This window comes from Microchirus variegatus, assembly GCF_963457635.1.
Source record: "Microchirus variegatus genome assembly, chromosome: 9".
Taxonomy (NCBI): Eukaryota; Metazoa; Chordata; class Actinopteri; order Pleuronectiformes; family Soleidae; genus Microchirus; species Microchirus variegatus.
The window spans coordinates 6307650-6368597 of record NC_139810.1 but is presented as its reverse complement, the minus strand read 5'-3'; the positions used below and the strand labels follow the sequence as shown (position 1 = coordinate 6368597).

General features: G+C 41.8%; 1 protein-coding gene across 2 annotated transcripts; it reads right to left on the bottom strand.

Moving 5' to 3' along the window:
• Window positions 1-236: 236 nt before the first annotated feature.
• On the bottom strand, window positions 237-38043 carry LOC310931501 (IQ motif and SEC7 domain-containing protein 1-like). 2 transcript variants are annotated; one of them, XM_083894671.1, is made up of 14 exons: window positions 37797-38043; window positions 26501-26783; window positions 23666-24948; window positions 22150-22311; window positions 21764-21886; window positions 20420-20586; window positions 19420-19559; window positions 17902-17931; window positions 15131-15256; window positions 14936-15035; window positions 14501-14662; window positions 11920-12096; window positions 9579-9628; window positions 237-5921 (listed from the first exon to the last, which is right to left on the bottom strand). In XM_083894671.1, exons 1-14 carry the CDS (start codon window positions 37859-37861, stop codon window positions 5394-5396), a joined length of 3396 nt encoding a protein of 1131 aa, XP_083750797.1. In that variant the 5' UTR covers window positions 37862-38043; the 3' UTR covers window positions 237-5393. The 2 variants fall into 2 exon arrangements, with proteins under 2 accessions (XP_083750797.1, XP_083750798.1); XM_083894672.1 differs by lacking the exon at window positions 9579-9628 and having other exon boundaries at window positions 5784-5921.
• Between the last annotated feature and the right edge of the window lie 22905 nt (window positions 38044-60948).

Here is a 60948-nt window from a genome sequence, read left to right as displayed (position 1 = left end):
TCTGAAAGCATATGAGCTACAGCAGCAGACAACAAAACACTGGTGCCCCTTCATTGGGCGTCCTCTGTACCTAATAAAGTGACCAGGGAGCGTTCAAGAGCACAGCATGAGCTTTTCTAGTTCCTATTATGAAGAGAAACCAGAGCACACGTGTACCGTAAGTCATATATTTGTTTATTTTTGCGTTCTCAACATTGTCACAGTTGAAGTTTTACAATAACTGGGTTGGGGGGGGGGGTCTTTACTGACTCACTACTCACTGTACAAACAGAATGCACATAGAAATGAGGCCATTCTTTGTCTTTTTTTCCTTTGTTTGGTGTTTAAAAACACCACACCGTGTGTGTGTGTGTGTGTGTGTGTGGTTGTGTGACGTGATGTATGAACAGTGAGGTGAGCGTCGATGGCAGCGGACTTTCTAACAGTCTTGTTTATTGTTTTTTTATTCTACAACAATTCGAGAAAACATTCGATATGTTCGCGTGTCGCCTCACACGTCCATGGACGAGGCGACATATATACATCCTGATGTTGACTGTAGATAATCAGAATAGAGCACTGATCATATACACAGTATGTACAGCTCCTTCAACCCCCCCACATTGGTCCCTTTACAGCTTCATCATACACATAAACCCTTCCTTCCTTACTTCCTTTCCTTCCTTGCACACATTTCTGATCAGTTCACACATCGAAAAAAATCCCATATTTACACGATGAAAAGCCCTCGGCGACAAAGAAGTGCAACGTTCTCCGTGTTTTTTTCTCAGTAATTCATTTACAGGATGGCTTTTTGTGGGTGAAATGCATGCTGAGCTTGGACCAGACTACGACAGGAAAACACGTCAACAACAACAAAGGAAGTGACAAAAAAAAACCCAACAACAACAACAAAAAGGCTAAATTTATAGGCTGATTATAATTATTTTGTCTTTCTTTCTTTCTCTTTTTTCCTCTTCAATCAGCTCACAGTGATGCATCAGATCCATGCAGTGCATTTGTTGGGGCAAAAAAAAAATAATAAACACAAACATTGGAAGCACAACACACACACACACACACACACATAAAAATGACATAAACATAAACTCCTTGGTTTTATTTCATTGTTCATTGAAAGGTAAAAAAAAGAAAAAAAGGGTGAAAATGGACAGAAAGACACAGTCGTCCAAGATGTGTACACGGCGACGGCGATGTTAAAACACACGTACAACCTGAATACTGCGAGACGAACGGATCACTGCCACTACTTTGAACACACACTTAGAATAGACTCTTATTTTGTAGAATGTAGAAAGTTAAATCTTTACACAGACCCAGTTCTTGTTCAGTTTGCATTATCGTATTATTATTATTATTTTATATATATAAGTGTATATATATATATATATATAGAACTGCATTTCCTGAAGAAAAATTGAAAGTGTTTCTTTCATTATGTGCTTATCCAGCAAAATATTTTTGTCTCAGTCCAAAGAGAAGCGCTCCTATTTTCTTTTATTAAAATATATACACACATTCCTCTTTCCATGGTTTATTGTAAGTATTTATATATTCCCTAAATGAAAAAAAACAAAACGTATACATATATATATATATATATATATATTAGTGCCGGGCCCGTTAACGTTAGCGCACGTTAGCGCATGATGCATTTCCATAACGACTGACCGGAAAAAGACGCGCGTGACGTCATGTTAACATGATTCCTGATTTGTTAAAATTAGTCACTAAAGTAACGCTAAATTTTAAAAACAGAGGCACACATACGCAGCACACAGGTACGCTGCTTATTTGCGCTAACTGGTAAACGTTACCTGGACTCTGGTGCCGCGGCGCGTAAACATGACGTCGCACGCATCTTTTTTCCTGTCAGTTGTCATCGAAACGAGTCATTCGTTAACGTGCGTTAACGTTGACCCCGTTAACACATGGCGCGTTTCCATGACGCCTGACCCGGAAAAAGACACGCGCGACGTCATGTTTACGTGACTCCCGATTGTTAAAATGAGTCTCTAAAGTAACGCTAAACTTTAAAAACAGAGGCACACGTACGCAATGCACAGGCAGGCTGCTTATTTGTTTGCGCTGCTCTTTTCGTTTACTCAACAGACCGCTCCAGTTCGACTGTAGGCTAACGCTAACAACGCTAAAGGAGCTAACGCAGCTAACTGATAAACGGTGCCTGTACTCCGGTGTCGGGGGAACGTAAACATGGCGTCACGCGCGTCTTTTTCCGGTCAGTCGTCATGGAAACGCGTTGTGCGTTAAGCTAGTGCCCAGCACTAACAAATATATATATACATATATATATATATGTATATATATATATGTATATATATATATGTATATTTTTTGTATATATATGTATATATTTTCACCTGAATCTCATCCTGGACAAAGATGACAGACTTCCTTCCACTTTCAGTACAAGTCTGTGTTTTTGGGAACATGATTGCACTTGAACTTGCCGTGGTAACACTGATTCTCGTTATACAATGTGCAGAGGATAGCCTCACATCAATAACATTACATGCAAAAAAAATAAAGAAAAATAAAGAAAACTTGCTTAAACATTCCACCGAGCTCCAAGTCTGTCCCTAATGGGAGACGGCGAGGACAGCGTTCATTTTTTAACGATTTAGACTCTTGACGGGGGGTCAAAAAGACAGCGAGAAAAACTAAAAATAAATAAATTATTATTACGACGCAGGAAAAAAAAAAAACATGGAAAAGGAAACGCTCGCTCGTTCTTAAATGTAGAAAAATCAGGACAAAGATATTGCACACGTGATAGAAAAAGGATGAAAAAAATACTTCACTATGTAAGAACTGATTTTTTCTTCTTCTTTTTTTCTTCCCCTCACTCACCAACGTTTGTCGGTGAAGTAAAGAAAAACAAAAACAAGGCAAAAGAGGATTTTTCTTTTAAGATAATAAAAAAAACAAAGAAAAGAAAAAAGTATTTCTCTTTTATTGATAGCGATTTTAACGCTGGATTCACACGTACGACGCGGTGGTAGCTAGCGGAGGTTAGCGATCGCTTTTGGTGCGGAAAACAATCGGAAAACAGGGAGAACAACCTTTACCGTGAGCTTAAACATTAAAGGCCCTATTAAAGCCCTACACTTACTATGAAATGATTAAATCCAAATTTTATATATATATAAGCTTGTCAAGTGTTTTAATTACCATACAAACATGTATATGTTGATTACATTTAATTTGTGTCTGTTTTTGTTCTTTACAGATTCATTTTGTGTCATAAAATGTAAAAGTTATTTGGTTTTATTTGTAGTTTTGGGGGGTGGGTAAAGTGAGGGTCATATATCTATTATGTGTTTTTATTACGTCTTATGTTGTTGTTTTATTCTGGAAAAACAATACACATATATATATATATATTTTTTTTTTAAATATATATATATATGTTTTTTGTAGTGCTGTCAAACGTTAACGCGCCAAACGGCATTTAACGGCGTCAACGTTAACGCATATGAACACACAACGCATTTCCATGACGACTGACCGGAAAGTGATGCCATGTTTTACGTGTCTCCCGATTGTTAAAATGAGTCTCTAAAAGTAACGCTAAACTTTAAAAACAGAGTACACAGGTACGCTGGTTATTTGTAGCGCTGCTCTTTTCGTTTAATAAACAGACCGTTCCAGTTCAACTGTAGGCGCGCTAACGGCGCTAAAAGGAGCTAAAGTAGCTAACGTAGCTAACTGGTAAACGGTGCCTGGACTCCGGTGTTGCGGCACGTAAACATGACGTCATGCAAGTCTTTTTCCGGTCAGTCGTGGAAAACGGAAACGTCTTGTGCGTTAACCTATTGCACAGCACTAGTTTTTTGTTGTTGTTGTTGTTTTTGTGAGCTTATATATCAAACCAAAGCACTTTTAAATGCTGTGCAAATTGCAGCATCACGATGGATTATCGAGATATCATTTTTGAATTTCCGATCCTTAACTGTTCATTTTTCCCTGAATTCTTGGACTTTTTTCAAGTTCACTGTGTGCGTGGGTTTTCTCCGGCTCCTCCCACAGTCCAAAAACCTTCGAGATTATGTTAATTAGGTGAATTGGTCAATCTAGCTTGAGCGTAGGTGTGAGTGAGCGAACGGTTGTTTGTCTCTACATGTGTCCCCGTGATGGACTGGCGATCTGTCCACGGTTGTGACCCCCACCATCGCACTATGTCAGCTGGGATTTGCACCAGCGACCCTCAGCGGTAGACGACGGATGACTGGCTGCGTTATTTGCATAAAGTGTTTTGCCCGGCTGACAATCAGGAAGTTGAACCTTTCTCAGTGGCGACCTTCGGCGTACGTACGCGTGAGTCCAGCGTCAGAGTCGAGAGCAGCTGTCGTATACGATGAAGGCAAAAAAGATTTCCGTTTGTAACATGAACCCAGATTCAACAAACCAATCAGCTTCGTTCATTCGGTCTGAGCGCTGACGGGAAGTTTGCAATTTTTAATATTACATATGCAACAGCTGCCGTCCAGAGGCTCCGCCCTCTGATTCATTTCTTTTTTTTTTTAAAAAGGCAAATATTCCAGAATGAATTCTAGGCCGGAACCGAACGGGGAGTTCAGTCCTTTCAGGTCTACATGCCGTTACCACAGAGTCAGTATAATACTGATAAAATTCATTTTTTGCTGATAATAATAACCATAATCATAATAATAATTGTAAGTATAATCTTACAAAATTACTTTACGCACAATATACTGTACATGAAGTCTGGACTAAATAGATTATGCATTAATAGTTGGCACATTTAATTATGAGAGCTAGGGAAAGACAACACGTACAGCTGTCATCTACAGTAAATACAGCACTAGAAGAAACTACTATGACGGAAATGGTCGCCTCGCTCGTGTTTTTTTTTTTTACCTGCCCTTTGATTGATTGATGTCGGTGTGAAGATGTTTGTACCCAAGGTTTCCCGAAAAGTCGACTTCTGTGCGCCGCTCTCCTCACCTGATTATGTGAAGTTAAAGACTCTTGAGAGAGGGGGGAGGGGGATGAAGCGGCCCAGGGGTGTGTGTTTAAAATATAGAGCATCTTCCTATATAGAACCCAACCCCCTCCCCCAACCACCACACACACACAAGACCCTGATAGGGCCACGCCCACTATCCTCAGGCAAACTATTAAAGGCCCCTTAGTGGATGATTTTGAGTCCGACTCCCGTCCTGCATATTTGTCGGACCTGGAGGTGAAAATAAAAAGGTGACTGCGTGTGATCGGCTTCCATCACAGCAGCAGTAAAAACACAGTGGACAGGCCATAGAGTTCTGCTGTCAGTCCCTTTGGTGTAAGCAATTGTCCCCTTTTCCTTTCACTGAGTTCCCTCCCCTCGGTCGTTTTTTTTTGGAAACGCATCACACTACGGTGCTGATGCCACTGTGTTTGGGTTTGGGTCCGCCGGGAGCCGAACCCGCCTGCTGACTGTGGTGGTGAGCGGCGTGCTGCGAGGAGTGCGAGTGCTGGCTGCTGTAGTGGCTGTGCTGCGGGGGGGCGTGTTGGTGTTGGTGTGCGTGCGAGGCGTACGCCGGGTGCTGGTGGTACTGCGTGTGCGGCGGGGGGTGGTAGTGGTGGTGGTGGTTGTACGGCGGTGGGTTCTGCGGGACCTGGCAGTACTGCGGGTGGTGACCTTGCAGCTGCGTGTGCACCACTTGCGCCGTGTGGTGCAGGTTGGTCGGGTGGGGCTTGTGGGATATGAGGGTCGGGTGGCCGCCCTGCGGGTACGGCGGGTGACTCTGCGCGGGCGGTTTGCCTCGCTTGCTGCCAAAGAGCGACCCGAGGATGGAAGTCGATGCTGAGTTAGGGATGGGGGCTTGGCCGCGGGGTGCGCCCTCACGTGGCGTGGTGGCCCTCCGTCGCGTGTGCGGGCTGCTAATGATGGACCCCTGCAGGGAGGATACAAAAGACAACGTAACAGCACTGAGCAAGTGCTACTGTACCACACACACACAGACACACCTGCACTACAGCTGCACTGAGTGTTTCCCCGGCATTCATTCAGCAGCTGAATTACTGAGCACCGATGCTAAAATATCAACGTGATTCTCGCTCAAAACGGTACAAAAGTGAGGACCAAAACAGCTGCAACTTAAAGGGGCTGTACGTAAGTTCCAAAGACTCGTGCTCACTGGGCATCGCGACCATACATCATATATATATATATATATATAAGTTAGTGTTTGGCACATTAACTGCATTAACGCCGATAACGTTAACGCATGACGTGCTTCCATGACGACTGGCCTGAAAAAGACATGCGTAGCGCAGTTTTTTGTGCCGCGGCGTTCAGGCACTGTTTACCAGTTAGCTCTGTTAGCTGCGTTAGCTGCGTTAGCTCCTTTAGCGCGCCTACTGTCGTACTGGAGCGGCCTGTTTATGAAACGAAAAAGAGCAGCGCTACAAATAGCCAGCGTACCTGTGTACTGCGTATGTGTGCCTCTGTTTTTAAAGTTTAGCGTTACGTACGTAAGTTCTAAAGACTCGAAACAAGGAAAAGATGCAGTTTTCAAAGTAATGCTAAACTTTAAAAACAGAGGCACATATACGCAGTACACAGGTATGCTGGTTATTTGTAGCGCTGCTCTTTTCGTTTACCGCTCCAGTTTGACTGTAGGCGCGCTAACAGTGGGAGCTAACGCAGCTAAAGGAGCTAACTGGTAAACAGTGATGCGGCACGAAACATTTTTTGTTACTTTAGAGACTCAATTTAACAATTGGCAGTCACGTAAACATGACGTCACGTGCGTCTTTTTCCGCTCAGTCGTCATGGAAACGTGTCATGCGTTAACGGCGCTAACGTGCCCAGCACTAATAATGAATTAGATGCTGCATTGACTGTGTTTGCCTGTTACAGCAAAATGTCAGCGCGTCCGCCATCTTGGTCAGGGCAAGTCAGCCTTGTAAAAAAACATGTAGTAGACATGTAACTACGTTTTTTTTTTTTCAGAACGTTGACATTTAACTGATTTTGATGGACTGCTTTTATATTAAATGATGTATACTCTTGAATAAAATGAAAATGTCAACGTGTTTGTTTGTTTTTGAGTACATCAGTGAGTTCCACCCCAATCAGTACAAGAGTTTCAATGCCGCCCCTAAGAAGGTGACATATTCTCCATCAGTAAATGCAGTGATGACACATTTTAACAGCCACTGAGCTAAGATGGACACTGACTGAATTAACACTCTCACTCTTCATCTGTCACTTATCCTGTTTGGCCCAAACAGGCTGCACTAGATAGCATTTTCGTTTTGCTAGGAGTCTGTGTTGTCTGTGCTTCTTGATTTTAGCTGACTCTTCCTACGCAATACTATAATAATTTACTCACAAGTTGCAGCTAACGGAGCTAACTGGTAAAACGGTGCTGCGGCACGCAATTATAGCGTCATGGAAGCTCAACACGCGTTAACGGCGTCAACGTGTTACCGTGCCCAGTGCTAGCTTTAATCAAACAAGTTTAGCCTCATCTTTCTGCTTATCTTTCTGTTTGAGTCGACGTTTTCAACGTAAACGATGATTTAAAGGTGCCATGTGTAAGAATGTGGCCAAATTCAAAAAAGGTTAGGTTTCGTTTTCTGACGTAACCGGCAACTCGTGGTTGCTCAGCAGCGGAGACTCTATGGACTGCAATGATTGGTAGACGGCGGTAGGTTGCGCCACATGACCAAAACATGATTTCAAAACATAAACATGATTTTCAGTCTGCAAAATATTTTTGTTTAATGCTAATATTTTGGCTGCATTGTAGCCGACTTTTCCTACGCAATACTATAATAATTGACTCACAAGTTGCTGCTTCAGCAACAGGGGAGCGGACGCTAACTCACTGATGTTTACCTGAGGCGTACGCATCCAACTCCAATTCCTAAGAGTCAGTCTGCAGACGAGCGTAAAACAATGATGGTAACACTTTAGATTAAGGGAACGCATATTCTAATAGGTGTATATTCTAACTAGGTGATTACTACCATGCATATAAGTAGCACGCTAGCTCTTTATTAGTAAATATCAAGCACATATTAACACCATATGTAGGAAAGATCTTAATTCATGTCGTAATAGAGGTAGAATAAGATGTTAATATGTGCTTAATGATTACGAATAAACGGCTAGTATGCTACTTAGTGTTAGCAAATTAGCTTACCTACGGCCCCTTTAAAATGAATCTACAATCACTTTATTATTATTATTATATTTAAAAAACTGTTTCGACTTGATCACGGGTACAACAGAACCGCTGCTGAAAAACATGTCAGGAGAAACACTGGGATGGACTCGCTGTCGTCTTACTTCAGTTGCAAAATGGTACAGGGCATGCAAATGAGAAACTAAAACAAATGTTTTCATGATAGGCAGCAGCAACATTACAAAATCATTCAGCTGGGAAAGAAAATAATAATTTAAAAAACAACAACACTTCATGATGAAAGGATCCTACACTGCAGTCGAGAAACTAACCCGACATGGAGAAACTGGAACAGGAGTCATTACGTAAATAATAATAACAATTACAGGAGCGGTGAAAAAAGACAACGTTACTTCATCTCCATCGTCAGTCAAGTGTGCCCCCGAAAAAACCCTCTGAGAGTCACTCATGCAACATGTGAAACTCAAACGGAGGAGGCTCAGTTTCCACATGCAGAGGATGTGACAGGCAAAACTGGTCATCCACACGTTAGCATTCAATTAGAAAATCAGAAGGCAGGAGGAGCTAAGCTCGCGCGTGTGTTTGTGTGTGTGTGTGCGGACTTCACACACCTACGCCCTACTCACTCACTATGAGTAAAAGATAAACCGTATCACAACTGTTTAAAAAAAGCAGAGGGGAAATTTCCAGGACTCCCAAACCAGCACGTGAACTCATGAAAGCACATGAAATGAGTGGAAAAAAATCAATGAATGAATGGATGAATGAATGGATGAATGAATGAATGAATGAAATCCACATCTTTATTATATATAGTCGAAACGAAACCTTTGACTATGAAAAAGCTGCACTCCTCCCTGAACTTAACAGCGTTTAAGAGAAGCTGAGGAAGAAAGGAAGAAAAAAAAAGAAGAAGAAGAAGAAGACCCGGAAGGGAACAAGGAGACTGATGGAGACGGACTGTCTTTACAGATCTACCACAGAGAAGGAAGAAGAAGAAGAACCAAATGGGGTTTGGATGTGATTGAATGAAAGACAGAAGAAGACAGGCGACAAAGGGGGGAGGGGTTAGTAGAGTCATGCTTGTTTGAAGATCACATGACCAAAAACAGGAGATCTGTGGCTTTCCAAAAAAGGGGAGGAGGAGGAGGAGGAGGAGGAGGGGGCACGATCAGAGGCAGGCAACCCATGCATGCACACTAACTGAGGCAGGCAGGTTATATAATAAGGCATCATCATCATCATCATCATCCCAGGAAGGAGAGAAAAAAAAATGATCCAAACAAATGAGCTGAGTCTATGAAGCAAAAAAAGTGTATAAAATAAATGGGTGTGTTTTCACAGTGCACATCATCACATAGAGAGTAGCTTGGATACCAGCTGCTTCAAACTTACTTCCATATTGCTGTCTAGTGATCCTGCACTGCTGCGACGCCCCCGCTTGCCTGCCCGAGACATGCAATACCACAGATTAGAGATCGACAGCACTCCTGGATCGACTACACACGTTTGTTTTTGTTTTGGGGGCCGCCTGCCCGTCCCGTAGGGGGCAGTATAATGGGATTGTGACTGTGAGTTAAGTCCAAATAAGGGTGGGTGGGGAAAAGGGGGGAGAGAGAGAGAGGGGACGTCCAGGTCCCGGGGTGGGAGGGGAGTGTGGTGGGTGACAGGTGGTTAAAAACTACAGCTGGACTGAGATTTCAGTGAGTTGAATGTTTTAGGGACACTCTTCAAACTGGATGCTCATTCACGGACGATTTAGCTGACACAGCATTTTCCTGTTTTTCTTGATTACAGCCTGTTTATATCTCACATTTCACCTACCAACACTTTCTATGAAAGACTGCATTGCATTTTAAGTGCACGCTAACGCACGGCCCGTTTCATAGCCTCATGGAAGCTCGCCATGCATTAACGGCGTCAACGTGTTACCGGGCCCAGCGCTAGCTTTAATCAAACAAGTTTAGCCTCATCTTTCTGCTTACTTAGCAAAACTGTGTGCGTTTGAGTCCACGTATTCAACGTAAACGATGATTTCAAGGTGCCATGTGTAAGAATGTGGCCAAAAACGGTTACTACATTCAAATTCAAAACACCGAGGTCTTTTAGGTTTCGTTTTCTGGCAACCCGTGGTTGCTCGGCAGCTGAGACTCTATTGACTGCAATGATTGGTAGACGGCGGTAGGTGGCGCCACATGCCAAAACATGATTTCAAAAAATAAACATGATTTACAGTCTGCAAAATATTTTTGTACTGTTGTTGGTGAGTTCAGTTTGTTATATGAACATTATTCCTGAGTCTCTGTGACATATTAGGAGGATTTTACGACCAGTTGCTTTAGATTTATTACATAATGCACCTTTAAGCTAATTCAAACAAATTCAGGTTATTGTTGGGCTGATTTTTCAGCTTCCTGTTCGGCTTTAGCCTTTCATCATCAGCTCATTAATTAGCTTTGTGTTATGTACGCATTTCTGCATACTTAGTTAGTGTGTTTATTCTCTGTAGACGATAGCTTATTTTATGAACGTCAGCCATTCATAACCGCACTTTTCAATACATTTGGTCTTAATGAGCATCAAGTTTGAAAGACCAAAAAAAAAAAAAACTAGATCAGGGATGTTGTTTACACCTTTTTCTCCCCAGATTTTTGTCCTGATAAAAATAAGAACTCAGTTGTTGCCACAAGATGTAGATTTTCACACGTTGGTCATGTGTTGGCTAAAAAGCCCGGTCTCAGTGAGAGTCACAGAGGAGGAGGAGGAGGAGGAGGAGGAGGAGGAGGAGGAGGAGGAGGAGGAGGAGGAGGAGGACACATCAAAAGCAGTACAGTGGTGTTTTTGCACATGGGATGTTACAGGCATATTCAAGTCTGAGGGCGAACAGAGAGCACTTCTGCCGTTGTTAGGCACACTCAGCCAATGACACATGACCGATAATCACACATAAACAGGAGAGTACCTGATGTGTATGGGAGGGAAAAAAAACACACAGTAAATACACATGGAAATGGAGTATGGCTGGAAAAACAAAGAGAAAACACTGACCCCACTTACATGCCACATCCTGCACAAATAAATCAAATAAAAAACAAAAAAACAACGAGATAGGAGAGCAGAAGGGAATTCTACTGACACTGTCTGACACCATCTCATCATCATTGTCCGTCACTGAAGACGTGATCGTACGGAAAAAAATGCAGCGTCAGCAGCGACGCAGAACCCTGACAGGATTTCATTTGGTTATCAAGTTAAATCACCCGATAACTTCTGTGAGGAATGGAAATGCGTCCGCGCTTCAGAGACACGCGGGATCGACACCGCTGAGGCTCGCCGATGTGAGAATGACAGAAAATAAGCTGCTGTGTGTGGTGATGGTGAGCATTCGTCACAGGCCGGCTTTTCAGGCTTCACAGATATATATGTGAGAGAGGAAATGACAACGTGGGTTAATTGTGAATTAAAAAAAAAAAAAAAAAAAAAAGAGGATTTTTTTTCATGAAATGTCACAAATAATTGGGAGTGGAAAATATAACGCTAAAGTAGAATAATGATAAAACCATAAATGGGAAATAGGCTAAAACTTAACTTCCTCAACATTAACCTCTTTTTCGTCAGGTCTTTGGATTGTTCACACGTCTAAAATAAAGTGCTAACTCCATCAAACTGGCCAACCATGAAATAACATTTCGCTATCTCTTTTTCTTTCCCCGTGTTAGACGTGTAAAGGCCGTACCTGCTTCGGAGAGGTCTCGCAGCGAGCTGCTGAGGGCGCTCCTCTTCAGGCCCTCGCCCATGGCGTAGGTGTCGTCCAGGCTGGCGCGGTTCATGCTGCCGTTGCCGGCTTCCTTCTTCAGGCCGGAGCTCTGCGACATGCTGGGCCTCACCACGCCCTTCTGCTTCTCCAGCTCAGCTGTGTGTGGAGGGAGGGGAAAAAAAAACATGAGCCAAGGAAAGAGTGAGGTAAGTAAGTAGACAAGTGGCAGACGCCGGCTTGTGCCAGGACCTGGTTTTAACATCTGTGCTGAGTAGTTAGAGACTGTTCCTCTGGCATTAAAATGAGTCCTGGAAGGACGTGTGGCTCATGAAAAGTTAAATACTAATAATGTCTGTGCAATAAGTTTGATTTCTGTAGGATTCCAATAAGCTTGATCGTCAAAATACTTGAATTTGCCTGTTGCTGTCTCTCTATGTTAATATAATGTTTGCAGACACCTAGACTTTCCACGGTCTGACTTTAATTATCTGTAATGAAAGTGTGTGACATACACTAGTGTTGAAAAGTTTGGGGTCACTTAGAAATGTCCTTATTTTTTAAGGAAAAGCACTTTTCTTCAATGAATATAACATTAAATGAATCAGAAATACACTCTATACATTGTTAATGTGGCAAACGACTATTCTAGCTGCAAACGTCTGGTTTTTAATGGAATATGTACATAGGTGTATAGAGGCCCATTTCCAGTGTTCTAATGGTACATTGTGTTTGCTAATGGTGTTAGAAGACTATTGGATGATTAGAAAACCCTTGAAAACCTTTGTGCAATGATGTTAGCACAGCTGAAAACAGTTTTACTGGTTCTTTGACAAAAGGCCACAATTATTATTTTGAATAAAAATCATTATTTCTAATCTTGTCAATGTCTTGACTATATTTTCTATTCATTTTGCAACTCTTTTGATGAATTTGGCGATTATGTTGACAGGAAATGCATTTGCGATACGATTCGCGATATCAGAGGGAACAGTAACTTTTTACATCATTATTCTCATTTTCATTAAAAAAAACACATTTAAAAGGATTATTGTGTGATATTGGTGCAGCTCTGTGAACGTGCAGAACTCCTGGGACGTCCTCATAGGGAATGATAACATTTGCCACATTAAACCACGCCCACTTCAAAATTCTGGCCAATAGCACAATAGTGACCGGACACCGAACAAGAAAAAAAAAGGTATGATTTTGTCAAGAACAAGCTGCAATAAAGAGTACACTCTTAGAAATAAAAGTGCTAACTAGACCCATATAAAGTTCTTTGGCTTGTTCTCATAGGAGAACCCATTTGGAGGGTTCCACCGAGAACCCTTTTAAAACCCTTTATTCAGGAAAGGGGTTTTAAAGGGTTCTCTGGCTCAAAATGGTTCTTACTGGAACCATTAGTGTTACCAAGAACCCTTGAAAAACCCTTTCTTCAAAAGCAAATGGTTCCAGGTAGAACCTCAGCCATTGCAGAAGGACCCTTTTGGAACCCTTATTTCTAAGAGTGTATGAACAGACCTTAAATCTATCAAATATGTACTTTACTTATGTGTAAGTAAAGACAGATATATATGGGTAATGAGATATGAAACAAAAACGGTAAACAAAATAATGTTTACAGCAAGGGGTAAAAAAGAGAAGGAACGAGCTCCTCTCACGCTGCTGTAACATGAAATAAGATTTTACGCCGTAGAAAAAGAAATCCTGCTTCACTCCTTGTTGATATCGTCTCAGCGTCTACGTATAAAGATGCCATATGTAAGACTGTGGCCAAAAACAGTTACTACATTCAAATTCAAAATACAGAGGTCTCTTAGGTTTCATTTTCTGACGTAACTGGCAACCCGTGGTTGCTCGGCAGCTGAGACTCTACTGACTGCAATGATTGGTAGATGGCGGTAGGTGGCGCCACATGCCAAAACATGACTTCAAAACATAAACATGATTTGCAGTCTGCAAAAAAATTTTTTTAATGCAAATATTTTGGCTGTACTGTTGTTGTTGGTGAGTTCAGTTTGTTATATGAACATTATTCCTGAGTCTCTGTGACATATTAGGAGGATTTTATGGCCAGTTGCTTTAGATTTATTACATAATGCACCTTTAATGAATGCATGAGACATCTTTACACATCTGCTCAGAGGACTGACTGACCTGTGAGTAATCTAAACGTGTCCTGAGGACAGATTACGTTCATGCGCGTTCAGGAATGTGGCCACATGCGTTTCTCAAACCACCTCCAAATGTGGTTTTCTGTGTTCACATCTGAGGACACATTCAGGATGAAGTTGGTAGTGACCGACGTTAAAAACCAGGTCTGAACCAGGTCTGAAAGGATCCATTATTGATTTTCCTTTTATATCCGACATCCTGCTCTTGGAAGAAAACGCTTTGCCTTCTGTTTGCCATCATGTGAACTCTGTAAACACTCTCCCTCATAAACTGCTGCAGTTGAGGAATGAGAAGCAGGCCCTGTTTCTACTTTACACAGCCTGAGGTAGACGGAGGAAGAGGGGGGGATGGGAGGGTAGGAGGAGGAGAAAGAAGGAGAACTCACACTCTATTCTGTATTTCTCCATTTCCTGGACCTCGGCGATGGACTCTCGCAGGTCATCTGTGAACTTTTTGCGGTCCTGGGGATTGGGAGCATTAAAGTTGATGAGGACTTTGATGTCTGCACCTGGTATCGCTGATGTGAGCCGGATTCCATTTGGGTAATCTGGACAAAGAAAAAAAAAAAAAAAAGAGGGGAAGAGAACTTTACACGAGGGCCGCCACCATCCATCAAAGCCACGTTAAAACACGTTGAACGAAGCTGCGTGAAGTTTCGCAGAGAATAAACAACGTCGCAGTTCGTCGCTTTGGCTTCCCATTTCTGCTGACGTGTTGCTGCGCTCGATCAAAGCCTGCGATGTAAACACTGTCAGTGAACTCGCTTACAGACAGAAACAAGGAAAAAAGGAAAAAGAAAAAACGTCCCAGTGGCACTTACACTGATTTTCAAACAGCATGACTTGCATCCCGTAGAGCGAGAACGACTGCCTGAAGCTGTACGTCACCGAGTTCTTCTTCTTCTGGAAGATCTTGGTTACCTGAAATCAAGAAGACGACAGGGTTGGTTTTTACAGAAGGAGAAGGAGAAGGAGAAGGAGAAGGAGAAGGAGAAGGAGAAGGAGAGGCCTCTTACCACTAAGAGGTCATTGAACAGAAAGATCTCCCGCTGGTGCAGGCCCAACTTCTGGAGCTTGTTTGGATCTGGCACTTCAAACAGACGACAGTAACAGACCAGACGGCGATGGGGAAGCGACAGAACCTATTAAAAAAACAACAACAAAAACGTCAAAATGTTTGGAATCTGTGATGTTGTTGAAAGTGTAGCTCGTGACGACCAAAGGCCACTCTCTCTCTCTCTCTGTGCTGCCGTCACATCTGATGCCAAGAACCTCAGAAACCTTCATATGAAATGTAATAAACGGAGCTCATGTTTTTTTTATTTCATATTTTTTTCAAATAATCTGGAATCGCTTTCACTTCGTCCTGCTCGGACGATCGCTGTGTGTTTGCCGTCTAAATGAACGGGACAGTGTGTTGTGTGTTGCCACTCGGGTTGGGTACCGTTCATAATTGAACCGATACGGTACCGGCATCTGTATCTCTTATTTCAGTACTTTTAAAAAGTTTTTCAGTTTTAAAACACCTTCACCGAGCTCTGATAATTACCTGAACGTGTCAATGAGGTGGATTCGTCGCTCATTTTGTCGTCAACGTTTCTAGCTTGACTGGCTTAACCCTTTAAGGTACTACTCAACTATTTGGTCGACCACACTTTAAAGGTGAAGTAAGTAGTTTATGGTGACATCTAGAGGAGAGGCTGAAATTTACAACAACGAACTGCTCCTCTGCTCACCCCCTCCCTTCCCTGAGCGCTACGGTATCCTCAGCCGGTCAAATGTCGTCCTCGTCGTCTTCTCCGTGTCAGCAGATGAGGTTCTAGTATTTATTCAGATGTATAAGTGTGTCTTTTGTATATCGTATTAGCTCCGTCAGTGGAGGAGGGACTTCCGCTACAAGTAAAGCGACGCTTGATTTGTTCTCTCGGCGTCTCGCTGCTAACAGTGGCAATGCAACAGCGGCCCGCGACCATGTTATTTTACATGACTTTTTGAAACACTACGAAAATAAAACAAAAACTATTATACAGTGACTAGACAATGCAGGAGCACATAATATGTAAAAAAAAGTGGATTTTGGGTCATATAAACCCATAAATACTACACAGTAACCGTTAAGTCACTATATGTCATTGAAAAATGCATCAAGCTGAACTTTATGCTTGAATCTATCGACGGGACTTTCGAAGATAAGACTATTTGTTGACATATTATCGTTTCAGAGGAGTTGTTGTACAGAATTATGTAACTTAATTCAACAAAAATAAGTCTTGTAAGGGTCAAATCATTTTTTGAAAACATGCTCTACCAAACGGTTGACTTGTCATTTTATGGTAAAGGTAGAGAAGCTAGCTAATGTTGGTAAAATGATGGGGGAAAAAAGGGTTAGTGTTGTTAAAATGATTACTTGAATTTATTGATCAAGAAATTGCACTTAATGTGACTTCTCTGAATGTTGTACTTTTATTATGAACAGACGTCTCAAACGTTTGGTAGAGGACTGTATCTGAAATATTGTAGGGTCTAATTTAAAATAAATATATATATAATGATTGATGTTATTGTTATCATAAGTGAATAAAAAATGCAAAGAAATAATTTTTCCTTTACTTTTTTCTTGGTGCGTACCTTAAAGGGTGAAGGGGCGCTAGTAGCAACACTGCTAGCATTGGTAGCTGATGAAGCAGTGGTCACTTTCCATGAGACAAAAACGGTACATTCTTCAGCTTTTAAATAAATCCTACTCGATACCGGTACCAAACCATATTTCGGTACAGTAAATAAATAAACATAAATAAATGTAATAAACAAGTAGTAGTGCTGGGCACATTAACGTGTTAACTGACCGGAAATGTTTACGTCACTCAAGATCGTTAAAAAGTAGCACTAAACTTTAAAAACAGAGGCACACATACGCAGTACACAGCTACTCCATTTCAACTGTAGGCGCGCTAACGATGCTAAAGGAGCTAATGCGGCTAACGGAGCTAACTGGTAAACGGTGCCTGGACTCCAGTGTCGTGGCACGTAAAACACGACGGCAAGTGTGTCTTTTTCCGGTCAGTCGTCATGGAAACGTGTCATGCGTTAATGTGCGTTAATGTTGATGCAGTTAAAGCCGTTAACTTGCCCAGCACTATAACAAGACCTCTCTCTTCCACAACGCTTCTTCTTTTTTGTCCGTAAAGTAAAGGAAAAATTATTTCTTTGCATTTTTTATTCACTTATGATAACAATAACCAATCAATATATATATATTTATTTTAAATTAGACCCTACAATATTTCAGATACAGTCCTCTACCAAACGGTTGAGACGTCTGTTCATAATTCCTTTGTCTCTTGTCACGAACAAGTGTTTACACAATCAGCTGTGGACTGTGAGCTAACCGGGCTGAAAGTTAGCCACACGGCTAACGCTAGCCACAGACGGCAGGCTAACGACAAGCAATTGATTTGTTAAAAGTGAACCAATACTCGGTCGTACCAACGTGAATCGGTACGAAGTACAAACAGGATCAGCTACCAGCGTTAGCCAACCCTAGCTGCCACAGCTGAATACGTATTTAAGTGATAATACCTGATGATATCGAACAAAAACACAGTAATGTGAAGCAAAAAAATGTCTTTACCCTGTCTTAAACATACACAGTGTCTAGGAATAACTGTAATACAGTGAAAACTGTATGTAAAGCCACTTTAGAAATAAAATACAAATACAAAATCCACTCACATAAATGAACAATGCTTAAATAGGAGTATGATTTACAGATATTTATTCTACTTACACATCCCAGGCCGTGATGGAGCGATCCAATCTAAGAGAGGAGACAAAGTGAATGAGTTTTAGCTTCATTTTTTAAAGACTGTGGCTGATTAAAGAAGCCATGACGAGGCCTGTGTACAAGACGGTGGTCTTTCTTTGTTGCTGGACTCGAGGGAGCGTGTAATAATGTTGGAATAAAAAACACTGTGGAAAATTCCTGCCATGGAAGCCAACACCATGCAGCATTAGTATTATTATTATTCTTATTACATGGGAGAATTCCAGTGTGGTTTCTCTGCTGCAGTGTTTTAATCAAAAGTCCTCCCGGGCTTTTAATGCTACAGCTAAACGGTGACGACGGATCCTTTTTCAATATATTCAATTATCGCAGGCAGAACCGAAGATTCCAGCTGACTGGAAATGGACTGAAACCAAGTTCTCTCTCCACCCCCTGAGGCTGCGTGGGTTAATCACACGTTTTTTTTATCCTTCACACATGAAAGCAACATCATTACCTGCAGAATAACGCAGAGATTCTGTTTCCCTGTTTCCCTGAGGGGCTAAAGAACAGCACGTTTGATATTGGCTCTGTTTTAATTTTAATAATCAGAACATGTAGTGCCTCACAGCACACTGCTGTGAGGCATAACCCTCATAATATATACATAATATAACACAATACAATACAAAACTATTATACAGCGATGCAACTAACAACTATTTTCATAATTTTCTCAATTAATCGAGTACTTGTTTGGTCCATAAAGTATAAAAAATATTAAAAACTGTCGATCGGTTCCCAAACGTCTTGTTTTTCGTTCACAAACCCAGATTTTTCCCTTTTAAATCAATTCTTTGTCAAATGGAGTGATGAAACCACAGAATACTGACATTTAAGAAGCTGAAAAATCTGGAAAACCCGTTTTAATTATTACAAAAACAAAATAATCGATTATCAGAATAGGTAGAGCCAATTTTAGTAATCGATTATTTATAGCTTAATTGAATGATGGTTACAGCCTTAATATAATAGAATAGAATAGAATAGAATAGAATAGAATAGACTCAGCCTGTTGTATTTTTAAAGGCTGATTCTGCTGCATTCACACAGACAGGACATTTACCTTCCCAGCAAAATCTAATCAGCTGGTTCTAGCGACGACAAACTGTCTATTAACTCGAGAATCTACAGCTTCCTCGAGTGTAACGTATCTTTAAAAGACTCGTGGAATTGCCGCATTTAATCAGTGCAACGACTACACCAATAAAAGCCCGGCGCGTGGACACTGCTGTTGTACTTAAGTGGCACCAAGGGCCCATTTTTCATGCGACTGCAGCAGCGCTGCGTGACTTTGCTCCAGGGCTTTGGTTTGTGTTAAAGGCAGCAGGGTGAAAGTGGAGTGAATTTTTAAAATCCCATGTTTGAGGTGAGAGAAGCAGCAGAGGGCGTTGCTGTTTATCCAGATCGAGGATAAATCTGTGAGAACATGGAGTGCAGGTCAGAGGTTAAACTCGTGCATATAAACAAAGCGTTCCTCACCGGTTTCTTTCCCACAATCAGCTTCTCCACCTTCTGCACCTGCGAGACGTGGTCTTCGTTGGTCTTCAGCTCTCGCTTACGGATCCTCTCGTAAATGCCGACCAGAGTCTCTCTGGGTATGTCCTCGCCGTCATCCACACCTGGACCACAGGGAGACAAAACCTCAGTTATTACTTATAACAACTGGATTTGGTATAATTGGAGTAAAATAAACCTGCTGGAGCTGGAAAAATGGCAAAGAATGTGTCTTCAAATGAGGAGACAAGAACTTCATAAAGCTAGATTAACCAAATGTTAGCATTTTCATCACGGTAAGATATTTGCACAATCACAGAATCAAATCCAAGATGGCGGACTTCCTGTTGAGTTGAGGTCATGGTGTCAAGAGGATTTTTTGCTCGTCTCAGGCCGGGCAATATACCCACCGAATTTCAAGAACTTCGGCGCAACTAAATTTCTGCACGCTCCATAGGGGCCTGACTTGTGGGGGCGCTACTGAGCCATTTTGCATATTTTTTCAAATTGTTCGCCAGTTCTGATGTGCGTGCAAATTTCCGTCCGTTTTGATGCACGTTTAGGGGGTCAAATTTGAATTTCCCCAGGGCTAAAAATAATAATAATAGGAACCTAATAATTTATAGAAGCACCTTTGCTTTACAAATTATTTCAAATCAAAACAATAACCTCCAATAACAGTATTCACAAACAACAAATAACCAACAGGTCAATCAATAAAAGTAACTAAAAACATTATAGTATAGTAAATAATAATTATATAGGTATAAATATAGCATTATGTTGTATGCCCATTTTACACATTTATATTAACTCATAAAAAGCAACTTGATGATTTAAACCATTTTATTTGAGTTTGTGTCACTCAAGTATCAAGTCTTATCACGAGTAGCCAGTATAATGTGATACACATATACACACTACACAAGGATGGATGTAAAGTCAAAAATATCACATATAAAGCATCAGTGTCTCTTCTCGTCACCTCTTAAATTCTTGATGAAGTCCTCCATCTTCATCTTCCTCTCAGGCTTGACGTTGGGGCTGTACATGTCGGTGTTGAGGAGGATGATGGCGAACGCCAGGATGAAGATGGTGTCAGGGTTCCGGAACTGACGCACGACGGTGGGGTTGCAGATGCAGTAACGCTGGCTACAGACACAAGAGAAAGAGAGAGAGAGGGATGATGAAAAAGATGTGACGCCATTTCAAAACCTCACACAAAACAAACTGCACGTGTCCACAGTGAGGACATGTTCTGTCACCAGAAAGCAGAAGTAGAAAAGCTAGTAGTGGTCACAAACACCACTAATTATCAGGATATCACAGGCGCACAAGTGACTAAAAAGTGTGGTTTTATGGTTCTGACATATCACCTACACCAATATCTGCAGATATGACTACAACAGTAGGCTAACTAGGCCGCTAACCTCCTTTACTTCTATGCTAGCTCCCTCTAAAACTATTAAGTACAAATTATTTGTTATTGTACTTAAGTAGAATTTTCACATTTTACATTTATTCCACTACATTTCCTAAATATGTGTACTTTTACTCCGATACATTTCCCTGAACCATCTTCGTACTACAAAATAAAAGCTGAGTTGGTGACGCAATGCCCGTTTGTTGTCGCTAGTTGTTTTTAGCGGCACTAGCTGTTAGCCGCAGATTTCGGCTCCAAGTGGACTTAAAACAGCTATTTACTGTTTCCAATCAATACTTTTACTTCTAATAGGTAAGTACATTTCATATCAGAAAATTACTTTTCATACTTTAGTACAGTAAATGTCAGGTACTTTAACTTTACTTTACTTTAACCTAACTTTAACTTTTTACTCAAGTAATATTCTAAAGGTGACTTTAACTTCTACCATAGTCATTTTCTGATAAAATACTTGTACTTTTGCTCAAGTATCGCTTTCAAGTACTTTATACAAGACTGGCAGTTGGGCGCATGGAAAAAAAATGTATATATCCGTATTGTATCAGCTGTTGGCCCAAGCACGTTAGATATATCGACATATCGGCATAAAGTCCAATATCATACATCTCTATCACCCTTTGTTGTGGATACTCACTTTCACAATTAACAGAAGGAACAACAGCCACTTAACAAAAAACTCACTGAACAAAATGTTAGTGAGTGAAGTTAATGAAATCTTAGGTTTATAAACCACTGACTCTCCTGCACCAAAGTCCAGAGCTAAAAATCTGATTTTTCAGCTCAACAAGGTCACAAAACCTGCTGCAGAGTGAGCGCTTTACAAACGTCAGTTCTCTAACAGTGAGAAAATGATCGATGATAAGTGGATGAACGAGTTGACCTCACCTGAAAGCTTCGATGAGTCGCTCCACCTTCTGGGCTTCGCCCTGAACACGGATGTGGTTCTGAAATTTCCTGAGGGCCTCGTCCAGCTCCATGCTCTGGAAGTCCATTTCATCGACCACACAGCTGATGCACAGAAGACAGAGAAAGTTAAACACAAGAGTTCTCTGTCTGTCAGCAGATGTAGATTATATCAAAGAGGATATTACAATAGTTCTATCTTTTTCTAAAGCAGTAGCCCTGATGTTTTTGGTACAGTCTGTTTCTCTTTGTTTTGGAACAGGCACACGAGACAGGCGAGGACGTATTTACACAAACTCTCATTTGAATCATTTCCTCCTTTATCTGACAACTCAGGAAACCAGGCGAGAACAAATAAACAGACTTACTCTAGAACATCTCTGTTGAACTGTTTTTGTCGATTCCCAAGAAATTCACCGATCATCTGCCTGCTCAGACCCTTCCTCTGCAGCAGGAAGTGAGCCACGCCGACTGGTGTGTCAGGGATAAATCCTCGCTCAGTCAGGTACTGGATGCCTTTTTCTGGCTTCCTGGAAAATCCAATATGAGCAGAGGGTTATGTCTTGAATGTCTGGTATTTTGATTCTTATTTTAAGGAGAGAAATAGTCATATTTTCACGACTAATGTCTGAGCTTTCTCTGATACTACGGTCAAACAAGTAGGTCAAACTGATTGTGAAATGACCTTTGAACATCAGTGATACAGATAAAGCTCTTGAATCAGCTGGTGAAATTCTCCGTATTTTCTTCAGGTTTTGACGGATAAGAGAACAACAGTGAGGGAAATGATAGTTTGTATGTTTGAGTGCATTAGTTAATTCATTAAGGCAACTGCAGAAACGTCACAGTTGTCTCGGCAGCTCCCAGGGTTTGGTCGCTTAGCACCAACACATCAACAACCGAGCTCGAGCACCTTGAATTAAAAACACCTCTGGCTTCTGTAGATGCATGTGAACAACACCTAGAGTTTAGCTAACACAAACAGCTACAATATAAGTAATTGTTATCCGTTATTTTAGATTAGGGAACACATGTTCACCATTAAAGGTGCCATATGTAAGAATTTGGCCAAAAACGGTAACTACATTCAAATTCAAAATACTGAGGTTCCGTTTTCTGACGTAACTGGCAACCCGTGGTTGCTCGGCAGCTGAGACTCTACTGCCTGCAATGATTGGTAGACGGTGGTAGGTGGCGCCACATGCCAAAACATGATTTCAAAACATAAACATGATTTGCAGTCTGCAAAATATATTTTTTAAATGCAAATATTTTGGCTGCACTGTTGTTGTTGGTGAGTTCAGTTTGTCATATGAACATTATTCCTCCTTTGTGACATATTAAGAGGATTTTATGGCCAGTTGCTTTAGATTTATTACATAATGCACCTTTAACTAGGCGCTTACTAACATATATAAGTAGTATACTAGCCCTTTATTAGTATTCATTAAACACATATTAACACCTTATTCTACCTCTATTACAACATTATTTAAGGATTTTTCCTTCATAAAGTGTTAATTCGTGTTTAATATTTACTAATGAAGGGCTAGTTTGTTTCCTATATGCACGTTAGCAAGGAGACATGAAGTGGTGACGCCCGGGGCGTGAACCTTTCAGGGACTTAAAATATCGATATATGACCTGGAGTATCGATTATCGCATTGAACGATGACGGACGACAACATGTTAGCATAATGACAGGTACATGTGCATTAAATTGTGTTCCTAATTTCCTCTTCTGTGCAACAAAAATCCTTCAAAATGCAATTAATTACAGCTCATTACAGTTTCCGAGTGCAACACTGAGTGAATGAATGACTACCATCTTGTTCATTAATCGGGACATTAATCACAGGAGCACCTGCTGCTCCCTCCACTTACTTGTTGAAGAGATTCAGACCGATGCGGTAGTGTCTCTTGCGGATGACGTCGTTGCTGAAGATGGGCGAGTCCCAGCTGTTGCGCGTCTCCTTGTGGTACGTCTGCTTGCTGAGCGTCTGCTCTCGCAGGCTGTCGCGCGACGACGACTCGGAGCTGCAGTTGATGGTGTCGTTGGAGTTGGACGTGCTGTTGATGCTGTCGTTGTCCCCGTCGGAGAAGTCCGACTCGGACTTGCTCTGCCTGTTCGCCGAGCCGTTGATGGCCAGGTGGCTCTCCCGCTGCCGGTTCCGGTGGCGCAGGGGCGCGTCGTCGTCGCGGGACGGCACCCGCGGTGGCGGACCGTGGGAAATGTGTTTAGGGCTCGCTTGGGACGATGTAACAATGTGGCCGTGCGGCGGCTCGTACACGGGCGGCCGCTTGACCGAACCGCGGTCCGAGCGGTCGCTAAGCTCTACGGAGCTGTCGCTGGGAGGTTCAATGGTCAGCAACGGAAGATGGTCCATTCTAAGACGCTGCTCCTGGCACTCCAGAGAGGGCGTGCTGCGGCAGCTTGTGTCAGTGTCACGACCCTCGTCCTTAGGGTCAAGAGGCCAGTAATCCTGGGAGGAGTTGACTGACCGCAATCGCAAATCTGACTCTGTGCTGGAAGGTTGCTCCCCTGACCGTGACAGAGCCATAGAGTGGGACATGTCCTCCTCGTCTATGAACAGGGTAACATCGCTATACGACGCTAGCGTTTCGTCGTGCATGCGTCCAGCTCCCCTGCGGTGAGCCTTCACCTGATAGGGAACTACCCTCTCCAGGTCGGAGCAGCCCATGCTGTCTGGGTCGGGGCCTTCGTCGCCCTGAAGGCTGCGACAGTTCAGCGCGTCGTCTATCGACTCTGCCAGAGACTTGACCTGCCGGGAGAAGGCGTCTTCCAGCTCCGTGATAGTGTCTGTCAGGTCGCCCTGCGGAGGTGGGTGAGCGGCCATGTTGGCCTGCTGGTGAACCTCTATGTCGCCACACCCGGACTGCACCAGGGACAGCGGGGCGCCGTCCTCCGTCATGGACACCTGCCGCCCTTCGAAATAGGAGCTGTGCACTTTCTCCGGGCCTTCGAAAGACAGCTGCATCCTCATGTTGGACAGAACGATGCGCCTGGACATGCGGTTCTCAGACATGGAGCTCCGGAGACGTTCAAAGTTCTTGTTCATCTGATACTGGCGGAAGGCTGTCTGGATGGTGCGCGCTGCATGTCGAGTTATGAATCGTCCGCCATATTTGCGCTCCAGCATCTCCACCTACGGAGAAGATGGCTGTGGATTATTTGAGAAGCGGAGACACCACATAGGATATTTAAAGTAGACATATTATACCCTATTTCTCCAAGTGAACCTAGTTCCCTGGTGTCCTAATGAACATGTCTGTGACATGCCTTGGTCAAAACACCTTAAGGATGAAGCACCACAGCAGTTCAATCACTCTGCCAAAACAGCCCTGTTCACAACGCTCTCTTTTGAGTGCCTGTCTCTTTAAATGCAAATGAGACACAGGAAACTACGTCAGCGTCACTAAGGCTAACGGCAGCTAACAGCAGTTAGCATTTGGAAAAGCCATCATTTGCCAACTCTAGCAGGCACATTGCTGTCATATATAAAATGTAAATCCTCTGAGGCTGGAAGTTTGTGTAGAACTCTGTGCTGCACTGTGCAGCCAAGAATAGAAGTCAACATCGGGTGTTTTATCTCCTGTACTTAGACTGAGGAGGACCACAAAAACATGAGTGAGTCATCTTTTTTCACACTTTGCCGACTCATAGGGCCTCCAGAGTCCCAAATATAACTATTAAAATCATTAAAAAGTTTAAATATTTGAATTGCAGGATTTTACCACCAGGAATACAAATGTGGGTGTGTAAGTAAATAGTGGTTAAAAAATAATTAGTCCAGAAGATTGTTTTCACCAATAAATGAAATCAACTCAGGGACGACGAAAAGTAAATGTGAGTAAGAGCAAGAGGGAAAATCCTTGGATGTGGTGATAATACAGCGTGGTGAAGTGTCTGAGGTTTTATCAATGGACACATCACAACCACTAATTTCAGGCATCAACACTCTCTCTCCCTCTCTCCCACAGAAAACACCACCAGTTTTTCCACAGCTTTCACATCTTTGCAGCAGCTGCTGCTGCCCCACATCCACTCTTCAATTTGTAGACGCTATTATTCAGGCATGATAAAAAAAAAAGTAAATACATTCTTTCAGTCGACTCCAAAGTCCACTCTACACTCACTCTCATTCATATTTGCTTTTTTGTCGTCCTGTACAATATCGAAGAGGATTAGGGACACACAGGAACAAAATATTTGAGTTGAGAATTTTAAAGTTTAAAGTCAGAATTGTGAGAATAAAGTCATAATTATGAGAATAAAGTCATAATTATGAGAATAAAGTCAGACTTCTGAGATTAAAGTCAGGATTATGAGAATAAAGTCAGAATTCTGAGTTTAAAGTCAGTATTCTGAGTTTAAAGTCAGAATTGTGAGAATAAAGTCAGAATTGTGAGAATAAAGTCAGAATTGTGGGTTTAAAGCCAGAATTCTGAGTCAGAACCCAAATATTTTCTTCTGTGTGGCCCTAATCCTCTTCCATAGAGTTGAAAAGACAATCTGAGCCATTTATTTATTCAAAAACAACCTTCAAATAAGGTAGAGTTGCTGTTGTCTCATGGGATTACACAGTAGCCATTTCCTCCACGTCAAACAGATGGACTGGACCAATTCTAGAAGCTTCATTCACTTACACGCTCACAGGATGAAAAATCCAACTCTATACATTGAACGTTGAGGTTTACCTGTTTGTCCTGAAGGTCGGCAGAGAGCTCGTAACTCTCAGAGAGCGAGCGTGACCGTTTGATGGCCTCCTCCTCCGCCTGCTTCCGGAGGATGGACTGCGAGTGCTGGAGCTTGGGCCGCCGAGGCCTCTGAGGCCCGGGCTGGACGCCGTGGCTGTAGAGCGGGCTGTCGAAGCGGTCGGGGCTGATGGCTGAGCCGTGAGTCACCGGACCCTGGCCGTAGCTGGCTCCGCTGCTGTCCAGGGAATGGCCGCCGTCGTTGGACCGTCCATCCCCTTCGACACTGCAGAGGGAGAAGGAGAGAGAGAGAGAGAGAGAGAGAGAGAGAGAGAGAGAGAGAGAGAGAGAGAGAGAGAGAGAGAGGTGATTAGAAATATCATGATGACGATAATTTAATTTGTGAGTCAAGAAGAAGAATCAGGTTAACTGCAGGTGTCGCCCCTCATCCGTAATTTTGAGTGTCAGAGAAAAAAAATGAGCTTATCTTCAAGAACGTTCGTCTCTATAATTAAAGCGGACATAGACCAGAAGTTCCAATTAACGCCGTTTTTCAGTGTGTATCTGCGTCATTACCTCGTTTATGAAGCCCTGAAGGTTCAAAACAAACAGTTCAGCCACGGCTGAGAACGCTGTATTTTATTGTAATCTCGGGCTCAGCGAGATCTCTGAAAAAACCCGATCCGGTTACGTGAACAGCAGATCCGGGCACTAGTGCGGGCACATCCGGTTGCGTACATTGAACCGCAGAAGAAGAATAACGTCCGTTGTGGAGGTGTTTCACGAGCGACAGTGTCTTCTGACTCTGGGTCTGACTCCGGGTCAAAGTCATAAAAGGGACTGCTGCGGGGAGTCGTGAAGAAGCTATTTTTAAACACTGTAAAAACAATGTTTTGATAATGAGTAGCAGTGCATCCACCGTTCCAGAGGGGGTAGCTGTGCTTCTGAGAGTGGGTGTACTGAATATGTCACTTCCGGGTACTGGCCAATCACAACACAGTCTGTCTTCTGGGTGTGAGATTTATGTCTGAAATATCGCGGCTGGGGAACAGCGTCAGAAAAGAGGATTTCTATCGGCTCGTTTACAGCAACTAGGAGGTTTTTGACCATAAAAACAAGTTAATATATGTAAGTAGACCTCCATAACTAACATATATGTGCAACAGGACCACTCTATGTGAGCTTTAACAAATAGGCAAAGAACAATCATTGAACAAACAAAATAGAAAAATTGAACTGCAGCAAAATTGAAAATTAAAATTTTCCTCTGCTCCAAATGCTGCAAACTATCGGGGAATCTTTTACGATCTCATGATTTGATTCGATTCCGATTTTTGGGGCTACGATTCGATTCAAAATCGATTTTCGATTCAAAACAATTTGATTAATAATGATTTCTGCTTCAATCTATAGGTGTGCAAAAGATGATCTACTCCAGACAGAATGACAAATGTTCAGTTTTAAACATTTATCAATGCTTTGATGGAACTGTTGCATAAAAGTAATATCACATATTGCACAAGTAACACAAATAAAAGTGCCTCTTTATAAAAAAATGATTCTGCTTCTGAATCGTAGTACGGTAAATGAAAATCGCGATTCTTATGTGAATGGACTTTTTGGCACACCCCGACTGCAAACGTCCACTTCTCACACCATTAATGTGCAAAGAAATCAAACGGCAACAAAAAAAAAAGTCTACTCACTCCCCGTCGGACTCGGCCGCTTTACAGGGCGACTGCTTACTGCGAAAGGACCGTCTGTTTTCTATGAAGTGCCAACTCTTCCTCCATATCTTGTCCACCATTCTTTCAGTCCAGAGTACACACACACACACACACAAGTCTCCTCCAGGAAAACACGAGTGCACTCTGCCACATTACGAGCCAATCAGCGAGCGCCGGCGTTGCGTCATGTTTGCCATGAGTGACGACGCACTGCTCCGATCGCAAAGTCCAGAGTGACAGAGCAAACACGACGATGTGAGCGCTGGTCGTTTAGAGGAACGCACCCAGTGGGTGTGAGCCACTGAACTGACTTCACACTCCCAGTGCGTTGTCTATACACTGGCAGACTAATGTGTTTGAACTGTGACTCGACACACACCTGTGCAGTGTACACAATCTACTCCCTTTATAAAAGGCAGCCGCCAATCGACGTCCAGCAACGGGAGCGTGGCAGAAAACGGATAACAGCACTGGGGAGGAAGTGAATAATTATGGTCATGGTTCGTTATGGTGTTCTTATGTGTGTCAAATGATGCGATCATTGGCATTCGGATTGGAATGAGTGAAAGTTGGTCGTATCTATCAATGAGTATAACCAGAGTTTCAATCTAACAAGGTGTACAAATACTTTGTTACTATACTTAACATATCTGCACTTTTACACCTGTACACAACTTTAACTTTTACTCTACTACATGCCCTAAATAAATTGCGTACTTTTACTTCCTCTTCATGACTCATTAGTAACAGATACAATCAGAAGAAGAAAGTTGGTAAATGGTCTGTACACTCTTAGAAATAAGGGTTCCGAAAGGGTCCTTCTGAAAGGGTTGAGGTTCTACCTGGAACCATTTGTTTCTGAAAAACCCTTTCTTCAGGAAAGGGTTCATGGGAACTCTAATGGTTCCAGTAAGAACCATTTTGATCCAGAGAACCCTTTAAAACCCCTTTCCTGAATAAAGGGTTTTAAAGGGGTTCTTGGTGGGACCCTCCAAAAGGGTTCTCCTATGAGGACAAACCGAAGAACCTTATATGGTTCTACTTAGCACTTTTATTTCTAAGAGTGTATTTACACAAAGCTTCTCTAGTCAAAGCTGCTTTACACTACAGTGTTTCCCGTTCACCTGAGGTGATCTCATGTCTCATGTAATTCTCGTCTTCTTTTAAATCTACAGCACAGTAAATATTTGGGGTGAATCTTGACTTTAAAAAGTTATTTTGCAGATCATTTTCCTTTCGCAATATATGGAAAAAAAAGAAAAATAGATCAGATATTTCACCCAAAGCTCTTGTGCTTTACAAAAAGTACTTAAACAAAGTGAATGAAGAAGAATAAAAACAGAACGTGGGGGTTAAGTGTCTTGTCCAAGGACATTTTGTCAGCAAAATGACTTTTGATACTTAAACGTCATATACCATAGACATTTACTCAAGTAATATTATATAAAAAAAAGTGACTTCAACTTCTATGAAAGTCATTTTCTGGGTAGGATACTCAAGTATCCCTTTTAGGTACTTTATACAAGACTGTAATCTGTAATCTGTAATCTATGAAATGATCAATAAACCTGGCATAATAATATGTATATATTATATATGGGCAGTTATTTTTAAAACTGCATGCATGTTTCCTGTATTTTCTGGCTGTGTTCCAAAAAAGTGATTGAGAAATAACTCGACTGTCTTTTACACAGCATGAAAACGACATGTTTACTGAACACATCGATTCAAGACTCTCTTAAAGCCTCCGACATACTATATATATATAGTATGTCGGAGGCTTTAAGAGAGTAGGAGGTAGTATGTAGTATGTAGTATGTATGTAGTATGTATACTGTGTGAGTATATACTCACACAGTATGTGAATAGTTTTAAAGTCAGAATTCTGAGTTTTAAAGTCAGAAATTTGAGTTTAAAGTCACAATTCTGAGAATAAAGCCAGAATTCTGTTTATAGTCAGAATTCTGAGAATAAAGCCATAATTCTGAGTTTAAAAGTCAGAAATTCTGAGTTCAAACTCAGAATTCTGAAAAAAACAACAACTGAATTCTGAGTTTCAAAGTCAAAAATTCTAAGTTTAAAGTCAGAATTCTGAGTTTCTTTAAGTGATTACCATGCAGGGGATGTTTTCGGTGTTTGTGTGTCTCAGACTGGATTTCTCGAAACTTGGCCACAGGAGGAGGAAGAATAAGAAACCGTTACATGTTCCGATGACAGGGGGGGTGGATACAAGAATTTAACATTGTGAGACAGGGGGGATATTTATGAAAACAGGAAAAGTGCACACTAGTGTGCTAGTCTATCTCTAAAAAAGGGAAACGTTTGGCGTGCATCTGGATAAAAGCCTGTATTTTAGTGTTGGCAGAGTTACTGTGCACTCGGAGAACTTCCCAGTTCACAGTCGGCGACTTGGCGGGGATGAGGCCAGAGGAAGAATCAATTCAGATTTTGGATCTGATAAAGGACATGGCTGCAGCACGTTTGTTGAGCAGTTTTTGTTTATTTCTAAATAAATAATGCAGATATCATGACTTAAATGAATGTAGAGATTGATAATATCTCTGAACCAGTTTAAATTTGACGTGCGATTTTAGTGTTTCTATTTCACGACCTGTAACGACAAATCAAAACTCTTGTGTGAACCGCTTTGCTTTAAACTGATCAGTTTCTAACACAAAAACGCTTTTAAGAATGACCTAAAAATGTGAACAGAGCTGTTTTTTTTCAAAAAACAATATTGGAAAATGTATCACAACATGAGCCAAATTATGTTAACGATTGTTCGTTCCAGGACAGCGTTTGGATTCAAATGTTATTATACATATAAGTAAAGATACAGAGTTATTCACATAATGCTTAAGTAATTTGAACTATATCTAAATATAGAACTTTTGTAATGTTGTTTTTGTTTTCCCACGCCTCCTCTTGATTCTACACAAGCGTTTACGCCGCAGTGTTTATCCTCTTCAAACACCGCCTCACAAACCTGCAGAGCATTTAATCCATTATGTCATGTTGATTTGACGCTCTGTTGTGTATAATTATGGACTATTCCGTTCGCGTTGTTTCTGCATTATTATTGCTCGCAATTATTTCCCCCCAAACAAAAGCTAATTAGAACGTAAAGGTGTTTTACGCCATTATTGACTGTGCTGAATCACTGTTAGAACAAATGAACTACAAGCTGCTTTGAATAGATACCGCGTGTGTGTACGACTGTCGGTCCTCTGCGGTTTGCTCTCTCACCCAGTTTCACCTCCGAAAACAGTCAAGGCTCAAAGTGAAAAAACACAGTGTACACAGTAATGGCTCCGAGGACCCAGACGCAGCATCTTTCCCCTCCATTTTGTCTATTTCTGCTGCACTTTTTCTACCCCAGGGTGTGAGTAATAGTGGACGTACAGCTGGAATAAGTGCTGCAGTACTTTTCTGCTGAGGTCACAGACTAAAAAAGGGAGGAAAAAGTGGCGTTTTAAGTGCTATAATGGGGGGAAGAAATATAGAGGGAGTGAACAAGACAGTACTCACACAGACAGAACTGAGTCATGCTATCGTTTCATAACAAAACGTTGTTGTTGTTGTTGTTGGAGGAGGTAAAAGACGAGGTTGTCCAAGGATAGCAATGGTAACCCCTAGCTTGAAATGCGATCGCGCTGCTAGCTAACATTGTCTGTCGCTCCGTCTGGGTCACTGGGATAAAGACCCAGACAAAGTTAGCAGACAAATCAGCATCTTTCCCCTCCATTTTGTCTATTTCTGCCCCAGCGTGTGAGTAATAGTGGACGTACAGCTGGAATAAATGCTGCAGTACTTTTCTGCTGAGGTCACAGACTAAAAAAAGGAGGAAAAAGTGGCGTTTTAATTGCTGTAAGGGGGAAAAAAATATAGAGGGAGTGAACAAGACAGAACTGAGTCATGCTATCGTTTCACAACAAAACTTTGTTGTTGTTGTTGGAGGTACACGACGAGGTTGTCCAAGGATAGCAACGGTAACCCCTAGCTTGAAATGCGATCGTGCTGTATTAGCGAGCTAACGGCTAGCTAACATTATCTGTCGCTCCGCACTATTCTGCTCTGAGGTCACAGACAAAAAAGGGAGGAGAAAGCGGTGTTTTAATGCTGCGTTCCAGAGCCCATCCAAACAAATGGGATGTGGGATTTATCCTACCTGAATTGTACTAGCTCCTAGTTCAAAGCGTTCCAGCAATTGAAGTCGAATGTTAGAAAAACATGGACGATCGCGGCGCTTTAGCTTTATGTTTGAAGAGGCGTTTTGACTGTCAGCAATTCAGTCTACTTATATACGGGATCGTATCTATGTTCCCCGGGTCCTATGTTCCTCGGGTCCTATGTTCCCCTCTTTGTATATAATCGGGGAACACAGGACCCTTTCTCTAAAAAAGGGTCCTATATTCCCCGCTGTTCACCCAAAGGGTCCTATGTTCCCCGCTTTGTATGAGACCGGGAAACATAGGACTCTTTCTCTAAAAAAGGGTTCTATGTTCCCCGCTGTTCACCCAAAAGGACCCGGGGAACATAGGACCGTACCCCATACCCCTAACCCTAACCCTAACCCTTTACCCTGGAGCTCCACACCCAGGCTTCCACAAAGTGGGGAACATAGGACCCTTTTTTTTAAAAAGGTCAGATGCTTCCCGATCGGGGAACATCCCCGATGTGATGAACATCACAACAAAACTTTGTTGTTGTTGTTATTGTTGGAGGTAAAAGACGAGGTTGTCCAAGGATAGCAACGGTAACCCCTAGCTTGAAATGCGCACTGTATTAGCTAGCTCACAGCTATTGTCTGTCACTCCTTCTGGGTCTTTATCCAGCGGGAGCCCGCATTGGTTCGGATACAAGCATGGATAAGTATGTTAGCTCAGCTGGCAGTGATTTTCAGCCATGAGATCCAGGGATTTGCAGGTTGGGGGTTGTGAGGTGGAGAGCGAGAGAGCGAGAAGGAGACCATCTCTTCTTCTTCTTCTTCTTCTCTCTGAACACATCCTGAACAAACAGGCCCAGGGCCCCTGTCTCAGGCCTCAACCCCATTGCATGAGTCGGACCTGAGGGGAAAAACATTCCTCCGTCCCGGAAAAGAGGAGTCACATCTACAGGGAATAGAACAAGGCTAATGAAGTGCAGGCCGGAGTCACGGAGGAAGAGAAAGCCACAGTGTGGAACCGACGTAACTCCCGAAGAGCAAGACAATTAATTTCAAACTTGTGTTTTCAGATTTTTGCTCTTTCTTTTTTTTGTACGTTTGAGAAACGTTATTGAATTAACAAGCTGGTAACTTATTGCAGTTGGAAACATTAGACAGTGTATGAAAATGTACAAAGTCTTGGGGTCAGGGGTTGGTTGACCCCACTTCTTACTTGATTTAGATAGACACTAAAAATAGACTATCTAGATTTAGATAGACACTAAAAATAGATGATTTTTGCCATCACTAATCAAAAACAGCCACACTGGTTGCTGCTGACAGGTTCTGACGCATGAAAATAATGATTTTCCAAAGCTCAAAATTTAAAGTGTTTACTCCTTTCATTCAGTAAACTTAATCAATTCCCTTTAATCTAACCCAAAATCAAAATATAATATAAAAAAAACATTGAAAACGGTCAAAAAACTGTATGCTTGATGAAGAAACAACCTGCTGTGGTGGGAGGTTCCCAAAACAAAAACCCTAACCCTTAGGGTGTGGCTATGGCATGATTGACAGCCGTCACAAACCAATAGGATAAAGTACGACATTAATAGTTCATCTCACTTTAAATCTCCTGGATTTCATGGATAAAAAGACAATATATCGGTCTTCTTTTCTATTTTTTGTTGGTGTACTTAAACATATCCAGAGAACAGACTCTTCCAATCAAATCAAACAGAACATCCCTGATCTCACCCCACATGCACTGACAGCATCTGCGCCAAAACACAACAAAAGCAGATGTTTGCTCAGAGAGCTCATAAATACAGATGCGTTCTCCAGCCTCTGCGGCGCAGATGCAGGTAAAGGTTAGAGGACCTCACAGTAACGAGTTTAAAAACTTGATAGTAAACACTCGGATGTGTCAGCCGTTTCAGCCGATGACTACAACTAAATGGATCATTCTGTTATGGCTATAAAAAGAAAGCGAGGAGCAGGTTGGGGATTTCAGAGTCTGACGCACAGCTGCGAGCTGGAAAGCTTCACTGGCCGACAGACGGACAGATTCACTCCTGAGAGTCTGCAGCAGACGGGATACGGTCCACGGGAGCCTTGTAAGACTCGTGGAGTCTAGTAGCAGTGACTACTGGAAGTTGTAATACTTGAGGTGGAGAAGTGTGCGACTTGAAACTGTCATCGTGAATTTATGTTGACGTGAACAGAGACACACGAGTTCAAAGTGACGCCACACAGCTGAAACTGCACATGAATCTGCACACAAGAGCTCTAACCTTTGCTCTTGTTACTACATTTTGAATAAATGTTAAAGGTGCATTATGTAATAAATCTTAGGCAACTGTCCATAAAATCCTCCTAATATGTCACAGAGACTCAGGAATAATGTTCATATAACAAACTGAACTCACCAACAACAACAGTACAGCCAAAATATTTGCATTAAAAAAAATATATTTTGCAGACTGCAAATCATGTTTTTGTTTTGAAATCATGTTTTGGCATGTGGCGCCACCTACCGCCGTCTACCATCATTGCAGTCAGTAGAGTCTCAGCTGCCGAGCAACCACGGGTTGCCAGTTACGTCAGAAAACGGATCCTAAAAGACCTCGGTATTTTGAATTTGAATACAGTAAATATTTTTGGCCACATTCTTACATGCCAGTAGCACTGCTAACATTGGTAGCTAATGCTACCAACATTTGCGTGTCTTTTTTTTGCCATGACATGTCGCGTTCTAGTCTAAAGGGGTCGGCCTCTGACTCCTCAAAAAGGGTTTGCTTGTCGTTAGCCTGCTGCCTGTGGCTAGCGTTAGCCGTGTGGCTAACTTAAGGCCGGTTAACTCAGAGTCACTAGCAACACTTGTTTGTGACAAGAGACAAAGGGCAGACAAAAAAGAAGAAGCGTTGGTTGTGGCAGAGAGAAGTCTTGTTCTATATTTATTTCTAACTAACATTTATTTATGTTTATATATTTACTGTTCTTAAACCTCCTTAATAAAAGTAGCCGTACCGAATTCCAGGTACAGACACCGGTACCGTATCCAATTATGAACGATAGCCAGCCCTACTTGTGACCACTTTAATATGCGTTGCAGTTTCGATTTCTATACGCTGACACATACAGAACATACTATAATTATGTATCTATCACACAGCTGTCATTCACAGCTGCCAGGAGCAACTTGGGGTTCAGTGTCTTGCTCAAGGACACTTCAGCATCCAGGGATCATACTGCCTTCCTTTAGTGTTTGTGATCAGGTGGACTAATGACTTCCCAAAAGCCTTGTTTCCACCAAGCAGTAGAATTTGGTTTTAGTTTGGTACATTACACAATTATTTGTGTTTCCCTGACTTATTGTGTGTTATTTTGGTGTCCTTTGAGTAACGTAGCGCTGGGAGCACCGAAGCTCAGTGGTCCAGCTCCTGGATGGTGGAGATTAAAACTCACTTCCATATCGTAACAGGTACAGAAAAACACCAAATACATATATTTTTTTAAACAGACAGTATATCGCATCAGAGAGAGAGGAACAAAAGCTGTTTATGGAAATCTACGATGAAAAATGCTATTTATGTAGCTGATGCAGCGATCACTATCCGACCACCACACCTGCAGTGGAAATGTAAGCAAGTTCAGGACGTACCTTTCCAAACTACATGGACAGCACGATACCACTTTTTTTGGGTCATTTTAGACGAATATATGAACGTATGAAGCTATGAAGCTTTTCACAACAACACATTTGTGCTGAGTCATTTCAAAGACATCATTCTCCATCTGTGTAACAAGTATTGTTCTCCCAAAAAGAAGAAATAAACATCTGTCCGATACCGATTCTCATCCTTATTCCAAACTGCACCGTGGCGCGATGAACTGCATTTTACTGCTTGGTGAAAAAGTTAAGTTGAGCTTTGTAAACTGATTCATTATTATTTATAGATGATTTAAGGAGAGCTCCATTAGATGTGCAAAGGCTTGATTCAAAGCTATTTGGACCGGCCCGTGGCCCATTAACCCATAAATAATGAATGTATTATTAAAAAGCCAAACAAAATATATATAGTGTTGCCTATTTCTGGCACTTTGCGACACTTTGTGATACTTTGCGTCCCTTTTTGGCAAATACTAGTACAGCTGTAATTGTACGCAGCCTTATGTATGTACCAGAATATTTTGCACTACGAGCCAACTGTAGCAATTGTACCTGAATATTATTGGTTACTGTTACTTATATTTCTGCAAAAATAGCCCATTGTGGCCATTGCTCCTTAATGTTGTTTATATTGTTACCTCTAATTTTGTCAGAGCCAACTGTGACTGTTATACCCAAAATGTTGGTGGTACTGTAACTGTAACCTTTTTGCACTTTACACAAATTGTATTGAACTTGAAGTTTTTTTACTTTCCTTTTCTGCACCATTTCAATAAATAACTGCTAAAATATGTCTAACATTTTGTATCTATTTGTATCCGTTTGAAATAGTAGAGTCACATCTGCCCGTCAGGTTCAAAGCACCGCCTTTAACAACACAACCGAAGGCAGTTATCAATCCTAACATCTCGGTGAATGAATGAATGAATGAATGAAAGTCTTTGCTTCAAAGCGATCATGAGCCCATTTCGGATCAAAGTCGCGCCGATCTTTACGAGAACAAACACCCGCTATATTGGCAAATTAAAAACCCGCACACATCACTCCACTGCGAGCGCGAGGAGCCTTTGACGGATGTTTCGCTGATTACTTCCACACATTTACTCCGAGTAATCGGAAATCAATACAACACCCCCCCCCCCCCCCAGTTGACTGCCAAGCTTCTTTCTGTGTGAATCAAAGCATTCCTGCTGTCAAGACACTCATCAACAACAACACCAACTACTTTGTTATTTATTATTATGTCTCCATAATGAATAATTAAACTCTGACACAATACACTCAGCACCTGGCTTTGAAATTTCATATGAAAACACACACACACACACACACACACACACACACACACACACACACACAGTCACAGCCAGTAAGCGGGAGGGCCACGAAACACCACAGGAATGCCCTTCAACTGAGCTGGGGTGAAGGGACCCAGCTCACAGATGGATTCTGTACAGTGAGACTAAACACACCATGATATCTCACTCACACACACACACACACGCGCACACACACACACACACACACACACACAGTGACTCAGAGAGGAGGACGTGTGATCTGTTTTCCATTGTAAAGGAGTCACAGTTGAAAATGGCAAAAACCTCAACATTCACGATCTTCGCGACTTCTACTCGCATTAATACCGTCATCTTCCAGTGAGGATTATGTGTAACGCACACACGGCCCGGTGTCACACACACACACACACACACTCATATTTCACACTCTCCGAGACTGTTCTCCTCTTACCAGCCGTTGAGCTCCAGCTCCAGCAGTGACTGCGTCTTCTCCGAGTTACACTGCAAACACCACATGCTGCCCGGCACTCGTACAGACGCTGTACTCCAAACATCAGTGATCCCAATCACCGGGTCTTCCCCATTGCTGCAACCTACCCAGGTTTTCCTTCCTCTCTCTCTCTCTCACACACACACACACAGAGCTCTCAGTACAGTGTCATCTCCCTCCTGCAGCTCGTGGCTCTCCGCCGCTCACAAACATTCCCATTTCGGCTGCCTAAGGATGGCCGGCGAGCATGGCAAATGACAAGTGAAGCTCTTTTTCCTCTTTTCTTCCCTCTCTGTGTCGTCGGTGTGCTGGGATAGTGGGAGGATAAGGGAGGGGGGGCGGAGGCTGGGAGAGACTGGAGTGAGTGAGGGTTTTCTGCTGCCAGTATGGAGGGGGTGGTGATGGGGGGGGGGGACGGGGTGCAGAGAGTGTGTGAGTGAGTGTTGTAGCTGGGTAGAAGGAAGGAGAGAAGGAGGATATGAAATGCCTCCTGCAACACTGTTCGCAATATGAAATGTGCAAGGGACGGAGACTCGTATGACCCCTGCAGGGGTGGGGGGGGTGACACAGAAAATGAAAATCACATTTTCAGACATCAGGGGATGGGAAAAAGAAGATGGCGAAGGCGAGGGAATGAGAGGAAGAAATAGGCGTTAATAGCAAAGAGAGGATGTAGCAGAGGGGTAAAGAATAAGTGTGTTTCCATGCACAGTTAACGCCATTTAACTGGATTATTGTCGCTGTCCTACTACACAAGCATTAGTGTGGGGAATCGATTTATTGAAGGAAGTGCGACTCCCTTCAGTTTGGTTGAATTATACATTATACAAGTTTGAGGTCACTTAGAAATGTCCTTATTTTTTAAGGAAAAGCACTTTTTTTCAATGAATATAACATTAAATGAATCATAAATACACTCTATACATTGATAATGTGGTAAACGACTATCCTAGCTGCAAACGTCTGGTTTTTAATGGAATATGTACATAGGTGTATAGAGGCCCATTTCCAGTGTTCTAATGGTACATTGTGTTTGCTAATGGCGTTAGAAGACTATTGGATGATTAGAAAACCCTTGAAAACCCTTGTGCAATGATGTTAGCACAGCTGAATACAGCAAAGTTTGAAGGGACAAAAAAATTATTTTGAATAAAAATCATTATTTCTCATCTTGTCAATGTCTTGACGATATTTTCTATTCATTTTGCAACTCTTTTGATGAATAAAAGTGTGACTTTTAATGGAAAACACCAAAAAAATTGTATAGGTGACCCCAAACGTTTGAGCGGTAGTGTATAACCAAAACAAATGTAGCTGGCAGCTAGTTTGTACCATGTCTAGCGCCAGTATGTGTCTTTCTACCATCCATCAACTTCAAAAATAAACTTTGGCGTACAAATTTGGCGTCCTCATCAGATTTCAGGACGAACCCAGGAGGACGAATTGTTGACTTGTTGACTCCCAACTGTATTTTCTGGGTGCGTCAGTCTGACTTTGAGAAATCCCATTTAGTGCAGTATAAGTCAGGCTAACTTTAAAAGTCAGAATTTAAATGTTTTGCACTGACTCTACTGACTGACCCAGGTACAGGATGTCAAACAGACGTGAGGTTAGTAAAAGGACATAAACGTGGGAAGGAAATGTGGCACAAGGAGAGTTTGGGAGTGTTCAGTGAACGTCAAATGCCTTTTTCTTGGCATTTTTGTTCCACAGACGAAAGGACTTAGGCAAAACGGCAAAACAGGAGACAGCACCTCTAATAATAGAGTCTTTTATGGCTGAGAAGTGACTGTAAAAATGGTCTCTAAGAAAAGCACCAGCGAGGATTCGGCTGCCGAAATTCACACTAATGAAGAGGTTTTTCCTCCTCCTGCCCTTTTATTTTCAACCTCCTCCTAAATCGGCTTTCTTTCATTTCAAGCGTAATGTTATACTGTTTTTAAAAAATGCCACCCGTACGATGCCACGGCGGCTAAACTCGCATGTATCCGACTTTACACATGCAGCCGACCGAGCCTCGTCTCGGTTTCGACAGGCCGGAGACTAATCACCCCTTTGAGAGGAGGGGGTTGGGGTAAACTGCCCCCAAGTCAAAGGTATTTTCTATCTAATGACAACAGGCACAGGAAACAGAGGAGAATGGCTCCCACATGGAGCCGCTTTACAGGGACACCAATCATCTCCACACACACGGCCTCTGTTGATATCCTCTAATTACAGACGTGAACCTCTAAAACGATCACCTTTCGCTGGACTGTTTTTTCGTCAAACGAAAAAGACGCAGAGAAGTGAAGGACAAAAGCAAAAGAAAGAGTTGCTCAGGGAGAGGGGAAAAATCTTGTGCGTACAGTATCTCCACATGTGCCATGAATCAGAACAGGGACTCGCTTGCCATATGTGACTCAGGCAGAATCATTATGAGCACACAGAGACACAGACAAGACAGACAGACAGACAGTCCATGACCGGCCAACTGGTCTATTTCAGTTTGAGACCTTGGCCCTGGACTCTGGTGACTACAGCTGCTAATGCAGACACTTGTCTTTACTTAGAGAGACTCAACGATCACACTCTCCACTCGGACTGAAACCCCGTTTCATTCCTTCTACTGTCTGGAAATGATGCAAACAAAAAAAAGCTGCTGCTTTAAATTATACATGCTTCATTTAAAGGTTTAATTACTGCAGACTGTAACAAAAAGAGGACTTCTCCACTTGCTCCTGCCTTTTCCCAAGAATGTCAGGGAGCTACGGTGGCCTTCACCGACCAAAAAGGATGTTCTTCTTCTTTGTTTGCATAGCAGGTTTCTTTGGGCAATAGAATTTAATTTTTATGGCTACTTCTTTTTGTTTTTTCCAGTCACACGCCAACCTCTCTGCTCGCTTTACTAGCGCAATGTTGCGGTTGCCTCCGTCTGTCTTGACATCAACGTTATGACATTGACGTTAACGCATGACACTTTTCCATGACGACTGACCGGGAAAAAGACATGCACAACGCCATGTTTACATGCCGCGGCACCGGAGTCCAGGCACCGTTTACCAGTTAGCTCCGTTAGCTCCTTTAGCAACATTAGCGTGCCTACAGTCGAACTGGAGCTGTCGAACAGAAAGAGCAGCGCTACAAATAACCAGCGTACCTGTGTACTGCGTATGTGTGCCTTTGTTTTTAATTACTTTAGAGACTCATTTTAACAATCGGGAGTTACGTAAAACGCTGTTAACCGCCGTTAGCGCGTTAATGTGCCCAGCACTACATCAAACAAATCACTTCCTGTGTGCAAGGCAGAAACGTCGCCAGGCGACACAATATCCAAACACGGCTACACAGAGCGAGTCGTGCGGAGTTGATAATGGGTTCAATGCAACATGAATATCTTGAATTTATCCGAAAGGTACGAACTACAGCTTTAAGACGACCGTTTAATAAAACAGGCACCCATGTTGTTCTGTCGCTTTATTAGTACCAGAGCAGGCTTTTTTTTTTTTTTTTTTTTGGTGGCAGACCTCAGAGTGTCTAACAAGAGTTTATTGTTTGGGAGTCAGATATGAAGTAATATCTTGGTCCCGTTTTGTAAATTAACATGCAAAGCGCATTAAACCCCAAGCAATGTGATTGTTTCAGTGTGATGCTCGAGGGCAGCATCGGCATTAGCGTCGAGGAGAGCTCTGCCCGAAATGATGAAATCAGATGAATTCCAGATCTGTAAAGAGCTGTAAAGTTGTTGTTTTTTCACCATCTTTAAGACACTTAAAGAAGCCTGTGTAATTATCTCTGTCTGCCTGCCTCACAGCCTCGCTATTCCTGCTCTAGAGTTACGATCCAGTGCAGTCGTCCCGGCTGAGTGAAGGCCCCACTCCATCTCCCGAGACCTGGCTGCTGCACAACGCTCAGCTACAGAATGATGTCATTGAGAATTCCATGCAGAGGCCCACTCTCCGCTCATAAAATGCCATTTCTTCAACTCAATACATATGGTTTCTCTATGTGTTTCAGCTCCTACTCCACCGCAAAAAAAAAAAAAAAAAAAGCCCCTCCCTCCTGAGTTTAGTTTCACAGCCTTTGCTTGTTTTCCCTCTTCCACTCTTAATTTAAAGAAAGTCAGATCCATTACACATTGGAGGAAGGCCAAAGAGGCATCGGCGGGTCAGCAGCACACTTTATCAGGTGCATTCCCACAGATGCACAGACGTTTGGGAATCAGAAGAACTTTCTAGAGAGAAGACAGAGCATCGGGGATGACAAGAGGGGGGGGGGGGTGATCATTTCCTGGAAAGTTGGTCACAAGATTTTGGCGCCATGTGCTCCCATGGACATGACATCATGCACCGTTTCTCATTATCTGCTTATGCGGGATGCTGAGCAACTAAGACCTGCGCTAAGAAATGGAAAATAAAGCAAAAAAAAAAAAAAAACTCAGTCCATGCCTGGTCTGGAAACAATTAGAGGCCGGGGCTGATGTCATAGTTTGATACTGCAGCGTACTAAATGAGATGTAGTGGCCCGTTTTAGCTTTGTGAACACAGAGGACTTTGTGTGGGAAGACAAAAAAAAATAATAAAGTAAATACTCAGGAACAAATAATATCTGCGCACTAAAAAGGATCTGGCAGTAAGATTTATAATTAGAGTCAACATAAGAGTAATTAAAGGGATATGCGGCCTCTTAGCTGGAGCTAATGTGTTGCTGTTGGGATCCAATGGGAATGATCGAAGACCATCAGTAGCAAGTGATGTCTGACAGGGATTCTTCTTTTTGTTCTCCCGTTCATAACCAAGGAATCCAATTGAGATCGAAACAATCCGTTTGTCGAGTCACATGGAAAACGAAAGAATCATTTGGCCACATCTGGTAAGCGTTGAATTCAGGTGTGTCAAACAGGCTTCTGGGAAGGCCCCTTTTCTCCAATGTGGGACAATCTTCAGGCATACAAAGGACAGCTAAAGGACAATGCTATGCTTCCAACTTTGTGGCAACAGTTTAAGAAAGACCATTCTCAGTGCACAAAGCAAGGACTATAAAGACATGGTTTGATGAGTTTGGTGTGGAACAACTCGACTGAACTCGACCCTATCGAGCACCTTTGGGATGAACTGGAACAGAGCCAGGTCTTCTCGTCCAACATCAGTGCTCCTACAGAATGAACGGACGCATATTCCCATAGAAACACTTCTTCAACGAAGAATGGACGCTATTATAGCTACAAAAACGGGACCAACTGTATATTAAAGTACTGTATATGTATTTGAATACATCATTGCAGTCCCTGTTGGTGTAATGGTCAGGCGTCCAAATACTTTTGTCCACAGAGTGTATTATTCCATGTGAAATATACTTCTGCACCTTGGGTAAATCATCCATCCATCCATTTTTTTATCCTCCACCAGAGGGTCGCGGGGTGCTGACATAGGGCGATAGGCGGGGTACACCCTGGACAGTTCGCCAGTCCATCGCAGGGCCACGTAGAGACAAAAAAAACCCTTCACTCACACTTCGCTCACACTTATGGTCAATTTAGAGTGACCAATTTACCTAATCTGCATGTTTTTGGACTGTGGGAGCTGGAGAACCCAGAGAAAACCCACGCACACACAGGGAGAACCTGCAAACTCCATGCAGAAAGGCCCTTGTTCCAACTGGGGCTTGAACCTTGGTCTTCTTGCTGCAAAGGCAAGATCGCTAACCACTACGCCAACTGTGTGGCCCTTGGGCAAATCAATCACAGGGAATTCGACTAAAGGCCCCATTTCCCATCAGGCAATTATTTGTGTCAGACATTGCCCTAACCAACCCATACTATCTTCTGTTGAAGCTAAACTAACTGCAGTCCCTTGATAGGTCAGCAGGGAACCATGGGTTCTACGTGTTACAGTAGGGGAAAAGCAGCTGTGGTGGGGTTTTTTTTAACACAGCCTGCAGCTTTTTCTCAAACAAAGCTCGTCTTCTTCTTGTAATAAACAGCCACATGCCAAGAAGAAACAACAACACAGAATGCTGGATGCCCTCCGTTTGTTGCTCTCCGTTTACTGTGTTGCGTTCTTCTTCTTCTTCTTCTTCTGTGAGCTACATACACCATACCCTATTTATGTAGCTGACACATACTGATCTGTACTGCAGTGCTTGGTGGAAATGAGGCTGGAGCAGCTTCAAGGAGGTGAACAAATGTAGTAAAAAAGTTAAAAACAATATCAGAGGAGCTAGTGGGAGGAGCTCAGGACAAAGAGCTTCCAATCCGAAGCGTTGGAGAAGAGACTCCACCAACTCTCGAAGCCGACTACAGTTTTTAACTCCATTATCTTTTCTTTTTTTGGTGCCGAGCGCAGAAGTGTTTGCAGCTCAATGCATTGAAAAAAAAACTGTGAAAACGGCAGAAATTGGTTCTGAATGACTGGTTACGACTGAAGAGCCGTAAACGTCTTTCAAAGTATAGTTTGACATTTGGGAAAATTACAGTCATTTACTTTCCTGTCAGGGGTTGGAGGAGAAGATTGATAGCCCTCTAGTGTGTGTTCGTGTGTGTGTGTGTGTGTGTGTGTGTGTGTAGGCTGCACTAAATATGGAGTTGCAGCCAGCAGACGGATCGCTGAAGTTACAATAAAAAAAATGAGACAGCGAGCCAGGAAGTCCCCCGTCATCTAAAACAGTGTTGTAACATAGTTTCTGCTGACTGGGTTATAAGTTATGACATTTGTAATCATTGTAATTCCCAATATAATTATAATATTTGTAAAAATATATACTAAAGTGACAAAAACAACCAACTAAAGTCACCAAAAGAACATTCTAGTCCACAACTATAACAGATGACTATGAGTGGTTTTTATCATGATGTGCGATAATTATCAAACACTACTGTTCAAAAGTTTGGGGTCACTGAGACATTTTTTGTGTTTTCCATTAAAAGTCAAACTTTTATTCATCAAAAGAGTTGCAAAATGAATAGAAAATATAGTCAAGGCATTGACAAGATTAGAAATAATGATATTTATTCCAAATAAATAACCAGCAAAACTGTTTTCAGCTGTGCTAACATCATTGCACAAGGGTTTTCAATGGTTTTCTAATCATCCAATAGTCTTCTAACGCCATTAGCAAACACAATGTACCATTAGAACACTGGAAATGGGCCTCTATACACCTATGTACATACACTCTTAGAAATAAAAGTGCTAAGTTGAACATCAAAGGTTCTTTGGCTTGTCCTCATAGGAGAACCCTTTTTGGTTCCAGGTAGAACCTTTTTTATAAAGGTTCCACCAAGAACCCTTTTAAAATCCTTTATCCAGGAAAGGGGTTTAAAGGGTTCTCTGGATCAAAATGGTTACCAAGAACCCTTGAAAAAAGCCCATTTTCAGAAGCCAATGGTTCCAGAACCTCAGGCCGTAGAAGGACCCTTTTGGAACCCTTATTTCTAAGAGTGTATTCCATTAAAAACCAGACGTTTGCAGCTAGAATAGTCGTTTACCACATTAACAATGTAAAGAGTGTATTTCTGATTCATTTAATGTTATATTCATTGAAGAAAAGTGATTTTCCTTCAAAAATAAGGACATTTCTAAGTGACCCATTTCTAAGTGAACTTTTGAACGGTCGTGTAAACTGGCCATTCCTTAAGGCAACAGGCTTCTAGGTCAACGTCAACTCAGATTGGCTCCAACCCTTGAGGATAAATGGAAATATTCACTTTCTTGTGATATATTTGTTTGCATACTATCAACGTTTTTAAATGTAAGAAGCATCTGGGTGACTGTCGCACACAAAGAACAAGGTTCAGGTTGGCTCCACTTGTCTTTTCTGGGTGGAGTTTTTTTTTTGACTGTTCCCTCTTGTGTTTGCGTGGGTTTTCTTTTGGTTTCCTCTCACATTCCAAAGACATATGCGAGTCAGGTGGGGCGGAGACTCTAAACTGCCCCCAAAATATGAACGATGTGGGCATCCAGCAACTCTTTTTTTGTGTGTTTGTTTGTTTTTGCCCCGTCCTGGGCAGAGAAAATGCATGGAAATAAAATAACACCCTTAGGGTGGAAACCGATGGAGACAAAACCTTTGCTTTACAACTTAACCGCACGATTTCTGTGTAAGCTGCTCGGTGAAAAAATACATTTCATGAGACTGCGGCACAAAGTTCTCGCTCTCAGATAGAGGTCATACACTTTTAACGTTAACAGTAAAGGACCCCCGTTTGTCCATTTACAACATTTTCTCTTCAGTTCTCTCCATTACCAGGTGCCATTATATTCTTTGAAGCTTTTCAGCACAGCTCCTCCCAGACTCGAGCACAGTTCGGCTAAAAATAGACCCATGTGAGGTGACACACTCTGGTAAACACTCTCGCACAAAGAGGGCCGAACAATACTGGAGAGAACAAAGAGAAAGAATTGACATTAAGATGAAAAACAGCCACTGAGAGTACCCCCCCCCCTCGCTGGTTTCATCTCATTATCCGCTCCTTTGTGGCAGATTGGCGAGTCTTACGGTGACACGGTGAAATTTGGAGGTCAGCAGGAAAATGGCGTAAGAATTAGGACACAGTTCTCCGTGGTGGTTTGGTTTCAAAAAGAGGCTCAGATACAGTAAATGTGGCAAAAGACCACAGTGAGAATATAAATACGCTCGGTCGTCATAGGAGCATGACACCATGGCCAGAACTGACACAACACAGAGACCTTAAATGAAGAGGCCCCACTGTGCTTTCAGACTGACACTGCCACCCACTGGTAAGACATAGCACTACATGTTGCCCCATGCACGACATGTGACACTGATGTCATTCAGGATGACTGAGGTCAGATGTTTGTGACCAGGATGCAACAAAACCGGTCTGATCTGGTTTCGAAAGGGGACGCTGGCCCGGGACACAGCGATGGGGGAGGGAGGGAGGACTGCTGCGAGAGGCTATTTGAGGCAGCGGCAGACGACTCACACCTGTCTCAAGTCACACACGACAAACGTCACACAGCAAAGATGTGCTCAGCACGTCTGTCAGTGAGTCATCACTCACAACTTTCACTCCAAAGGGACCTTAGAAACGATTTCTCTGTGTTACACTACCGTTCAAAAGTTTGAGAAATGTCCCTATTTTTGAAGGAAAAAAAGCACTTTTTTCCAATGAATATAACATTAAATGAATCAGAAATACACTCTATACATTGTTAAAACGAGTAGTCTCGCTGCAAACGTCTGGTTTTTAATGGAATATGTACATAGGTGTATAGAGGCCCATTTCCAGTGTTCTAATGGTACATTGTGTTTGCTAATCCTGTTAGAAGGCTATTGGATGATCAGAAAACCCTTGTGCAATGATGTTAGCACAGCTGAAAATGAAAGGGAAAATCATTATTTGGAATAAAAATCATTATTTCTAATTGTGTCAATGTCTTGACAATATTTTCTATTCATCTTTTGATGAATAAAAGTGTGACGTTTAATGGAAAACACCAAAAAAATTGTATATATTGACCCCAAACTTTTGAACAGTAGTGTTTGTACATTGTACGTTTCTACACATTTTCAGCAACTAAATGCAGTTAGGCAGTGGAGTTCATACCTGCCTGGATGAGACTTATTTGTGTCCCATTTGTTAATCAAAGTCGGCAAAAAAAGGCCTCCAATCGAACACTACATTTATTTATTTTCTTTGTCCTTAGCATTCAATTATTTCAATGCAATTAACCAACAAACACATCAGTCACTAACAAAAACACGATGGAATGACTATAGCAAACAGCTGCCCAGGCAAGGTTTAGTTTTACTATTTATTTAACATCATTTGGCTCCTGCACCTGCTGAGGTTCAAACTGAGCATCAGAATGAGGGAGAATGATGTGATTTAAAGTGACTTTTGTGTTGGTGCCAGCCAGATGGGCCGGTCTTGGATATTTCAGAAACTGCTGATCTATTGGGGATATACATCTGTAGATTTACAGAGATTGGACCAAAAACAACATGAAAATAGATGTCAGAGGTCAGAGGAACAAGACCAGAGTGGTGCGAAATTATAGAAATGCAACAGCAACTCCCCCCAATAAATACTTGTTACAAACAAGGCATCTGTAGATGCACCATACATCAAATTGTGAAGCAAAAAGGCTTGAGAGTGTATATGGAAACGCAATTTATGCACATTAAAGGTGCCATATGTAAGAATGTGGCCAAAAACGGTTACTACATTCAAATTCAAAATACCAAGGTCTTTTAGGTTTTGTTTTTGACGTAACTGGCAACCCGTGGTTGCTCGGCAGCTGAGACTCTACTGACTGCAATGATTGGTAGACGGTGGTAGGTGGCACCACATGCCAAAACATGATTTCAAAACATAAACATGATTTGCAGTCTGCAAAAAAAGATTTTTAATGCAAATATTTTGGCTGTACTGTTGTTGGTGAGTTGAGTTTGTTATATGAACATTATTCCTGAGTCTCTGTGACATATAAGGAGGATTTTATGGCCAGTTGCTTTAGATTCATTACATAATGCACCTTTAAATGTTCTAATCATATATGTAATCATATAACACCTCTTACATTTCAGTTTAAATCCCCTCAACATTCTTAAAGGATCTGTCTCTAACAGCACAACAGTGGCCAATCAATCACTTAAAAAAAACATTAACCATTAACCAAACAGTGCACACAAATAAGTGAATAATTAAGAAAAAACATTTGACCTAGACCAGGCGCACTTAAAATAATTATAGACTTGTGCATATATGTATGTGTGTGTGTGTGTGTGTGTGTGTTTATCAATGCAATCAGCGTGTAGCCACAAGGCTAAATGACATCATTGATCTGCGTAAAGTGAGTAGAAGGCTCTACAGTGATAATCATTGCTGTTTCAATCGGATTCCATTCACCGACGACTGCATCAGTGATCAGAGATTGAAAAAACTGCCAATGATATTGAACAAATCCACGTGATGCTTCCAACGTTCAAAGCACTCCCCCCAGATTTCATTAGCAGCCACAGCTAAGCTAAGCTAAGCGCGACATTGGCGTTACAGTGTGCTGATGAAAAACTGGATGTTGGAATAAAAATGAAACACTAAACCTATTTTAGTGTTAATTAATCTCTGGTTGTCTGCAACCGACAAGAGACGGAGAGTGAAGGTGTATCTGCAGCAGCAGATAATTATCACGTGAAGAGGCGGCGGCAACAAGAACAAACTGCCAAAACATTACATGTTAAATATCCACCAACAAAGTGTACGAGTGAAGGGTAGACTCAGCTTTACTGTCACCCAGACCTGCGTCTGTTTTTAAATTGAACTCAAATCTCCACTGCACCCCCTTTTTTTTTTTTCTCCTCTGGTAGATACATTTTTTAGAGGGGTGCTGAGGCTTTTTAGGTTCGGTAACTTACTGCTTTTCCACATCTAGGCGGCCATATCTGTGCGTCAAAGTGCAACAAGCTGCATTAATGGGTGGTTGGCACTGGGTGGTGCAACAGATCCAAAACAAAAGGGTAATATATCTTAGTTTTGTATTGCTATAGTAACCTCAATGTGTGACGGCTGCATTAAACTGCTGTGACGTTGTTTTATACGCGACACAAACTAATGACGGGCAAATCGGTTCTATTCGTTGTACTGAATCATTAGAATCAGTTCAGACTCGGTCTGACACAGCGACTGAACTAAAATACACCGGACTCCTCTGTTAAATATTGAGATTTTAGAAGTTTCCTTTGCTAAATGTTGGGGATTAACTCATGTTTTCAAGATTTTTAAGTCTTTTCATCTGATCTACAGTTCTGCATTGTTCGGCTTGATACCTGTGTTGGATATCGCGCTCATGACTCTTCCAGTGATGACGCTCTCGGACCAATCAGTGCCCGGCATTCTGTCGACGTCACATTTTGGTTTTGGCTCGGCTCGCTTGGAACCTCGCTAAAAAAAGCACCAGGTACCAGGTCCTATCTAGAGCTGAAACAATGAATCGATTAATAATCGATTACTAAATGAATCGTCAACTATTTTTTGACCATCGATTAATCGGTTTGAAGCTTTTTTCATGATTAAAACAAGATTTCTGATTGTTGTAGCATCTTAAGTGCGATTATTTTCTTTGTTTCTTTGCTCCACATAACAAAGAAATCATTAAAACTGAATCATTTTGGTTTGTGGACAAAAACAAGACAATCGAGAACATCGTCATTTCCAGGTTTGACGAACACTGATCAACGTTTGCTGACATTTTATGGACCAAAGGGTTAATCGAGAAAGTAATTGACAGATTAATCCATCCATCCGTTATCTACCGCTTTATCCTCCACCGAAAGGTCGCAGGGGGTGATGTGCCTATCTCAGCTGACATTGGGCAATAGGACAATTGGACAGTTCACCATATAGAGACAAAAAACCATTCACTCACACTCTCAATTCACCTAATCCCCATATCGCATGTTTTTGGACTCTGGGAGGAAGCCGGTGAACCCGTAGAAAACCCACGCACACACGGGGAGAACATGCAAACTCCTTGCAGAAAGGCCCTTGTTCCGAAGTCTTTCCAACCAGGGCTCGAACCCGGGTCTCCTTGCTCCAAAGGCAAGGGTGCTAACCACTACACCAGCCGTGGGCCCCTGACTACTACTACTACTATCACTAATGTAAACACAAAAAAAATGAGTATAGTCAATTCGAGCCATGCTGACTCCACACAGAGTTTTCACAAGATGCAGCAGCCCTAAATGAGTTTTTCTGCAGCACCTCCTTGTCTGTGCAACAGAACCATATTTAATATGCTGCCAGGGAGATTACGCTTGAGGGGAAACAGATAAAGGGAGGAAACGCACATCAGAAACGCTACATTCCTACAATACTCAAACTGCAGCGGCTTGCATAATAACGCCATCACTCACCTCTCCACACACACACAGCCGTCTAAATCGACAGCGCACGTTGTTGTTGTGCTTCGCTTTGCTTTCCCTCAGCCCGTTCACTCCACAGTTTACTCGCTGTGCTTTGCTGCCCTTCACTGGCAAAGCCAGCGGTGCCGCCGCCGTGGAATTCCGAGGGCCCACAGCAAACAAACACTGCGGCTATTGAGCCCTGAAGAGAGCGAGAGAGCCTCCCCAGCTCAGCTGTCTACACTGGCACAAACCATTGTTTGTGTTGGCACAGCGTATCAAAGGCTTTGCATTTCTCATGTCTGCCATTTTCAGAGTTTGATTTGGGAGAAACACAGTCGACACGTCAGACTCGGGGCAAAGTTTTTATTTGTTGCTTTCTCTGACACGTGGCTCATATAAAGCCCTGTGGAGGCCTGTCACCGTGTGATTTCAGCATCATAAAGAACACTTGACGTTTTCTTTCACTTTCTGCTCCGCATGGACGTGAGCGCGTATTTCATTTTTAATGGCCCTCATTAGTCTGACAGTGACAGAATCATTCAGGAAACATCGTGTTGTTTTGGGGGAGAAAGCGGCCTTAGAGTCGTGGATCACAGACAAATGTAGTAAAAGGGGGGAAAAAAACGATCTTCAACCGCAACGTTACATGAAATGTAATATTTCATTTAAACGAACACTGCCGTTCAAAAGTTTGGGGTCACGTAGACAATTTTTTTGGTGTTTTCCATTAAAAGTCACACTTTTATTCATCAAAAGAGTTGCAAAATGAACAGAAAATAGAGTCAAGACATTGACAATTGACATTTTCAGCTGTGCTAACATCATCGCACAAGGGTTTTCTAATCATCCAATAGCCTTCTAACGCCATTAGCAAACACAATGTACCATCAGAACACAGGAAATGAGCCTCTATACACCTATGTACATATTCCATTAAAAACCAGACGTTTGCAGCTAGTATAGTCGTTTACCACATTAACAATGTAGTGTGAGTGTATTTACGATTTGTTTAATGTTATATTCATTGGAAAAAAAAGTGCTTTTCCTTCCAAAATACAGACATTTCTAAGTGACCCCAAACTTTTGAACGGTAGTGTACATCCCACTTATATTCTGGTGGTCATGCGGGAGCTGGAGCCAGTTACAGCTCATGGTTCAACCAGGACCAGGTCACAAGGTCATTCACATTCACGCTCTCATAGAGTCAATAAAGAGCCCATTCACACCACATACTAACATCCATCCTGAGTGATTAAATCACTAAGTCCATCCTCAGATCCAATCACAGGAACCACATTCAATTCAGAGGTGTTTTGAGGAAACGCAATCCAGTCCTTCGGATGGATTAGAGACCTCCTCCACAGCTAAAGATTCTCTGTGCTTTTTAACACTAATCACCACTCATATGTTATAAAATTGACATGGATCACTTGGGCTGCAACTAATGACTATTTTCATCGACGTTGGAAAATGATGCCAAACCTTTGTCCACAAACCAAAATCAATGAGTTTTAATGATTTTTTTGTAACACGGCGCAAAGAAACCAGAAAAAAATCACATTTAAGAACCGGAAACGTCAGAAAACTTGTTTTAATTCTTTAAAAAAAACACTTAAAGATAGTTGACGATTAATTTAGTATATCGATTAATGCAGCCAGACTGATCACTATATGATTTATTCATATTTCATGCTACAGCAGCGCAAGTACGACTTTAATTCAGCTGAGTTTCTACCAAAATCTTTCTCTGTCACTCAAGACTGCGCTAGGGCTGAATGATTTTGATCTAACTGCGATTATTTGGACTGGAATTGTGATTACAATATGAGAGGGAATGGTTGTGATGCTCATTTTCATTTGAAGAACATCAACATCATCATCATCATCGTCATATTTGTGCAGATATATGAGAAACAAAGATGTTTTCTTCAGTCTACAGAGCAAGATGTGTATATGTCTTTAAGAAATATTGTAGATTAACAGACACAGACGTAGTAACATTCACAAACAAGTACAATCCGACTCATTCGTAATTTTGTCCTTGGGTACAGACACATACAGCATGTGTGCATTTGAACACAGGGGGCGTGAGGAGCCAGATCCAGTGTCATGTGGTCACATCGAGGACACATTTCACTGCCAGGTGTGAACAGCCGCACTTCACGCTATACACATGCAATCAGATTACATGGATTAACCACTTCACCACTGTGCCATGTACCCAGGAAACGCAGGCTTACAAGGCACCATGTAACTCAACTCAACTTTATTTATAGAGCGCTTTAAGCAGCCATAGCTGGGACAAAGTGCTGTACATGACAATAAATAAAACATGGCAGATAAAAATAATAAAATAAAACAATAAGACAGTAAAAATAAAAAAATAAACTAAAAAAACAATAAAAATGATGAAACAATGAAAACGATAAAACACTAGAACAAGAGCAGAGTCTCATGCTGAGTTGAACGCAGAAGAATAAAAATGGGTTTTAAGATGAGTTTTAAAAATGGACATCGAATGGTAACGAAGATTATCCTTCATAAATGTATCCAAAATTTGACAAAAAATACCCTCAAAAATTTCCCAAAATTTGACAAAAAAGTTAAAAAAAAAAGTGTCCAAAATTTGACAAACAAGTCAAAAAGAATTGTGTCCATAATTTGACAAACAAGTCAAAAAAATTGTGTCCATAATTTGACGAAACAATTGTGTCCAAAATTTGACAAAATAAAGTCCAAAAAAATTATGTCCAAAATTTGACAAAAAAGTCGAATGATAAAATTGTCCAAAATTTGACAAAAAAGTTATAATTAGATTGAATGGGAAATTTAAAGAATAGTATGTAATGTGTCCCATTATGTGGAATTGTGTCACATTGTGTTGCAGTAAAAGACATGGGAAAAAGTAAAGGAAACCAATCAGCAAACATTCTAAACACCAGGAAATGTTGAAAAAGTCAGTATCTGGGTGAAACTGCTGCATCAGGTTCCCGTGTGTCAAAGGAAATACTGCCTTTTTATCAAAACCTCACAATCGAGCAAAAAACAACATCCTCTCTGAGTCCAACTCCAACCAAAGAAGCAATAAAAGAAAACTTCCATTGGATTGGTTTCCATGTCACGAGAACTTTTGCCCGCGCTGCAAATGAAAACCTGATCGGTTGCATTTAAATATTAATTGGAAAGCCACAGCTGGCCGAACCTAAACAACGAGAGCGAGAATTAAAAAAGAAATAATTCATGATTCCCATCGCTCTTGTTTATGTCCTCGCTCGTTGGCAGGCTGACGGTGACCGGAGAGCATTGTCAAGAAATGAGGGAAAACCAAGACGTTTAGCAAGAAATATAAGGAAGCAATCAATCACGGAACAAAGAGCATGTACGCCGCCATACATTATTGTGATCTACATTCCTTTTCCTCTGGAATGTAGAAAAGGAAGCTGAGGGAGCGTTTTGTGCAGGTCACAGCAGTGCTGAGAAATGGATTTGTGTTGACATAGTCCACTGGAACCAGATATCCTGAGTGTGCAGGTTCCAATCATACCACATTTCCCCGAGACCCGCGAGCTGCAAGTCAGCAGATCTAATATTTCAACATTTGCCCCCGTTCAGGCGGGTGGAGTCAGGACACGGAGCTTTAGCCGTACACAGCGAGACTCAAATTCATGATATCCACCGTTTTACACAACAGCGGCCGCCGTGTTTATTGTTTCATTCCACTCAACGTCTCCCACTTGAGAAACTGCCAAGGTATTAACACGGAGGAATTTGGAGTCGGTTACCATCTCGATGACAAAGTACCCAACAGCAGCCAACGCCGTTTGGCTTCCATTTCATTTTCACACTTTCCAAAAGCTCAGTGGAAGAAAACTCACCACAGACAAAGAGAGTCCGATGAAAACCAGCAAACAGGCGTGACACGACACAAAGCTCGTTAAAAATCGATGACTATAAAATAGTGCTGGGTGTTAACGGCGTCAATGTTAAAGCATGGCGTGTTTCCATGACGACTGACTGGAAAAGAACGCGTGTGACATCATGTTTACGTGACTCCCGATTGTTAAAGGTGCCATATGTAAGAATGTGGCCAAAAACGGTTACTACATTCAAAATACCGACATCTTTTTGGTTTCGTTTTCTGACGTAACTGGCAACCCGTGGTTGCTCTGCAGCTGAGACTCTACTGACTGCAATGATTGGTAGATGGCGGTAGGTGGCGCCACATGTCAGAACATGATTTCAAAACATAAAAAATGATTTGCAGTCTGCAAAATATTTTTTTTAATGCGAATATTTTGGCTGTACTGTTGTTGTTGGTGAGTTCAGTTTGTTATATGAACATTTTTCCTGAGTCTCTGTGACATATTAGGAGGATTTTAGGGCCAGTTGCTTTAGATTTATTACATAATGCACCTTTAAAATGAGTCCATAAAGTAACTTAGCTTTTCGTGCCATTGTACCCGAGTTTAGGCATCGTTTACCAGTTAGCTCCGTTAGCTCCTTTAGCGCCATAAGCGTTAGCCTACCTTGAACTGGAGCGGTCTGTTTATTAACCGAAAAGAGCAGCGCTACAAATACCAGCGTACCTGTGTACTGCGTATGCGTGCCTCTGTTTTTAAAAGTTTAGCGTTACTTTCGGAGAGTCGCGTAAACATGACGTCGAGTACGTCTTTTTCCGGTCAGTCGTCATGGAAACGCGCCAATGGGCTAACTTTGACGCCGTTAACTTAGAAATTTGTCATTTCTGCCACTAGGGGTCTCTAAAGCAAGCCTTTCTTTGCGCTTCACGGAAGGAGCAGCAGATCGTGGCACCAAACTGCAACGAGTCGTCGTGATCCATTAGGGACGAAAACAAAAGAGAACACACCACATTATTTCCTTCCTCACTCGGACGTTTCATAGAGAGTTTGCCTTGGAAGTTATGGCAGACAGTGGAAAGCAAATGACGTCATTAAAAAGTAAAATGAGAAAAATAGAAATACCCATTTCTATGGATTTAAAGATGGTTGGAAACACATATCGCATATATTTTGCCACTTTTATATATTTCAACATCTGTAAAATATGAATAGTCTTTGGTTTCTCTGCTCCATTCAAAGTAGAACCATATAAGGTTCTTCAACTTGTCCTCATAGGAGAACCCTTTTGGAGGGTTCCACCAAGAACCCTTTTAAAACCCTTTATTCAGGAAAGGGGTTTTAAAGGGTTCTCTGGATCAAAATGGTTCCTACTGAAACCATTAGTGTTACCAAGAACCCTTGAAAAACCCTTTCTTCCGGAAAGGGTTTTTCAGAAGCAAATGGTTCCTCAGTCCTTGTAGAAGAACCCTTTTGGAACCCTTATTTCTAAGAGTGTAGTGATGACTCAATACCACTTAAAAAAAAACGTTTATAATCTTTTACCATTACCATCACAGCCTTGTGTATCAACTGATCCAGCCTTTGTACAAAATTACTCTTGTATGTGTCATTTATTTCATCTTTTAAATCTCAAAGTCCACACATACAGTAGCTCAGCTGGTCACATGATGCACACTGTGATTATTAAATCATGTTTGTGATCTAACACCCGATCTGGTGACATTTTTTCACTATTTCCTGGACCAAAAAACATCATCATCAACAACAACAACAACAACAACAACAACAAAGGAAGATGCATTCTGACAATAGTCGTTAGCTGCTGCCCTACTTACAACATACCAGAGCTGATTAATACAAAGAAATAAACTGAATCAGTCCAGAGAATGGATGTTAAACGAGCCTCTGTGTCCTATAGGCAGTTTGATGTATGCTCCATAACAGGGACACTTTTATTGACTGACTGCAGGTCTCTTCAGACTGAGGCTGCATTGATCTATGGTCCCGCAGTAACTTATTAGAGGAGCCTGTCGCTGCAATCTGAGAACACACGATAACGCCGCTGCTCCTTTGTGAGGCTGGCTCTGCACACACACACACACACACAGGGGCTCGTCATACAAGTCATGCGATTGATGATTTTACACGTCTTCTTTTCGTTCAACTCATAAAAAGCAACATGGATACACCTTGTGAAGAAGATGGTTTAGTCCATTTTTGACTGACAGCTTTTTGCACCCAATTCCGACAAAGTGCTGCCTGTAATTCGGCGTAAAACTGTTCGCACAGCAGTGACGTGATGTTGGGATGTTGCAACAACACAAGTATCGTAAAGTCAATCACCTTAAGGTTTACCTGAAGTTTGACTGTTGTTGTACGGCTACAGCTTTTATTTAAACCACAGAAGAAGAAGCCAGATGATATCGTTGAAAGAGTCCTAGGGCCAATTCCAATTCCTATCTTAACCCTCAAACTCAACCCTTAATCTTAACTGGCCCTCAAAACCAAGTGTTGAGGGTTATTTTGTCACTTAGAAATGGGACACCCCTTAAATGCAGATACATCTTCAGACTGTAGGGGGCAGAATAACGCGAAAGCTGCGTCCAGTCTGTCAACTCCAAAAAAGAAGAAGAAGAAGAACACATTTACGTCAGGATTATTTATTACGATCCGTTTGTCAGTCAAGTTATTAGGTTGTCAGTTAGTTATAAGATGATACTCATACAAATACCACAACCACGGACATATTCAGCTGACAGTTACCACCCACCACGGCTTATTGAAAAGAAAACGTTAGCAAACGATCGCTTGTCTGCACCGGCCGGCTATTGACAAAAGATCGTAAAATAGAAATAAATGTTACGCAACAATGACGTAAGTAATCCATAATATGGGACTAAACTAAGATAATATAATGGTTTTTTTAAAATCATTTTTATATCTCTCTTAACAAAGAAAATACTTAATTTGTAGCGTACTCGTTTCGCTCCTTTGTTATGTGAAAACACACAATGCATTCTGGGTAGCCCTTGCTCCCAAGGGTGGTCTCTGAAAATCTCAATATTGAGGGCGATACTTAAACTTGCCCCTCAACTTAATTTTTCTGAGAATCGGGACAGCACTTGCACTAGCGGGAGCATTTTTGAGATTGAGGGTTAAGCAAGGAATTGGAATTCACCCCAAGTAACTCTTTAAATTATAGTAATACCGTTTTATTTCTAAAGCAATCTCCAACTTGGAATTTACGCTGGTAATAGATGAACAATATAAATGCATAAAAGCTATTCTAGTAGTGATATTTATGAAGTAAAATCCAGGTAATATCATGGTAATGAGAATCAGTGCATCATCAGCGTATCTGTAGCGATAAAACCATATTACACAATATTCCAAACTGATGACCACACCGCTGCTGTTGTACTGTGGCCGTAAAGTCGTTTCAGAGAAAATAATGACGCGAAATGAAGTGGAAACCGTGACATTTCTGCTTCAGCCGGCTGTTTTCATAGTTAAATGAATCTATTCAACAAAATAGTGAGGATAAATAATTGTAATCAAATACGTGTGTGTGTGTTTTTAACAAGCACAGAGAGTTTCCATCCGCGTGAGAATCACAGCAGAGCAGACAGCGAACACTGATACTTGTTTTTGCACCAATTGCCTGATTTACTTTATTGGTTTTCTCTGCGTCCGCTTCCAAAATAAACGGGGCTTGGTCGAGGATGTGGAAATATCAGCGGGCAGAGTTAGGATGTTTGTCTATACCCTCCCATTTTCTGAGGTTCCTACAAATTTGCCTGAGAAGATGAAGACGTTTCCAGAAGACCTGTGTGTGTGTGTGTGTTTTTTTTTGGGTTTGGGCTCCTTTTGATTGAACAAATTCTGTCATTTTAATCACGAGAAACTTCCTCACAGCCCTCAGGTGTCAATAAAAAGCAGGAGGTTGTATCGGCGCGGAGTAATTCGCACACCCTGGTGATCTATGACTGACATAAAGATCAACACGAGGCCAAATGAGAATGTTTCTCATTTGGGAGGTGGTTTCCTGTGGCTGATTCTTTCGTGGAGTTCTCAACTTTGATATATTGGCTTGGAAGAGCTCGTGTGAAGGAAGAAACAACAGTGAGGAGGATATTTCACCGACAGGAAAGAGCCGTCCAACACCGTTTTACATCTGCTCTACTGTACGTGTCAACATTATTCTCAATTTAAGGTGACATCATCAAGTTCACGCTGAGCCCAGTGAATTAAGACAAACATTCTTCTGTTTCTCCATCAGTCTACGTCTGCGTCCGCGCATGAGGCCCAGCGTCGCAACTGAAACATTCATAAACTCTACGACATGAAGCACAGATGTAGAGCGAAACGGCTCTCGGTTCCAGAAGTCAATTTCCTATTCATTTCCTCCACTGACGTTTCAGAAAGTCCTTCTTAAAAAAGTCCTTAAGACCGAGCAGCTGCGAAAATGAATCGCGGCCATAAAACATTTTTGATTTGAAGCAACCAAAGCAAAAAAAAAAGTACAAGGTACAAGAGTACATAATTACTAAAATCATAAATAATTATTCTAATCTCAAAGAAACTACATTTTGACAGCACGTCACAGGATTTTTTCAGTTGTGCTAACAGTGAGCTTATACAAAAAACCGATGTCACTATTTGACTTAAGTTGTGGGTTAGTTTCACATGCTTCTTGACACTGTGACTAAAACACATTTTTCCTTAAATTAACATGAACGTCCTGCTTCTACAAGAGCATTTACATGTCAAATGGTACGAAAAACAAACTTTGAGATGAATAAACAAATACTAAATATGGCATTGATGTGCGTTTGCTTTGGTTTTGCTGCTAACATAGGCGTGAAAAAAAGGAAATGCACCATTAATCGACAATAACATGGTTTGATAAGGGGAAAAATTGACATTGCTTGTGTTGCTTGTGTCAGCAAAACCTTCAATGATGCATTCAAAGTGGATCTAAGGCCAAGCTGGGCTCAGTGCGCCCTCTGCTGGACCGTGCGGCAATGACTTCAAATGGCATGATGGACTTCCAGGCTGTGTATGTTGAACTCAAACTGATTTCAAATTTATATCCGATTTATTTTTTTATTTTTTTTAATAAAACTTGACTTGATTTAGCACAGTTTGAGCCCTGGAACAGTTTTAAACTCGGATGTCGAGCTGAAACAATTAATCGATTACTAAATGAATCGTCAAATATTTTTGATAATGGATTAATCCGTTTGAGGCTTTTTTCGTGATTAAAACAAGATTTCTGATTGTTTTACACTCTTAGAAATAAAAGTGCTAAGTGAAACCATAAGCTTCTTCGCTTGTCCTCATAGGAGAACCCTTTTGGAGGGTTCCACCAAGAACCCTTTTAAAACCCTTCATTCAGGAAAGGGGTTTTAAAGGGTTCTCTGGATCAAAATGGTTCTTACTGGAACCATTAGTGTTACCAAGAACCTTTTCTTCGGGAAACGGTTTTCAGAAGCAAATGGTTCCAGGTAGAACCTCAGCCCTTGTAGAAGAACCCTTTTGGAACCCTTATTTCTAAGAGTGTAGCTTCTTAAATGTGAATATTTTCTTCGTTTCTTTGCTCCACATAAACAAAGAAATCATTCTAACTGAATCATTTTGGTTTGTGGACAAAACAAGACATTCGAGAACATCGTCATTTCCAGGTTTGACAAACACTGATCAACGTTTTCTGACATTTTATGGACCAAACGATTAATCGATTACGAAAGTAATCGTTAGTTGCAGCTCTACTCAGATGGTAACATTATTATTACGGGCGACGATCAAAAAAGCTGGGAGGAGCACATGGAAAAGTCGACAACACAGTCTCATTGTAAAAAAAAAACCAAACCCTGATAATAGGATGAGATCATTTTCTCCCCTTGTGGGGGCCAGCGGTGAGTGTGACAGGTCCACTTTATCGTCCAAACTCCTGTTCAACCACATTAAACATCTGTTCCAAATAAGGTGAAGACGCTTTCGGGAGATCCTCGTTTCCTCTGCGTCATTTTAAACACACGCACCAAGACCGTTATTTTCAACTGTAGGGGCCGTATGGACACATGGCAGGATGATGAAACACTGAGGAATTCTTTGTAATAAATAAATAATATATGTTTTAATGTGCTCAATTTTCCCCACAGGGAAAATCTTTATTTGTCACCATGAAACGTAACTTGGCAACGTGGTCCTGCACCAGGACGACAAGGTGACATGTGACTCGACGGAGTGTAACACAGAGTGAGGACATGGACGCCGGAGAGAGGGAAAAGGACAAAGAAGAAAGGCTGAGTCGCATGCGATGAGAGCAGACTGTGGCACAGAGCGCCTCTGTTTTCTCACGTATACACGACGACTGACCAGGGAGACGCCACCTCACGCTCCGC

What these genes read in the sequence shown, in the direction of transcription:
- LOC310931501 (XM_083894671.1), bottom strand. Translation starts at nt 37,861, where the DNA reads ATGTGGTGTTTGCAGTGTAACTCGGAGAAGACGCAGTCACTGCTGGAG. An exon ending in GGTCTGAATCTCTTCAACAA is followed by an intron (nt 22,312 to 23,665) that starts GTAAGTGGAGGG and finishes TGGATTTTCCAG; the next exon opens with GAAGCCAGAAAAAGGCATCC. An exon ending in CACTAGACAGCAATATGGAA is followed by an intron (nt 5,922 to 9,578) that starts GTAAGTTTGAAG and finishes TCCTCCCTGCAG; the next exon opens with GGGTCCATCATTAGCAGCCC.